At 36.1% G+C, this 72,089-nt stretch overlaps 3 protein-coding genes across 3 annotated transcripts; 2 read left to right on the top strand and 1 right to left on the bottom strand.

The window, feature by feature from the left end:
• The first annotated feature begins 11,241 nt into the window (after positions 1-11,241).
• On the top strand, positions 11,242-13,513 carry LOC149393623 (auxin-responsive protein IAA12-like). Its single transcript, XM_089617138.1, has 5 exons — positions 11,242-11,629; positions 12,260-12,579; positions 12,670-12,784; positions 12,862-12,923; positions 13,025-13,513. Exons 1-5 carry the CDS (start codon positions 11,412-11,414, stop codon positions 13,072-13,074), a joined length of 765 nt encoding a protein of 254 aa, XP_089473264.1. The 5' UTR covers positions 11,242-11,411; the 3' UTR covers positions 13,075-13,513.
• A 10,573-nt stretch (positions 13,514-24,086) lies between these two features.
• On the bottom strand, positions 24,087-28,645 carry IIL1 (isopropyl malate isomerase large subunit 1). Its single transcript, XM_089617162.1, has 15 exons — positions 28,454-28,645; positions 28,225-28,365; positions 27,944-28,114; positions 27,350-27,502; positions 27,207-27,275; positions 26,990-27,106; positions 26,536-26,610; positions 26,341-26,418; positions 26,132-26,227; positions 25,896-25,945; positions 25,624-25,678; positions 25,375-25,506; positions 25,038-25,085; positions 24,799-24,957; positions 24,087-24,429 (listed from the first exon to the last, which is right to left on the bottom strand). Exons 1-15 carry the CDS (start codon positions 28,499-28,501, stop codon positions 24,289-24,291), a joined length of 1,533 nt encoding a protein of 510 aa, XP_089473288.1. The 5' UTR covers positions 28,502-28,645; the 3' UTR covers positions 24,087-24,288.
• Positions 28,646-48,367: 19,722 nt separating this feature from the next.
• On the top strand, positions 48,368-60,124 carry LOC149393625 (Calcium-binding EF-hand family protein). The gene is made up of 3 exons (XM_089618095.1): positions 48,368-48,850; positions 59,493-59,543; positions 60,053-60,124. The coding sequence occupies exons 1-3, from the start codon at positions 48,368-48,370 to the stop codon at positions 60,122-60,124; spliced, it is 606 nt and encodes a 201-aa protein (XP_089474221.1).
• The last annotated feature ends 11,965 nt before the right edge of the window (positions 60,125-72,089 follow it).

Here is a 72,089-nt window from a genome sequence, read left to right on the forward strand (position 1 = left end):
TATTGTTAGTTAGTTAGATCTTCAACCATTGACTCCGTATACATGCACTGAACTCTTTTTAACAAGGATAGTTAATACTTAAAGTCGTAAAATATTCAATACAACTTAACGTGTGTAAATTTTCAAGTGATAAAAGATGATAATCCACCCTAAATCCTAAATTAAGAGCAACTTCATAGCTTATTCAAAAACCTCTCAAAAGTTAATTGAAGAATTCAAACTCTTGAATATCACTCACATCAAGAAAGAACTTCTAATTACATGCCTAAAAAACGACGACTCCATCTTTCGATAACAATAGACTCGCGAAAGAAATGTTGTATTACTAAATTACATTCCGAACACAAACCATAAAAATAAATGCACTCTACATAACTTAACCAAATTAAAATTTAAACGTGCTTGATTTGACATATTTACGCCTAATGAATATCGAATAATATTTTGTAAACGAAGAAAATAATAGACTCAATTTTCTTTTTTTTAGCAATCAATTTTAACATGCTCTCTCTCTCTCTCTCTCTCTCTCTCTCTCTCTCTCTCTCTCTCTCTCTCTCTCTCTCTCTCTCTCTCTGATCGAATCTTGGATAAAGGAGATTCAGAGAGAATTCATAGAAAGAATGAAATGAGATAAGGTAAAGAATATTCTCATTACCGAAAACTGTTTGGCAAATTACATCTTATATTAGATTGTTCAACTAACTAACTTCTAACACCGTGTGCCATGTGGCTACACACAATTGGATGTCATCTAACAGAACAACTAACTTAGAATTCCCTTGCAAGCATAGGAAGGCAATGCCTTCCTGTACAAGCAATTGCCTTGATGTACACGATAGCTGCTATACTCTAATACTCCCCTTCAATTTCAGCGCGGATAGATCTTCGACTCTAAGTTTGTCCCGCCAGGACAAGAACAGAGCACTGGAGATTGGCTTGGTGAACACATCTGTGGCTTGAGCGGAAGCTGGGATATGACGCACTTCAATCTCCTTGCGCATGACCTTTTCACTAACAAAGAAGAGATCGAGTTCAACATGTTTCGTTCGCGCATGTAAAACAGGATTTACAGAGAGCAGCACAGTGTTGAGATTGTCGCACTAAACTATAGGAGCTCGTGGTTGATGAACACGCAATTCAAAGAGCAACGACTTGATCCAGGACAGTTCTACAACTACACCAGCGAGGCTTCTGTATTCTGCTTCAGCACTTGATCGAGACACTGTGTGTTGCTTTTTTTATTGCCACGTAATTAGATTATTCCCAAGGTAAACACACCAGCCTATAGTTGACATTCTATCATCCAGATCATTTCCCCAATCAGCATCACAAAATGTCGTTAGATTGAGTGTGGAGCTGCGTCGGAGATGAATGCCAAGCTTTGGTGTTCCCTTGAGGTACCTGAGAGTGCGTTTCACTACCTTCCAGTGAATCTCAGTTGGAGCTTGCATAAACTGGCACACTCTATTCACAGAATAAGCCAACTCAGGTCGTGTAATCGTGACATATTGAAGTGCTCCCACTACGCTTCTGTAGTGATGTGGATCATCAAATAGTTTTCCTCCAAGTTTGGACAGTGTTTGGCTGCTCATCATGGGTGTGTTCATGCCTTTAGCAGACAGTATGTTTGTTCTTCGTAGCAAGTCATTGATGTACTTCGTTTGCGTGAATAACAAGCCTTCTGTGGTTGTGGTAGTTTGAATGCTCATAAAGAAGTCCAACTCCCCCAGATCTTTGAGAGCAAACGTATCGTTGAGCTTGGAGATAAGTGTTTTGACCTGAGGCTCTTGACTTCCGATGATCAAAATGTCATCAACATAAACCAGGATGTACATTGTATCTGAGGCTGTTTGCCTGATGAACAAGGACTTGTCAGATTTGGCACTCTCAAATCCAAGTATTTTTTATATATGAATAAAAATTTTGACTTTATATTTCTTTATTTTAATATCTCTCTCTCTCTCTCTCTCAATTTGTAACAGAAGTAAATAATAGAGTCCCTCTTCTTTTTTTAGCAATCAATTTTAACACACACTCTCTCTCTCTCTAGAATCAACAAAAAAATAATCATAATTAACTGATAGCTAACACAATTAAGAGTGTGTATACACACTCTCATACAATGAGTACCCATTGTGATGTATCCAAACTTTGAATTTTTTAAGAAAGCTTTGTCCTAACCATAGAAGAAATAAGATAGATCAATCGCAATTCAAAGTGAATATTCAATTAACTTAGTTTAATCTTTAATCGAAAATTTAGGTTAAAGGTTAACTATTTAATCGAATTTTTTTAATTAGGTTAACCGAAATTAACCGAATTATTTTAATAAATTTTATTTAATATTTAAATTTATTTAAGAAATTAATACCTTTAATTTCATTACAATTAAATTAATTAGTAAATTGATATAATTAATTTTTTAAAATTATTATAAATTCGTATATAAATTTTAATAAATTTCAGTTTAACTAAATTAAATTTTGTTAATAGATATTATTAATTATTATTAAAGTTAAATTAATTAATTTAATGTGAAAATTAATATATTGTATTTTTTATTTAATAAGTCTTATAATCTAGGTTAACCGGTTAAAATTAATCGAACGGTTAATTTTAACCAAAATCGCGGTAAAATTAACCGATCATTTAATTTTAAACGATTAATTTAAGTTAAAAATATAAATCAAAAGTATTTGTTTAACCGAATTGCATCTTTAATCGTAATGTGTAGAACAAATTACATTGAAGACAATCAAATGACTGATTGATCTTGGTACAAGTACAACTTGATGTATCCCATCACTTCAATCTTTCTTTGATTCTAAGCGCTTTTGAGAGAGAGAGAGAGATAGAGAGAGAGAGAGAGAGAGAGAGAGAGAGAAATCCCAAATTTTAAGCTTATTTAAAAAACTAAAATTTTGGTGTTCGAATGACGTTAATATTTTTTTTTATAAAATAGTAATGAATGATTTACTTATGTGGTAGTTTTGAAGTTTTATTTTTATGTGTGTTTTTGAGTGTTTTTGAATTTTATTATACTCTTTAGAATACAAATTATGGATATATATATATATATATATATATATATATATATATGTGTGTGTATATAAGTTATATATTATAACTAAGTTATCTTTATATATATATATCATATGTATATATATATTTATTATATGATTATATATATTTTATATAGTTACGATTAATTTTATTAGGTTATTATATATGGTTATGTAATATTATATAATATAATATGATATAATATTATACTAATAAGTAAGTAAGCGTTAGGATATATTATGGTTATATATATATATATATATATATATATATATCATAAATATACGTATATATATAAATATGAGTATAATAATTAATATATTTGGGCTTTTAGGGTATGAGTTTTTAGGGTTTAATCAAACTATATATATAACATTAAATCCTTTTTTAAAACGCTTTTCTCAGTCCTCTCTCTTCCGTTTCTTTTTTCTTGAAAATTCGTGGTCCAAGATAGACAACTCAATCTTTGAAAAAAAAAAGTATGTATTTCTTCTAGTTCGGATTCAATAAAAATCGTTTCTTAAAACGTTCACTGTAGTTTCAAAAATCGTTATTTTGCATCGATTCTTTTTGGAAAAATTAGGTTTAAATGTCTTCTATCTAAATCCTTAATAGAAAAATATTTTTATGAAATACAGAATATTTTCCGATTATTTTCAAATCAGTACGCAGACCTGATTCGCTGGTCTGGTCTATTTCCGATTTTCAGATTTTAAAACGTTTATTGTTGATTCAAAAATTATTCTTTTGCGTTTATTCTTTTTGGAAACGCTAGTTTTACATGTCTTCTTTTTAAAAAAGTAATCGAAAAATATTTCCGTGCTATACATAAATATTTTCTAATTATTTTACGATCGGTCCGCCGACCAGTTTTTCACAAGTTTTTAAAGTAAGATGTTATACTTGTTTTATTATTATTAAATAGTTCCGATTTTCTTTTGGCCGTGGTGCCTTCATAAAAAGTTCTCAAAATCACATTTTTATAGTTACTGGAATTTTTACATGAGTTTTACCAGAGTTTTAGTTTTTTTTCCCGAAACCCTAATAGCCAAGGGTATTTTCGTAATTTCACGTCGAATCTCGTTCAGAAAATTTCCAGAACCTAAAGTATGTCTTGAATCCTTTCCTTACCTGATCCCCGGTAGCATTTTATCCATTTTAGGTTCCGAGTCGTTTTGAGCGTCCAATTCCTTCGACGATCTACGATCGTAACCTCCGATATCTAAGTGAGAATAATCTCACTGCAACACTGATTAGTTCACAAAAATAAAATACGATAAGTATATGATCTGAATGAGTTTATAATTTTTTTTAAAATTGTTATTGTGTGATTGTTTGACATATGTGTGTTATGGTATGATATGGTATGATAAATTATGAATGATAGGTTATGATATGCTGAGTTTATGATATGATATGGTATGGTATGATAAATTATGAATGATATGTTATGTTATGCTGAGTTTATGATATGATATGGTATGGTATGTTATGTGATGATATGTTATAAATTAGAATACTTATATCATGTTCTTTTTCTAGTCATGTTATCATGTATATTTTATGTCATACGTCATTCACGTATGTAACGAAAATAAAAAGTGAAAAGATAAAGATAAGCAAGGGAGTCGTACCGCCTCGAGTTACGGAGGTCTTAAGGAGAATTTCTCGAGCCGACTTACGGGCTCAAATGGGGAAATTTCTCGGGCCGAGGCCCTAATAAGTTTAAAAGATAGAGCGAAGTGAGGGATTTTATAACCCTCATGCTTCGTATCTAAAGTGTACACTGAAATTGGTACGACTACCCTAAGGGCACCCCGAACTAAAAGTTGATAGAATCAAGAAAAGAAAGATCAAGTCATCAATTAGTTTTAAAATACTAATAACCGGTTCATGCATTGCATTACTCTTTTTATTTTTGTGAGCTTTATATTATTCTCGCTGAGCGTAAGCTCATTTCTTTAAAAAAAAATATACGTCTGTATTGTAGGTAAACAACTTGCAAGGAACTGAGCAGGGCGAACTAGCGGCGTCGATAGCGAGAGGGTTGGGTTATGGTTTACATTCACGAAATAAGTCTTTCGCCACAAGTTATTAAGAAATAAAGTTTAAAGTTTTGTTTTCGTTATTAAGAAATACGTATTCCGCTACAAGTCTTTTAGAAATAAATTTTTGAAAGTTTTTATTTTCAATTATTTCAAAGTTATGAAGTTTTAAAGAGTTTTCTAATTTAGTTGAGACTTAGAATATGGATTATGTTTTATAATTTTCCTACTATGTTTGGTTTAAAATTGGTATTTCATATTTTCAGTTTTGGTTAAGTACTTCTCAGGATGTTTTTGAAATGCAATCTATATGTTTCTTTAATGCTTTTGTTTTTTTTTAAATCTTTAAAATTTTGGTTCGCCTTGTTTCGCCGTGTTTTAAAAAAAAATTCTCCAAGTTTTCTTAAGAATTTTATAAAATTTAAAAAGTAAGATAAGTAAGACGGTCCGAAAAGTCGGGTTGTCACAGAGAGAGACTAACAAATATTCGGAGACTGATTTTTAAGTAGGAAATGGGAATGACTTATTGCTTTTAGCAAAAAACTCAATTAATTCCCATGTATTAAAAACAGGAAACAAAGTTTAATGGTTAGAGATGTTTTGGTTTAATAGCAACATCAATCATATTAACCATTTTATTAAAAATCGTACGATTATTTTGTGATTTCAATATTTTAAGTGACTTGGTTCGTCTTATTTTTCTAAAAATAGCTAAAGAAAAAACATCACATAAAATAAAAGGCACACGTTATTCAACAAGATAATTCTCACATAATAAAGTACCAACAAATTTAAGTGTTGGGTGATTTTATCAAGGAAAAATTATTAAATTTAATGGATAATGATGGGATTTAAATTATATTATTTTCCTAATAAATATAAATTATATTACCAATTTATGAAGGTGCACGTATCTCTTTAGTCTTATGAAGTCCCTCTGGCATTAGTTCAATACAAGTTAACTATTATTATTCTTAAAAAGTTAGGATAAAAATGACTTTCCCCGTAATGGAGAATTAATTACAAATCTTGACTAATCTCATCCGTCCTTTATTGTCTAAACAATCAATTGATTAGACTAACAAAGTTTCCTTAGCTGTGGTCCCTTATGTTTCCCTTTTTTCTCGAATTAATTTCAACTCTTCATTTTATTTTGTTATTCTTTTCAAAGAGGCCCCACCACCCACTCACTGCCAATGCAACTCTTTAGGTCTCAACTTTCTAAAACAAGGTTTTGTGCTCTTTGTCTTCTATGTAGTAGACAATACAATACACAAAGATGGACAAAAATAAAAGACAAAGAGTAAAATGGATTTTAAGATTAATTTTTTTTGCTAGCAATTCAATTAATTATTTTGCTTCTAACTGACTCCACCTTTAAGATAAAGCTTACCCAAAAGCCAACTCCAGCTGGAATTAATACTCAATTCCTTTTACCCTAATCGTTTCTTTATTGGTAAAATGGGCTTTTAATATTTAATAATAATATTATGAATATATACCCTTGATGTGAATCTTTGTTTTGCACAAACAGACAACCCACTATGAGAAAGACTTTGAAAGGTTCTCCTGTAGTCCTGTTCTTACAGTCTTGTGTGTTGTGCTTTTTTGTATTTGGGAAACAAATATATTATATATATATATATATATTATTACATAAAATCAAAACCTTTTTATAATCCAAAAGTGGTATTTTTCAAGACCTAAATCAATTTGCAAGGACCTCTAGTACAACAGGGAATATATGGTTTTGACATTCAACATCTTGAAGATTTCTTTATCTTTTTTTGGCTAAAAATTAGCTGGTGGTATTTATATGACCCCTCAAAAATACATTATGGTATTGACTATTTATTAGCATGATTTGGCACGGTACAAAGTTACAAACATACTATTATGACTTAAGAGAGGATGAGAGACAGAATTTTTCATTATATCATTAAGCATCATGCCAAGATCAAAAAGAGAAAAAAAAAACCGCATCATTCTACCAAAGAAAATAATGCTAACTTTGCATCATTTCCAATCTCTTTAATCAAAATTGAATTTTTTTTCCAATTTGTATATTATTTCCCAATGGTTTATGGTATACTATTTTTTTTTTACAAGAACTCCCTAAAAAACTAAGAAAATACAAAAGAAAAGAACAATAAAGCTCTAACTATACTCGTATTATATCATCTAAATCTAAATGATAAGCACTACAAAGTTATATATGCACCTTTATTAACCACGTATAATAATCTACATCTACAATGGCAGTGCCGGCAGGGCTTATTAAAGTTGGTTTAGCTTTTTTTTTTAAGTTGTAAAAGCGCTTTTGAAAAATTTAACGTAATTTGGAAAAGCTTGAATTCGTAGCTTTTTTCACTTTTAAAATAATTACTTATATATCATCGCTCATAAATTGATATAACAAAAAAAAACTATAATACACTTATTTATATTTGTGCGAGTCTCCATATATGTTCATAGAAAATACAAATCACAGCTCTTAAACTATCTCCTATAATCTCTCTAACAAAATATATCTTTTCAACAACAAAAAAATATAGGTATTTATCGTACAATTATCTCACTAAAAAAAAACAGCAATAAAATATTACCAGCGTATAAAATATAATTTAATGAGTCGCACGTCCCATATGCTCGATCACAAAATATACAGAGTCACAATACCTAAATTATATCATATAATTTCTCTAACAAATTTATCCAACAAAATATTCGTATTTAAATAATTAAGTAAATAAATATCACACTCATTCACTGGAGAACGTATTCCACAAAAAAAAAAAAAAAAAAAAAAGCACCTACAATTAAAAAACCTGAGAAGAATTCTCTGCGTATATTATAGAAAGAGAACAAAGTCTTGAGATAAAAAAAAATGTATTATTTTTTTTTTTAAAAAAATCTACTTATATCAAGAGGTGTTAAATAAAATCTTTATCTTACATAGTTGGGTTTTGAATCATTGTAGGGAAAAAAAACCTTGAGGAGTTGCATAGTTCATCATCGAAAATTCCAGCCGAATTTTCCTTTGGAGTTCAAACCGAGAAGAAGAGGGATAAAAGTTAGTACTCTTTCTGTTTTCATTTCTAAATAAACTCTACTAACATATTGGTATTTAGATTAAGCTTTTGGTCTAAGATCATAATATCATAGCTGCAAGCGGATGAAAATGACAAGTGAAGATCAAGATGAAGAGTGTCAGACCAATTCGAGTAGCATGGATAACTTAAGAGATGAGATGTCTGTAAGTTTAGTAGGAACGATAAAATCGTAGTTTTAATATTTGTCAATAATAAAAAAAAATTAATTTTTTTTTTGACTATCCACTTTTGTTTAATTTACAGATTACGATTAGTGTATATACATATAAATCACTACATTAATAATTACTATTTAATATTTAAAAGAGATGTCTATTTTGATTTTTTTTTATATAATCAAATTCAGTTTACCAAACGTTAAATTTATTTTTACTACTAGCAAAAGCTAATTTAAAAATAATTTATCAAGCATTTGTCTATTTAAAAAAAACAGATGTTTTTTAAAATCAAAATATAAAAACATTTTTATAAAGTAAAATTATGACAAACAGAGCCAATAACATACGGGCAGTGTAGCAAAATAGCCAAAATGAAACTATAAAATTTGTTTTTAGCCTATGTTTCACAACTTTTATGGAAATGGTCAGCAAGTTTATGTGACAATAATTAAGGTCTGATTTGCCTTTATTTATTAATAAATTCGTCGTTTTCTCTCTCCTATTTTTTTCCTACCCTTTTTTTACATAAAACTTCAAAAAACCATATCTATCTCATATGAACTCGAAATTGAGTGATCCAAAATCCTACGGATTCGTGACGCCGAGATCTTCAGAAATAGATCCATTGTGTTTGATGAAAAATCATGTTTAATACTATAGATGTAAAAAAAAATCACGTTACTACCTTAAATATGGAAATAAGTGAATTTTTTTGAAATTATCGACATAAATATAATTTTTCATCAAACACAATGGGTCTATTTTTGAAGATATCGTCGCCACAAATTTGTAGGATCTGAAATTACTCAATTTCGAGTTCGTATGAGAAAGATACGAATTTTTGAAGTTTTGATGCAAAAAAATTTATTTGAAAAAAAATAGGAGAGAGAAAGTAACGAATTTGTTAATAAATAAGGGTAAATCAGTGCTTGATTATTGCCACATAAGCCATTTGGCTATATGTCTAAAAATTATCAAACATAGGCTAGATCCAAAATCACATGTTTAAAGTGGCCTAATTAATTACAAATCTCATAACATATTTACAAAAAAGATAACCATTGAGCGCATCGTAAGCTAATAATTAAAAATTGAAAGTATAACATAATAATTATAACGATCCTAATTATAAAATAAAATTATAACACATAACCTTTGAACAATATATATATATATATATATATATATATATATATATATATATACACACACGCACACACGCAAATATACATATACATATATAGTTAATAATCATTATCCTATACATCTTAAGCATTAGGTCTATGATAGGGCGGTGTGATATGTATATGATATGATAATATAAATGGTCCATTAGGTATATACAGTGACGGATCTAGGATTTCAATCAAGGGGGGGCAAATTTGAGAAATATTTTTTAGGAGGGGCATTATTGAAAAAAAAACTTACAAATTTGGGTCAAAAACATAATTATTAGTAAAATTTAGGGGTAAAATTATAAAAAAATATAAAAATTTAGGGTAAAAAAATAATTTTCAAAAATTGAGGGGGGGCATTGGCCCACCCTGGCCCCCACCTAGATCCGTCACTGGGTATATAGTCTACGTATCGTAAATCTTAAGTAAATAATTACTGTATTTTATTTACGTTTATTTACAATCGTATATTTACAAAAATATCCATAAATACAAAAAAAAAAAAAAAAATTGAACTTATTTATGAGTTTTTTTTTTTTTTTTTTTTTTTTGTAAAAGTACACTTATAAATCAAATACATTGGTTATTTAACTAAGATTTACGAAGCGTTAGACTATTTTGCTAAACCCAAACGTTTAAGTTTGTTATTTTGCTAATTTTTGTAATATAAATACATAACCATTAAAAAGAGAAGGGTAATATAAATAAATACATAAAACCTGATTCAGTTTCGGACTGGAAGCCTGTCTTTCATTTTTATTTTTTAATGGGGTGAATATGTTACATGTACATTGTATTTGTATCAGCTTAATACATATTTTTGGCTGATTAATAAAAATTGCATGCACTTTTGTCCAATAATGAATAATCTATTCATAGTCATATTTTTTTTCCCCTGAAAATGAACTCAGTAGGCTCAACCTATTAGTAGTTTTTTTTTTTTTTTTTTTTTTTTTTTTTTTTTTTTTTGAAGACTTGCTATTGAAAGACGTAATTGCATTTGCAATGTATACGTTGCTTTCACTACTCAAATACCACAATTACAGATAAATGTTAATAAAAAATATGGGAAAATATCAAGAGTATCCTTGTGTTTAATCTAAATGCGAAATTTATCCCATTCATTTCTAGAAATATCAGAGTTTAATATAAATGACATATACATCACTTACAAAAATATTATATTATAAATATCACCATTTTTCGTTTATTTTTACAAAAAAATAATTTGAAATTCCCTAAATACCTTTAATGAAATAATTTTTTATCTTCTATTCTATATACAAAAAAATTAAATTAAAAATTTCTTTATAAAAAGTTTTCATTTTTTTTTATAAAGAGAGATTTTGATTTTTTTTAATAAAATAGTAAATAAATATTTATTTTATTAAGGGTATTTTGAAGAGTTCAAATTATTTTTTTGTAAAAAATAAACGAAAATGGTGATATTTGTAATATAACATTTTTTAGGGGAGGTATATGTCATTTATATTAAACTGAAGAAATATATCTGATATTTCTAAAAATAGAGGGGATAAATATCGCATTTCGATTAAACAGGACATAATCTATATACTTTCTCATAAAAAAAACTCATAAAATAAAAGAGAATCATAATGAAAAGCAAAAGAAGAAAGAAGAGAAGGGATTTATTATTTTGATTGGGTGGGTATTATAGTGGCGAGAGTGGTAGAAGCACTCTTAAAAGCTAAAACACGTGGGTTCCACACTCATCATCACTCTCTCTCTCTCTCTCTCTCTTCCCTTTTCTTTCGTATCCCACTCCAACAACAACACAGAATCCACAATACACAATCCACAAACAAACCACCTCTCTCTCTCTCTCTCCCTCAGCTTATGAAAGTGAAAGAAGAAGAAGCAGAAGAAGAACAACGCAGAAGTAAGAAGAGCATGTCATCGGAAGCGACGTCGTATGAGGAGGAGACGGGGCTGGAGTTGGGGCTGGGGCTGAGCATCGGCGGAGGAATTAGAACCATTTCGGAAGCCGCGAAGGTGGGTCGGATTCTCACGGCGAAGGACTTTCCGCCCGTTTCGGGGTCGAAGAGAAACGCCAGGTCTGTTCCATTTTTTTTTAGATTTTAGTCTTTTCAGTGACCTTGGATTTGGCTCTCTGTAGTATTTAGATTAGTGATTTAAGTTTAAATTGCTTTGGAATAAAATTAGTCGAGCGGTAATTTTTGACTGATTAAGCTAGTTTTTATTTTTATTATTATTTTTTTTTTTTTTTGAGATTCACACATGGTTTTATTTGTATTTTGATTCAACTTTGATATTAATTTTAATAAGGTATTGCATTATTTTCTTTCGATAAATTATGTTTCAAGTGTCAACTGCTCTGTTCTACTAATAAGAAGAAAGAAAAAAAAACCCCTGTTCTTTAATAAAAATTAAATTTTATATCTTTCAAGGCTCTCTGTAGTATTTACTATTTAGATTAGTGATTTAAGTTTAAATTGTTTTGGAATAAAATAAGTCGAGCGGTAATTTTTGACTGATTAAGCTAGTTTTTTTCAACACACATGGTTTTAAATTTTAATCAGGTATTACATTATTTTCTGTCGATAAATACTGTTTCAACAGCTCTGTTTTTTTTTTCTTATACTCTTTTTATTTTTTATTTATTAAAGCTCTCTATTATGAATGTGATATGAACTAAATTAAAATTGGTTTTGGAATGTAATTAGTCAAGTAGTGGGATGGCCACCAATAAGGGCTTCAAGGATGTACAGCTTGGTCAACCAAGCCAAGACTCAAAGATCTGAAGACCAAGAAGACAACGACAAAGCTGTCTGTGAGAAAGACAACAACAATCACACCAAAGATACTTCAAACAAAACCAACGAACAAGGCAATAACAAGAACAATCTTGGGTTTGTGAAAGTCAACATCGATGGAATCGCCATTGGAAGGAAAGTGGATTTGAAATCCCACTCTTGCTACGATTCCCTGGCAAACGCGCTCCAGGACATGTTTTTCAGTCCGGGCATGACCGTTGACTTGAATGGTTAGCGCTGACCAGTCTTCTTTTCCACGTCACGTCATCGTGTGTGTTCCAAATGAGAATATTTAGATTTTTTTTTAATGATGAGTTTAGGTTCAAGCGGAGAGATTAAGGAACCTTCTAAGCTTTTGGATGGCTCGTCCGATTTCGTTCTCACTTACGAAGACAAAGACGGCGATTGGATGCTTGTAGGAGATGTTCCTTGGAGGTTTATTTCATACTTATTTATAACTTTGGAAATTCAGTTTAAATTGTGTTCTTTTTCAATTTTAGTTGTTTTTACAGGATGTTTATCGGTTCGGTGAAAAGGCTCCGGATCATGAGGACCTCCGAGGCCACGGGACTCGGTACGTTTTTTAATCTTGTTGATCGTCGAAATGAAGTTTGATTTATGAGAAGAAAATATAGAAGTGTTTTTTTTTTGTTTAATTGATTCATTTTTTTACAGCTCCGAGATTTCATCAAAGGAATGAGAGACAAAGGATCAAGCCTATATAGAAAGCTTTCAACAAAACAACACCAAAAAGTTTTTTCCTTTTTTTTTTTGGGGTGCCAAAGCCTTCTGCCATAAAGATAAAGAAAAGAAACGAGCACAGTTTGAAAAACAGATAATGAAAGAAAAGAGTAAAGTAAAGTAAAGGTAGTGAAGTTGATGAGACGAGTGCTTTGCTGAGATTGGTCTCAAGCTCTCAACCAGTTTATGTTTGTTCCTTTTGTTTTTTTATTTTTATTTCTTTCAAATATATGGTTACTTTTGTTCTCTATTTATTTTTTAAGTTAGGGTTATGATATCAAATTACTATTTATTTACAACTTCATATACAGTAACTCCGCAGAAAAAGCCTCTTCATACTTCCTGCTGGTTTCTCATACTGTAAATATTGGAGTACTTTTTTTATGATATATTATATATTATGAGTGTTTATTTTTTTTGGTTTGTTGATTGTGTTTCTTGATGTAGAAGAAATCACTTTTGTGTGTGTGCTTCTGATTATGTTTCAATCTATCTCTTGTCGTTACGTTCCGTCTCTTATTCTCTTACAACTGCAAACATTGACCAATTGAATTTTAAACACCATCTGTGAGATTCATATTTCCCCAGATATATTTTTTCTTGTTAAATTAATTCGTTAGAAATTAAAGACACTCATTTCGACGAACTTAATTAATTTGTTGTAACTAGTCAAGTTTGTCATTCTTATGGGGGAATAACTCAAGTTTTATTTTATTAAGTAAATAGCTCATATTTTCGGTTCAGATCATAATGTCTTTGGTAAATTTGCGAATATGTTAATTTAATTAACATACTGGAGTGAGTTAGGTTAATTAATTAACTGATTTATAAAGAATTTGAAATTCACAAAAAATTTACAAAAATCATAACTTAAGTCAAGTTTGCCATTCAAAGCATTCAATTAATTAACTTAATTCTTAATTCAATCATTTAGTAAGTTAAATTTACTCACACAAAAATTCAAAAACTAATATAATTTTTTTCAACCAATAAGTTAATTTAATTAACCTAACTCAATTCCGCGAGTTAATTCAATTAACTTATCGCGAAACTATTTCTTCTTCTTCTCCACCTCCGATCTCTCACCACTCTCCCTCCTCACCAGTTCGGCCGATCCTCGACGTACCTCGGCAGATCGCCTTCCCTTCTTCGTCTTGTTCCTCGGCGCCGTGGTCGAGCTGGTTCGTTCCGGTGAGGTCGAGCATCGCCGTCGCGGAGCTCGACGGAATCGACGGTGTCTATGGCGGATCTCGACGGCGTCTATGGCGGATCTCGCCAGCGACGTTAGGGATCAGGAACGAGGATGGACGACGATCGACGACAATGCGGCGGCGTGAAATGGATCGGCGGCGTGAAGTGGATCGGTGGCGTGAAATGGACGAGGACGAGGACGATTTTAGGTTTAGCTTTGGGAAAATTGAGTTTTGCTCTTATATACGAGGATAATTTAGGTAGTGAAATATTAATTGGACTATTCACTTAATTTATTCAAACTTTGGCTATTCACCAAACATTGAAATTGCAAACTAGCAAACGTTTCAAAAATTTTGTTTAAATAGCGAATTTTGATGATGCGACAATTTTTACTTCCAAGTTTGCCTTTTTAATTTAAATAATGTTTGAATAAAAAAATAATTAATTGAAATATTTACTTCTGATTTTCTGATTGTACATTAAAAACCAATATATTATCTCATCTCTCTCTTCAATTGTATTTATTGTACACTATAAATCCATTTACTCTCTCTCTCTCTCTCTCTCTCTCTCTCTCTCTCTCCACATTTTAAACCACAACCATCGACGATGGAGCAAAAAATATTAATTATCCCAAATTTCTCCAACAATATCGATAACGACACATCCAAGTTTCGCGGCCTTACAAGATCCTTATTGGTACCGTCGTCGCAATGGTGATGTGCTTTCCTCTGGCGATCTTGATCTGCGTCGTGCTCTCTCTCTCTCTCTCTCTCTCAAAATCTTCATGGTGAGCGTCAGAGCGATCATGGTCGGGCTCACTATCCACCCAGTTCTCAAGCATGTGAAGGAGAAGGGTTGACTGCGGTGTCAAATCGATGGTTGACCAATCGAACGACATCATGTTCGTCGGAGTCTTGAACGTGTGCAGCCACGGGAGTAGGAGAAATTCTTGTTAATTCGTGGTAGGACGGTGAATATTAATTTGTTTTAATTCGTGTTAATTCGTTCAACGTTAATTCGTTCAATGTTAATTTGTGTTAGTTCGTTCAGTGTTAATTCATTTAGCCTTAATTCGTGTTTATGAGTATTTTATAGTTGTGTTTATTTTTTAATTTATTTATGTTTAGTTTTGTTTTTGTATTAATTTTAGTTTATTTGTGAGAGAATTGGTGACTCTGTATCTCCGATCGGAGAATTGGTGAATTGAGACTGATCGCGGGGGACATCGGCGAAGATTGCGCAAATTGACTCGGCGTTGAAGATCTCGTAATATTTTTAAAAATTTTTTAATCTATTAATGGAATATTTATTTATTATATTGTTTTCCATTTATTTATTTTATTTTTGTTAGTTAATTTATATTCAGTAACCCTTTATTCCAAATGAAGGGTATTTTTGTCTGATCAAGTGGGTTAATGTGGTTTATTGGCTATTTCGCAAAATAAATCAAAATTGGTTATTTTGATCATTTTATGTTTATGATTAACTAGTCTACTCAAGCTCTCTAGAATTTTAGGGACATTAGCCCAGTAATCCAATAACCCTGCATAATTTTAAAAAATAGCCGAAGTTTCATTTTATTAAGAAAATATCTCATCAGGCCGAAGTAAATTAATTAACAGGTTAAATTAATTTAATTTACTTAGAAAAATACCCAACCAGCCCGAAGTAAATTACATTAATCTAAGCAGTTAAATAATTTACTTCGGACTGACAGATTATTTTCTTAATAAAATCAAACTTTAGCTAGAAACTTAAACGAATCTAAAGAATTAGTTCGTTGCAACAAATTCTCCATAATTTTATTTAAGTTGAATTAAATAAATATTTACTAAATCACCTCAATATCTAAAATTTTGAAATTGAATTGTCTCAAACAAAATCTATGAACCAATTTAGAAAAAAAAAACTTTTTTTTTTAGACTAGGAAAACACAAACACATTGATTACTATGTATTGATGCCGTTTGAGCATTATAATTAATGGTATATGCGACCAGTGGGGGAGCCAGAACTTTTAATGGGACAAATTTGATTCAAAATAGTTATTCTAAATTTTATGAGGTGTGTGTAAGAAAAAAATATAAAATTAAAATGTATAATTTTAGTAAAAAAATTAGCGATAAAAAAGTTAATTCTTAATGCCCCTAATTATAAGGAAGTTCTGTCTTTGCATGCTACTAAGACAGAATGGCATGTTTACCACTAATCTTCTGAAGTTCTAATCAACATCCAAACGATGGACTAAAAATAAAATATTTTTGTTTGTTTGTTTTAGTAATTCTTTGAGCCCAGACCCAAGAATGAAAAAGATGCTGGTTTCGCTTGATTTGATGCGCGGCTAATCAAAGTTGGACAGACTTATGTACATCATTACCTCAATGCAATCATAACAGTCAAGACCTGTAAAAAGGTTACAGTCCTATATCTTACCTTCTTTTTTATTGATCGTGGGACAACTGTGTCCCTTTTAGTTTTTAGTTTTTTTTTTTTTTTTTTTTGGGTACAATTAATCAGGATTCAGAACTATCATGGAAGGTAATTGTGTTTGTTTTGTTCCCTTTTCTTTGATTTGATGGGCATGCTTTTCTGGCTGGTTCCCATTTTTTTGTAATGCATAACATAATATTAAAATAATAACAATAATAATAAAAAAGTTTACCGCTGAAAATGACTTGCTTTAAAAAAAAGGGAATTGATTTTTGTCCCGAATCGTAAACCGTGACGATCCAATCACGTCCTGACACGTGGCAACGAACTGTCACGTGTCAGAACGTGAGTGGATCGTCACGGTTTACGATTCGGGACAAATAACATTGCTCTTAAAAAAAAATGCACGCTTTCTCAATTCAGTCGTGACAGTAAATGACATAAACTCGCTTCGGTAAATATTCTCGAACATGAAAAACCCTCAATAAAAAGCAAGCACTGCACTGCATTTTATTTATTTATGAATTCTTTATTTATTTATTCCAAAAGAAGGAGATTTTTTATTTGAGTAATTTCTTGACAATATTTTAAAAGAAAACTATAGTGAATATCCTACTTATTATCATTCAAAATAATAAGAACATGTTTAGGCACATCATTCACATGTTTAGTTTCTCTCGCTCGTGGGATAATTTCAACTTTTTCAGAATTTAAATATCAAAGAAAGCTCTATAATGTTGATGGTTTTCCACGATTTCACATTTCTTTTAAAATTTTAACCAAAATTTATTTTTTTATTAAAAATAACCTACAATCAATTTGATTTACTTCGGTTTGATGTGCTATTTTTTTATTTTATATTATCGGAATGAAGGGCTTCCGAATGCCCTCCTCTACCTCACGGAACTGCCAACTTCCGTGTGCCTTGAAATCGATAGAAGGACTTCCGTGTGCCTCGAAATCGATAGAAGGACTTCCGTGGCAGTTTGAAAATGGCATGCATACTCGGAAATGGCAGGTAGCTGTTGGGCTGAAAATGAAAGTTGCTTTGTTTTTTTTTTTTTTTTTTTTTTTTTTATATTAATATCAATTGTTAGACCAACGGTTTGAATCTGTACGGGTGAAAAATATTTGACCGTTGGATCTCTGAATTTACACAATTTATTAAATTTTAACATTTTCATTTATTTCTCCTATAAATACATCTCATTTCTTACCATTTTAATCACAAATCAAACATTCATCTCTCACAAACTCTCAAATTCTCCACAATTATATACTTAAGTTTGTATTCTAGTTTTTTTTATATATAGTTTAGTTTATAAATTTTTTTATTATATATTTAAGTTTGTATTCTAATTTTTTTTATATAGTTTAGTTTAAACAATTTTTATTATATACTTAAGTTTGTATTCTAATATTTTTATATAGATTAGTTTATAAATTTTTTATTATATACTTATGTTTGTATTCTAATTTTTTTATATAGATTAGTTTATAATTTTTTTATTATATACTTGAGTTTATATTCTAAGTTTTTTTATATAGTTAAGTTTATAAAATTTTCATTATACAATTAAGTCATACAAAGTCCGAAATCACGTTCTCCACCACCTTACTACGAGCCACCTCCTCCACCACCTTAAGACGAGTCACCTCCTCCACACGAAGCTCCCGAAGAACAAGAAAACCTACAACCTCAACAATCGAAGAAGAAAAGAAAATCACATTCCGAAATGTGGAAACACTTCCAGGAAATTGTCGACGACGAAGGAAAGAAGAGTCTATGTAGCAAATGCGGGAAGCTCATCAAAGTCGACTCTTCCTCGTTGCGCCACCACTACAAGATGCGCATCATGAAGAGATCTTCTTCATCTCAGGTAAGTACCCACGATCCTGTTGAGTTTAGAAAAGAACTTGTTAAGTACATAGTTTCTATCGACCAATCATTTTTTCACATAGAAAGCAAAGGCTTTGGTAGATTTATGCATTATCTAGCTCATGGTATTAACATTATTAAAATAAAAACTCTTCGAAATAAAATTTTGAAAATTGTTTTAGAAGAAAAAGACACACTTAGAGCCTGCTTCATGTCTGCTCGGTTTAACGTAGCGCTCACTTCTGATATATTGTCAAAAAATGCCAAAATGGACTATATGTCTGTTGTAGTTCATGACATATACGAGGCTTGATATCTAAACAAGAGGATCATAGCCTTTAAAAGAATAGAGGGTAGTCAGATATCATACTAGGAATCCTTCTAGATGTTATAGAAGAGTGGAACTTTCGTGAGAGAATCATCTCAATAACTCTTGATAATGCCACCGATAACGACGTCATGGTGAGAGCTTTATCCTTTAAGATAGCCAATCAAGACTCTCTTTTGCTCCAAAGGTGTGTTACTCATATCATAAACCTTATAGTGAAAGCCGAGTTTAGGCATTTTGACGATTGATTCTTAAGATTAGAGAAGCCATAGCTTGGATAAACAGTTCAAACCAGAGGGTAGACGACCTCAAGAGGCGTTTTTTTATTTAACGGTCATGACGAGAGAACCTCCCCCACCGATAACAGGATTAGGTGGAACTCAAAATTTTTAATGTTGAATTCTTTCTTGGCCGATAGATATGTAGAGGTTACACGTGAATACGTGAACATAATAAGATGCCATGACATAATCGAAACAGACATCGTAGTGGCTAAGTGCGTTGCTCATTTTCTTCATATTTTTTACGATGAAACATGTGCATTGTCCGCTGCTTACACACCACATCTTATTTAACGATAAATAGTGTTACAAAAATTGCTGAACATCTTCACGACTGCAACCATTTCGAAATTTTTCAACCATGCATCGAATCTATGAGAGAAATTTTTTCTAAATATTGAGGAACATCCAAAATTTCTTACTTATATGGTTTTGCATGCATTCACTACTACAAATACAGTTTTCCGGTGCGGATGACTTTTTGGTGCGACTATTCGCACCTAAAAGTCGCACCAAAAAGACTTTCAGGTGCGAATAGTCGGACTCAAAAATCAATTAAGCGCTGGAAAATTTTCGCGAATTTTTTTGAATTTGGGTGCGACTTGTAGCACCCAAAAGTGTGTTAATACTTTTGGGTGCGACTTAGTCGCACCCAATACTTTCTCCAAAGTAATAGGTGCGACTAAGTCGCACCTAAATGACCTAAATTTTTCCTAAATTTTTCCGCGGCCAAACTCCCCCTTTTTTTTTTTACAAATGTCATTGGGTGCGACTTTCTCGCACCCGAAATCACTGACACAGGTCATTGGGTGCGACAAAGTCGCACCCAAAGGTGTCATTGGGTGCGACTAGTCGCACCCATAAATTTGGCGGGTAGGCCAACGGGTGCGACCAGTCGCACCCAAAGACTTGGCGCGAAGGCCATTGGGTGCGACCAGTCGCACCCAAAGACTTGGCGCGAAGGCCATTGGTCGCACCCAAAAACTTGGCGGGTAGACCAACGGGTGCGACTAGTTGCACCTAATGGCCTTCCCGCGGACTTTTTCGCACATCTTTTCTGACTTATGGGTGCGAATATGGGTGCGAAAATCCGCACCTAAAAGTCGCACCTAAAAGTCATGACCATCGGGTGCGACTAGTCGCACCCATGACCTTTAGGTGCAAACTTTCGGGTGCGACTTTGTCGCACCTAAAGGTATCAATGGGTGCGACTTTCGACCTTTAGGTGCGAAAAAAGTCGCACCCAATGCTGTTTTTTGTACTAGTGATTCTAGATCCCCGAATGATAAAATTTGGGGGTTATTTCACATTTTTTTTACATTATTTAAAACGTCATACTGGACAAGATTACGTGGCACATGCTCATGTTAGGATCGTGGAAGAATTTTACTCCTTTTTGAGGTATTACCAGGACAGATTCGAACTTGTCCCGAGCCGAGTCCACCCCGACACTCATCAACAAGCAAAGGAATGTTCCGAGATATAGCTCATTTTGCCCGAGTCGAAACTTCAGCTCCAAGATCGTCACCACACCTCTCAATAATTTGCCTCCATGAACCAAGATGACCTCAACTTACTGGCATGGTGGCATCAGCACGAGAACATGTTTCCGATCTTGTCCAAGATGGCCCGAGACGTACATTCGATCCCGGTGTCAACGGTGTCGTCCGAGTCCGTATTTAGTAGCTCGGGTCGCATCATTGATGATCGAAGGCAGAGTTTGAAACCAAAAATGGTCGAGGGACTCACCATTTAAAAAGATTGGTGTCTACCCGAAAAAAAAACGTTGTCAAGAAACATTTTGTGAACATTGATCTTGTTGATAATTTTGATATAAACTTACAAAACATGTCTATTAATGAAATGTAGTCTTATTGTAATTTTTTACTCATTAATCTTGGTGTAATGTTTTTACTTTTAAAAAAAAAAAAAAGTTATTAATAAAGATGAAATTCAATTGGTACCTTCTTTTAAAATTTAAACAGTTTAGTCTCTTTTCATTTACCATTTAAATTTGATTTTTTTTTTACTTATTTAATGGAATTTAACGGAAATCCAAATTTCCATTAAGCCTAACGAAAATTCTACTTCTGTTAAACAATGGAAGCCACCAAACTAATAAGAAATGAAAGTCACTTTATTGGAGATGGAATTTCCATTTCCTTCCAATTAGCATGATGATTTTTATTTGCAACAAATTCTTCTAAAAAATGTCTTTTTTTTTTCCGTTGCGTTATTTTCCCACAATTATTGATGAACATGTCTTACTTATTTTGTGTTAAAAAAAAAAAAAGATGCCATGTTAGGCATTTGCAAATTTAAACATTTTTATGCGGAAAATCACAAAAAAAATCTCTCAATTTTCCTTCTTCAGATTTCTTAAAAGCTTAATTTCATATGTTTATGATGTTTTTCTTTTAACAAAAAGTTCATGCTTGTTTATCTTTGCCTGATAAAAAAATATTCATTTTTTTTTTAATATTTTTTGCAAATCTACGGCGAGCCACCCAACTTTCCGGCAAATCACCAATCTTCCGGCGAGTCCTCAGTTTTATGCTGATCATTCAAACATAGTTGAACCTTTTTCATTCTAAGTATGCGCATAAATTCAACCAATTTGATCATTCAAACATAGTTGAACCTTTTTCATTCTAAGTATGCGCATAAATTCAACCAATTTGTTCAATGATTGTTGATTGAAATTTAAATCAATTGAAATATAAAACCGTTTATCTAAAGTTAAAGCTACATATTAACTAGGTTTCTAGATTTTTTTTATAAGCTAAATCCGATTAATCGTCCAGTTAAATGAAATTTTGCTAGTTAGCATCACATGATCTCACAAACTAGGCCACAAGACGAAACTAACTTAATTATGAAATCGCCAAAGTTTAATTCTTTTTAATAAGTATACATTAACACGTTTTTAGTCCATTCTAGTTAAGTTCATTATACTATTTTAGTCTTCTTGTACTAATTGCTATTTTGTAAAAAAAAAAAAAAAAAAAAAAAGCAGATCAATTGCCTATAGTTTTCTGAAATTTCGGAGGGCCTTATCAATTTTAAACGTTATCAATCAAATATTTACATTGACGAAATATTTAATTCTCTGTGAGAAAATAGCATGTTTTAGTGCTTTTCTAAATTTTTTAAATTTGGCCAAACTTTTCGCTTCACTGCTTTCTTCCTCTTTTTGCCCAAGACCCTGAAAAAAAAATCTAAAAAACCAAAACCCAAACTGGAAACAATGTTTTATCTGTTCAATTTTCTTGTTTGTTTGTTTGTAGTAGTTTTTTATTTATTTATTTATTTTAAATAGTCTTGTTTTCTAGTCATTGATTTTCTAGAATATTTGTTGATTGTTGATTTTGGTTTGTTGATTTAAAATTTATTAAGTTAAGAGTTTTGATTTTTTGTTTGTTTGTATATACTCATACACTTTGTTTCTATTGAAAGTCTTTCTATTAAAACATGCTATATATAATGCCTGACTAAATGGTTTTATTTTTGCACGTCGAATATGGTACATTGCATTTCTTTCTCTATCGATTTCCCTATAGAGAAAGTGTATCGATTTCCCTCAAGGACTCTCATTAAAGTGTTAAGGGATGGGAGTAAAAAGTGGAAAGCTAATTACAATAATGAGAAATTGAGAGAAAGCCAAGGTATTTGGAATTGGTATGATGATAAAAAGGCATCATAACCAAGTTGGTCGATTGGAGCTAGTTTGCGAAGTACGGTGGGACTATTGCTGGTCATCAAAAGACCTGAAAATGGAATTGGTGTGTGCGCGCTTTTTATTTATTTATTAGAATTTCATGATTGATAATTTTTATGTGGGACTTTAAGTGTGACATGTCACGTTTGATGTAGTTTGGTTAGTGTCATGCTTAGCTTCTCTGCTGGGTTTCAAGCCACCTTGGGACCCTCATTTGCAAGGCTTGCAAGCTAATACTAGACGAGTATAACTCCCGGTGAAACTGAACTAACATGTGGCAACATGATGGTATGTAAATTGATACCAACCATAGGTTATAAAAAGCTTGTTAAGGTGAAAGGAGAGGGTTTGTTCTGACGAGGCATATCAAAACAAAACGAAGAACGAAGAGTCTCAAATGGTCCACTTATCAAATGTGTGAAGTTTTCGAGAAATAAATAAATTTAAAAATGTGTGAAGGTTTGCATGACCTCTATAGCATTTGAAGTTCGTTCGGAGGTTTAAGAGAGATTTCAATATAAGGCTTCTCAAGTGTACTCGGACAATTCTATGGTTACTGCGGTCAAATTGACATATGTTTGGTATTCTTTATGGGGGTTACTTCCGTCTCCCTTATTTATGGAGTTCCTCAAAGTGCGCAAGCTGGTGACTAATGAAATAATACCGAAATTACGACCATTTAAAACATTTTTTTTATACTTCTATTTGTCAATAAACATATGAAGTTATTTGTTAACAAAATTGCAAATGAATAATCATATTTTTGGAATTAGAAGCAATAAATGAATTTTGGTCATTAAAGTTTTAAATGGTCATAATTTGAGTATAATCTTGTTAATTAGAAGCAACATGTTCGTTATATTTTATATCTTAATTGCGAGATTTTGAAGTCCAACAAATAAGGTGTGATGCGACACATGCTACAGACTCTACATAGGACTTTGAGCGCAAGGGATTCCATTGGTTAGGTGATGCCTCAACAAGAGAGCTTAGGGTCTTCGCCATGACGAGTTAATTATACGGCGGCATTGTCTAATTTCAAAGAAATCATCCATAAAGCGATCAGACCAACGCGACTCTAATGTCCCGGAACTAGTACTTGAGGGAAGGAAGAAGAGAACTATTGATAATTTGAACACAAATATAATTAGTAAGTTTCATGAATGCACTCAAACTTTTAACAGCTTTTTATTCGAACTAGGATAAAAAAAAAAGTTGGAAGTTTATTCATTACAACAATTCAAATGTAACGACAATTACAACCCATATCCCATGCATTGCTCTACTACCTTGATATTGTCAAAACATTAACAGTTAATAAGAAAGTGCATACGAGATTTCAAAAAGTCAACCATACTAGTCTGACTTAGTGCAAGAACTCTCTAGGGTCGGTAACGTAGCCGGTCAAAGCCGAAGCCGCGGCGGTGTACGGGGACGCCAGATATATCTCCCCCTCTTTGTGTCCCATTCTCCCCGGAAAGTTCCTGTTTGTTGTCGACACACATACCTGTAACCACAAACACATATTGCTAATATTATTGATAAATGCCATTCACAATTCAAGAAGTGAACCAAAGTCTCTGACTACACTACTCTACTACCAAGAAAAATAAGATAATAAACTTTTGACACACTCTTTTCCCAACCTTGTGAACCACACTAGTGAATCATTTATACAAATAATAATAATAATAATAAAAATAAAAATAAAAATAATAATAATAATAATAATAATAATAATAATAATAAAAATAATAATAATAATAATAATAATAATAATAAATAAAAAATAAAAATAAAAAAAATTCAAAAGACAACTAATTTACCCTTTTGGGTCTGTCTTCACAAAATTCGAAATCACAAAACTACTACTTACCTTGGGCTCGTTCATGCGTGCATAAGTGTCTTTAGGACCTCCCAAACAAGCCCCGCAGCTAGGGCTCGCGGGAGTGTCACAGCCAGCTTCCTCAAATATCTGAGAGCAAGTTTTCCCGCCCGACCCCGGGACCGGAAGACTATATACGTCCATCCAAACCTGCAAATATGTTCCTTTTTCCATTAATTTCTAAGGGCCGTGAATTCCAAATTTAGGTTTCGTATTCGAGCATGGCTAACCTTTTGGGTAGCGGGGACTAGGAAGGTGGGGACTTTGACCTTTTTACCCTGTGGTGTGGATTATAGAATAAAGTAAATGCATCGTTTGGAGACGGAGACCAATAAAATTGCATTAAATTTGTTGATAGAAATTTATAGCAAGCTTGATCTTATTGCAAGTCTAATGAAAGTGATCAGTTTAGAATATTCGTGAGATGCGTTTCAATTGGGAAAGACATTTGTTCCATTCAAGTTAAGATCAACACGACTCCACCAAATCTTATAAAAACGGTCATACTTTCCAAAAGCCAACAAGAAGGGAAAAAAATGAATGACTGATACTTTTGTATTGCCTTACCGAAGCCAAGAAAATTTTGGCTGCAGCCATGAAATCCTCTGTTTTACCACCAGTACAAGATCCAATATAGACCCGATCGATTTTCACATCTTTGCACTCTCTAGCTAGAGCACGATTATCGGGAGAATGGGGCTGCAAAAATACATTTATTTATTTTTAATCAAAATCCATCAGAAACTCGGAACAGAGATAGAACAAAGGCAGAAACCACATCCAAATATTCCCAGCGCAAGACTATAAATATTTCACCTTTGCCACCAAAGGCTCCAATTTCGAGATGTCAAATCTGTACTCTGAAAGATAGCTACATCCACAAAATAAAAAGAAAAGTAAATGGAACGTAATTCAGATCTTTGAAACCAAAATTAAACTTCCTAAACAGTCTTGTGTAAGATTACTATTTTCTCAAACCTTCAATTTTTTTTGTTATGTTTATTTATTTATCTTATAAAGAGACAAGCCATCATATTTACGAGTATAAAGGAACAAAATACTCAAATTAGGATAGCACTGATTATTACCTTGCTTGGGCATCGCTGTACACGGGCTCATAGGGCAAATCTGTCTTACCCTGGTAAAAGAACATAATAAGTCTATATATCACCAAACATGATGACAGTGCAAGTACGACAAGGAAAATGCACATGATAAATGTTTGAGCCCTGGCTTTTTAGATGTCATAGGGAATGTTGTTTGTGACTTTCTAGGAAGGAAAAATGAGTCAATAAAATAGCACTAAAATATTGTATTGACTTGCCTCCAAGTACTTGAATGTAGTGCTATCAGCAGGAACAACGCCGTTCTTTCCTCCGGCTTCGACAACCATGTTGCACAAAGTCATCCTTTCTTCCATCTGTGTAAAGTCAATCAACGATGCATTCCCAAGCAAGTTTGATTGTGGTTAGTGAAAATAATGCCTCCCAGTAAATGAAAGTATAAACAAATAGTAATTTGAAGTTTTCTTACACTTAAACTTTCGACCGTCGAGCCAACAAATTCCATGGCTTTATATGTTGCACCAGCAACAGATATTTCACCGATAATCTGTGCACAAAATGGGTCATCAAACAACACATGGATGGTACAGCGATCAACATTAGCACATATTTTATTCAGGATTATAGCAATAAATGCAAGAAGGTGGAATAGAACTCAACTTACTTGCAATATCAGATCTTTAGCAAGAATGTAATCTGGCATTTCGCCGTCCATTACGAATCTAAGAGTAGGAGGGACCTGAAAATATGAAGGTGCAAAATGGGACACACAGATTATTGTATCAGAGAAGTCAGAGATATAGGCGCTCAGATAAAACTAAAACGTAAATAATGGTACACGGGGAAAATGAACAGAAAGGTCAGTGTCACCAGCCCTTTATTTATTTAATTCTTAATTAGGGTTTAGTCCCTAGGTTCCCCACCCGAACCCACAACATTTGGCGAACTGTATACACAAGCCGAATTACAACAGCGAAATTTGAAGGAAAATTTTGTAATAAAACTTCCCGTGTATGTAATGATCAATGCAACAAAAAAAGAAAAAAAAAGAACCCCTTTTTTGTGAAAGCTACAGTAAATAAATGTTAAAAAAAGAAGAAGGTGATCAACTTCAAAACCTTCAACAGAAGCTTTCCAGTGCCCAATACAAAACCCGCATCGGTGTTTCCGATCCCAGTGGCAAATTGGCCAAAAGCCCCAGCGGTACATGTATGAGAGTCTGTACCCAACAGAACCTGAAAGACCATAATTTCACAGGTTTAGTTTTTTCTATTCAGGCAATGCTCTAAAATCAGTCTTTAAGGGATAATATCAAAAGAGCGTAATACTTTATACCTCTCCAGGTCGGCAATGACCTTCTTGAGCAAGAGCAACATGACATACACCTTTATAGTCTGGATTTGCCTGTTGAATTGCGCATTCAAAATCAATTTTAATCAGAAAACGAACGCGATGAGCAGGACTGATGATTCAATTACCTTAAAGTTGCCCAAATCGGTGATGTCATAAAAGTATTTGATCTTCTGTTCTGCGCAGAAATCCCTCAAGATATCTACATTACGATTGGCACGTTGATCACTTGTAAATATGTAATGGTCAGGTATGATTACAACCTTCTCTCGGTCCCAAACCTTTATGGAAAAAACAACTAACCAGCGGTTAAACAACCGAAGCAGAAACGTCACATATACGAAACACATATTCACTAGCCATTTCACTGTAACGCAAAACAAAAATCGGCATATCCAAATTCTAAACTCTAGCAATATTAACATGTAAAGAGTTGCTCCTCAAACTAATAAAACAATTTGAAATCAAGTTCCAACTTAGAAGTTAGAACAATTTAGAACTTCTCAGAAATACTAATGGAATGGCAATAATAAAATAAGAAAAGTGAGACTCAAACACATATTCGATAGTCGTGTCACAATAACTCAAAAGGCATATTTAAACTCTAAAGTCTAGCAATAAGAACATGAGAAGAGTTGCTTAAACTGACTATGCGATATTAATTGGATTTTTTTTTCCTCGAATATCAGCCATAATAAATTAAGAAAAGTGAGCAAGTAAACCTTAGCATCCTGGCCAAACTCATTCTTGAAAATTCCAATGGAACCAGGTCCACAAACATCGTGCGTCATCAAGATATCAACATTAACCCAAACATTATCTGCTGGGCTCAAATGGGGTTTCTCTGAAGCTCTAGCCAGAATCTTCTCTGTCATAGTCATCCCAGTCTTAACCTAAAGTTTTTAATGATAATAATAAACTTCAATAAGAGCCCAAAATCAATTAGCATAAAATACGAATACCCATCAACAAAAAAACAAAAAAGTGAGGTAAAATCTCGAACCGAGCCAGTGGTGGCGGGTTTTCGCTCCGTTTGCGGAGGCGTCATGACGGAGCAGATCTTGTTGGAGAAATTCGCTCTCTTGCATCTCTGGATTGAAAATAATGATGACGAAGAAGATAAAGCAGAGAAGCCCAACTTTTTCTGTAGAGATTGAGAAATTAGCTCAACAACGACGAAAGATAAGCATGAAACGGAGCTTTTAAGACATGAGAAAAATAAGAGGTGTTACCTTGGTGATGAGAGGAGCTGAAGTTGGGGCTATCGAAGAGGAAGCCATAGCTGGAGAGAGAGAGAGAGAGGCGGCTAAAGAAAAGTGTGTATGAGAAGTGACTCTGCCGATGATGCGAATGTGATGAGCGAGAAGAAATGACACGACTTGTGGAGGCCTCACGTTCGAACTCTGGGTCTCGATTTTATTAATTAACTGAATAAATAGTCCCTTATGTATTGCTCTTCTTTCAAAATCGGTCCCTTGATAGATTTTTTTTTTTGGAAAAATTCGGTCCCTTAGTTGATTCTAGAACACAACGGTTGAAATTCCGTTAGCCATTTGTATGTTGATGGTCTCTGAAATAAGAAATTGCTAACAATAGATGAAAATTAAGACCGACAAATTGTAGTAAAAAATTCCAACAGAAATTATGGTGGAGGATTGAAATTGTGATGGAATAAACGTTCCATAATATAATAAAACAAGCAATTATACTTGCGCGTTGCTGCAGATAGTATATTTTTTAAAATAGAATTTTGCAAACAAAAATTAGAAAATCGTAAATTGGATCGGACCATCGATTTTTTAAAACGTCGGTCAGGTTTAACACGAATTTTACCTCAAACGGTTCGGTCCAGTTTTTTAGACCGGTCTAAGACGGTCCGGTCCAATTTCAAAAATTGAAATCGCGGTTTAGACCAAATCAGCCCGTTTTAGGTTTATTAAGTTTTTTTTTAGTGATTTAAGGCACTTAATTCTTCTAATTTATATATTATTTTTTGTTTGTTGTCCAATAAATACATAAGATTAAATTACATTAATATAACTAAAGTTTTTTTTTTTTTCTCGTTCTTTTCTTTTATGATGTTTCTCTATCCTTTATTTTTCTGTGTTTCTGATATCAGCCTAAAAGGTTTTGTGAAGTGTTGGTAACGAAGGAAATTTTGGCTAAGGCGATGATTGTTGAATATGTGATTCGGTTTCTATTTTTTTCCTTGGTTAATTGATCAATCTGTTCGATTTTTTCATTTAAAAATTAGGGGTTTTGCTGTATTAGAATATGTTATCAATCTGCAAGGAAACAAATGATATTTTGCCTTGTTCTGTATTTGTTCCGTTTGCAAGTAGGCATAAATGCTTTTTACATACATGTTTGGTCTTATTAAGCTTTTAGCAACATTTCTAAGATTAACTTTAAAACTTGATATATATTTTGTATGTTTTGTACTGTTTGGTCTGTTGAAAAAAAAGGTAGGTCCAGTTTATTGTTTTCTTCTGATTGTCCTAATTTACTCTCCCTGGTAACGGGAAACTAAAAAATGCTATGTTTTTTTTTTATATGTTTTGTACTGTTTGGTTTGATGAAAAAGAAAAACGGGAAAAAAGATAGATAAATTAAAATGTCTGTTTGGTCTACTAAACAAAAAAAAGGTAGGTCAAGTTTATTGTTTGACAGTAATGAAATTCTTTTCTTCTGGTTGTCCTAATTTACTCTCCCAAGTAACGGGAAACTAAAAATTGCGATGTTTTTTTGTATATGTTTTGTACTGTTTGGTTTGATATGAAAAAGAAAAACGAAAAAAAGATAGGTAAATTAAAATGTCTCTATATATGTTCATATTAATATGAAATTATTCTAATAACCAATACACTTACCCAGATGAAGACTTGATGACTGCTTTGAGTTTGTGTGCCTATTAAAAGGTGACAAAGAAGCTGAAGGGAAAAAAAATTATAAGGCAATTTGAGATTTTTCTATGTATGTTCACATAGGTTTATAAGAAATTTATACAGATCGCCGAAACTCTTACCCAGTTGAATATTTTGAATTTGTGTACTTGTTGTCTTGTTTATGGGAAAGTGGCAAGGGAGCTGTTTACGTTAAGGTGGCAAATTTCCTGAAGCAAGAAGCTATGTAGGTTTGCTTGTTGTTTACTGGAACGTGGCAAATGACAATGGCCAAGATCTCTATTTATAATTGTATTGTCTTAGAAAAAATCATCAGAGAATTTCAACACTCATCTTCCAGAAATATATGCAGAAAAATCTTTGTTTCCGTTTCCAGAGGAATTCCAGAAATATCTGCAGAAATTTTTTTGTTTCCCTTTATGTTTCCAGAGGAATCTAGGTAATTAATCAATGGAAAATTTATAAATTTTCGTATTTCCAGAGGTCAATGTATAATTTCAATCCGAATCAGGGTAGCAATCTATGTAATAACAAAACTTTTAAAGGGTAATTTTGTCAATTCACCGAAAGAATCAACAGTGAATTGACACCGGATGAACAGTAAATTTTTGGGTTTCTATATATATATATATATATATATATATATATATTAATAATAATTTGTTAAATTGATTGATAACTTTTAAAATAAATAAAAAATTGATTGATATTGTGTTTATTAAAGTTTGTTGGTATGTATGATAAAAAAGAAAAAAAGTTGGTTGGTATGTATGTATACAAAATAAGACTAATATTTAAAACACTCTCTTCTTCTCTCATGTTGTCTCTTCCAAAAGAAACAAAAACCTTAGTTTTTTCTTGCCACCACCGCTCTATTCTTGAGTTTCGGATGCCGTACTTGGCCTGTCAGGAAGCGTGGCTCTAACCAAGGGGAGCAACATAAGCTATCCTCTCGCTTTTCCTTGTCTCGAGGCTTCTCTTATGTTTTTTCATTTCTATGGTCTTCTGTCCATTTCCCGACAGTTATTCTCCATGTGCCATAGTGGGTTTATTTTTTCTTATTTTTAGGTTGTGGGTTTTTTACTCCAAATCCACCGTTGTTGTGTTCCGACTTCTCTTTGAGTTCCGGCCTTGGGAGGTGTCGGAGGGGGTGTCTCCTCCAAAGGCGACTTCCATTTATTGGCAGCTATGGTCGTTACCATCGGCAGTAGTCGCTCTCGAGAGGTTGTGGCCGGCTTAATATCGGGATGGTGGCCGTTGCCAAGGGTGGTAGTCGGATCTTTGTGAGGGTGGTTGGCTTCAACGTGGTTCCCGCTATCAATGTTAATTGCCAGATATTTCAGATGAGGGGCCTTCTTCGTCGGTTGGTCAGATCTCGGATGTGGTTGGTCTTTAACATCATTGGTTGTGGCAGTCCTTAAAGGCCAAAGAACATTTGTCGTCCTCGCCGACCTTGCACAAGTGCTAGTGAATGAAGTATTGGTGTGTGATGAGGGGTTTATGGAGATCGAGGGGGTGCTTTTCAGAGGCAAAATATTTTTGGAGGGTTTTGTTTATTTTTGTTTGTGCCATCTTGGTGTTATGTTCTTCATCCTTTTTTGTAGTTGTGGACTGTTTTCTTTGTTTTAGCTTGGAGAAGAAATAGTTGTCATCCACTATCATAGTGTGGGAGTACTGTTGAATTTTTGTCTATGCAGTTTGAAAAACAGTTTTCTCATGGTCATCGGACCGCGGTTATTTGGACTCGTCTATCAACCATTGTAGGTAGAGCCAAATAAGTGCTCGAATTATAGCACGTTTGGTGATTTGGAAGTTATCTAGCATCGGTGATTCCCGAAAGAGTAAAACTGCTCTTGTTGAAAGTACCTCAAGGAGCTCTTCCTACCCGAGCTAAGCTGGCCAGATTTGATGGCGTCATTGATGGCGGTTGTCCCCCTCTATAGTGGAGTAGATGAATCATAAGGGCATACCATCAGAGTGTGTTCTATTTTAAAAGATCTCTGATGTGCATCTTTCTAGAGAATTCCCTGATCTTCACCTCTTTACCTCACTAGCATGTCAACTCGCAAGCTCCTACATCACCAAAGCTTCACCTCGTCACGCCGTCAATTCTCCTTCCTCCTGACAGGCATGTCTTGGGAACCCACACTTCTTGGAACTCACCTCACTTGGGAAAAGTGTTGAATTTATTTTTCATTCTATTTTCCAAGTCTTGTTCTCTGTGTAATATTTATTATTCTCTATTTCCTAGAAGTAGTTATTACACTTATTTATTACACTGATCATGTATCTAGTCTAGTCTAATGTATCCACCATATGTATAAATAGGTGATACGATTTTCATATCAATAAGCAGACATAATAACATTCAAAGTCTCGGAACACTCTCTCTCACTTCCGACTCTTTTCTCTTTATTTCTTCATGGTATCAGAGCACTGAAATTCAATCATCATGAACTCCTTCGAAAACTCATCCGCCCTCAACACCACTTCGATCACCTCTCAGACCTCGCCCACTCAACCTCACTCTGAATCCTTCTCTCAACATATAACGAGCCACAAACTCAATGGCCATAACTTCCTATAGTGGTCTCAATCCGTGCTCATGTTCATATCGGGACGAGGTAAAGATGACTATCTCACAGGCGTGGCTACATCTCCGAAGATCGAAGATCCGGTGTTTAAAAGTTAGAAGGCATAAAACAACATGGTGATGTGCTGGCTCATAAACTCTATGCATCCCAGAATCAGGGAAACCTTCCTCCTTTACCCAACGGCAGCGGAAATCTGGCAAGCAGCTAGAGAAATCTTCTCCAACTCCGAAGATGTGTCCGAGCTGTTTGAGACTGAGAACACTCTCCACGACCTACGTCAAGGAGAGATGTTTGTCACTCAGTTCTTCAGCGCGCTCACGCATCTATGACAGAAGATCGACCTCTACGAACATCACTAGTGGACCTGCCCCGAAGACTCGAAACTCTACCGCAGGATAGTGGAAACCAAACGTGTGTTTAAACTATTATCCGGACTCAACAAAGACCTCGACGAGGTCAGAGATTTAATACTCAGTACAAAACCACTACCATCTCTCTGTGAAGCCTTCTCCGCGGTTAGACACGAGGAAAGTAGGAGGAAACTTTGTTGGAATTGATCTAGGGTTTAAGAAAAAGTTTAACGCTTCGCAAAGCGGCGGAATTTTAAAAATTTTCTTTTCAAGTAAAAACAGTTTTTTACTAACCTAGACAAAGAGCAAGTACATGTAATTAAAAACTATTATGAGTATAGAAGTTTACTAACCTTTCTTGAAGCTTGAACCTTGAAGAAGCTTTTGGAAAGTTTGCAACGCTCGTCTCCCCTCGCAGCACGTCTCTCTTTCTTTCCTCGGCACCTCGAGCAACCACGAAAGTTTCTATCACTAAATCACTCGAAATAAAGGAATTAGTGAGTGGGCACTTTTAAACACTACGACTTAAGAACGAGTCTTGAAGTCGCAGAGCTAAACACTAGGTCAAATGAGGACCTAGGTGCCAAAACAATAAAACGAAATTGACTAGAGAGAGAGAGAAGAGGGGCGGCCACAAGTTCTAGAGAGAGAGGCTCTCAATCTCTAACTTATATGGAATCAATCAAATGAGAGGAATGAGGTGGGGTATTTATAGGAGGAGGATTACCTTCAAAAGGTAGTTTCCTCATACCCCTTGCACGTCCAAATGAGCTTCTAGAAGCCTTTGGATTTGTTTCCTCGTTTGCTTTCTCTCTTAGTTGGCCGAAAATGCACTTTCCTTCTAAAGGAAATTTGTTTCCTCTTTTTCTTTTGGCAAGTATCTTCATACATCAATGCACAAAATAAACTCTCTTTTTCTCTATGGGGCTGCACGAAATTAGTCTCCCATTCTCTTGGGTTGGATGGCCAAAGGGCTTCCAGAAAGCCTTTCTAGATTTTTCTTTACTTGTTCATGACAACATAAGAAAAGCCCATTGAGAATTTTCAAGTAAAATTCTATGAAATGAAATTAATCCACAAGGCCCAATGAACACATCATGGCCAAGTGATCTAGGCCATCATATGACCATGTCAAAAAAATTTATTGACATTCATCTCATGCTATGTCCAAAAAGACAAATTTACCTTTTTGACAATTTTCGTAAAACTTGTCTCGTTCTTGTTTTGACTTAGCTTCTAGTTTAACTATTCCTACTCGATATGATTTGTGACAGTGACCTCATGGATCCAAATGAACAAAGCTTGAGCTAAACACTTGGACTCAAAAGTTCACAAACCTTTTCCAAGTTTAGCTTAATGCCAACTGACTCCACTATAGAGTTGACACTGAAAATCTCTCGGTTCAAATGAATTTATTTTCTACTCAAGAATTCAACCAAATTATAATGAGTGGATCCACAGAATATTATCTATGTTTACCCTTCATGAATATCATCAGCTAGTCGGGATTTACGAAATTATCATTTTACCCTTCTAGCTGTTATTTCCTCAACTCTTTTGTCGCTTGTGAATAAGTTAGAAACAATGTATTGACGAGGAGCTAACAAGTCACATTGTTTCGTCCAAAAGAGTCAAGACTCAGTTTGGACACTGGCCAGTTCATTTATTCACACTCCAAGGAACAAAGCATGAGGTGATATACATTGCATTTCAGCAATCTTGTACATGAATTCCATATCTATGAGAACTTCACAAAGTTATTCATGACATTCTCACAACTTAGTACTTCACCAATAGGCCCTGTTCGGAATCACATAGTGAGTCCGAACTCTGACTTTCTCAAATGAGAATACGTAAGCTGTGAAATGGCATGTCTCATTTCAGGATTAAGGTAAGCATGATGCAATTCATACATAGTGACTTCGAGACATAAGAGGTTAAATGGTTTGTTCTTATCTTGTCTCTAGAAGTGCACTGGTCAATTCAGTACCTTCGGAAGATACCTAGAAGAACTATAGAATCTCCAACTCTCAATGCCTCATAACCAGACATCATAGATTCTTCTAACAATCATACTGAGGTCAATAGTCATTTGACCCTTAGATTGCGAATATATCGTTTTAAGCAAACTACGAAGAGTTTGTTCATGCAAATCTACATTTGTCTCTTCGTAAGTTGTTTAGTTTGTTTATGGACTAAAGACTAAGGTTTTATCATAAAGCTTCAAACAAGGAAGATTGAATGAACGTTTCAACTTTTTATTAATGAATAAGCAATTACAAGCAAGAGTCTTCATGAGACTTTATTACATCAAATGCATAATATAAAGATTACAACTCTTCTTGTGGGCACCATTGACAACAAACTCATGCTTGGAGTTATCCAATCGAACTTAATTCTGGGCTCATCCTCAAACTTGTCTGCCCTTACAACGTATGGAGATGAAGCACTTGCAGCTCGAGTCTCAATAGAGAGACCTCACAAAACTCTCCCCTACTGCGATCATTGCAAACGACCTGGACACCTTCGAGAAACCTGCTGGAAGCTGCATGGGAAACCACCAAACTCGAAGTCAACTCGAGACACTAAGGATCTGAACTCAGCCGAAAACTTAGTATGCACCTCATCCGCTGCCTCGACCTCGACCTCGGACTCCTCTCCCTTCATCAACGACCAGCTCGCTATTCTCCGGAAGCTTATCCAACAAGTCCAACTTGGTGGAGAAAGCTCGGGCATTGGTCCTCTAGGTAACTCCCCTAGAGCCCTCCATGTAAGCTCAGAGAATCCCTCAGCATGGATTGTTGACTCCGGTGCCTCTGATCACATGACTGGTAATCGAAGTCTATTCACAAATTACTCCGTTTGTAATAGAAGCATATCAGTCACCATCGCCAACGGAGCCAAAACTCAAGTCACTGGTATTGGCACCGTGGTCTTGACGAAGTCCATGATGCTAGAATTGGTGTTCTTTGTTCCTCAACTACAGTGCAATCTCCTCTCTGTGCATAAGATCAACAAAGACTCTAAGTGCCGAACTATTTTTTATGAAAGTTCATGTGTGTTTCATAAATAGGTCACGGGGAGACAGATTGATAATGCCGAGCTGAATGCCGAACTCTATGTCATCAAGCCAGATCAGCCCGCCATGTGTTAAGTAGTCCAATATTCACCCCAGTATAAAGAGATCATGCTCAATCACCTTAGACTAGGACATCCAAATTTCATGTATCTCAAAAGACTATTTCCTCCTTTGTTTATCAATAAAAATATCAATTCTATTCAGTGTGACATGTATGAGTTCGCTAAACATACTCGAAGTTCATATCACCCCACCTCGTACAAACTATCTCGCCCATTTGCCACAATTCACAGTGATATATGGAGTCCCTCAAAAGTTCCCAATATCACCGGAGTTCGATGGTTTCTTCTCTTTGTTGACGACCACACTAGACTCAGTTGGATATACATGATGAAACAAAATTCGAAACATCCAACCTATTCAAAACCTTTCACAAAATGGTCCAAACACAGTTTGACACCTCTATTCAAATTGTCCACACTGATAATGCTCGAAATTATTTTAACTCCGAGCTCGACGATTTCTTCAAAAGACATGGCATAATTCACTCCAGCTCGTGCGTTCACACCCCGCAATAAAATGGGGTAGCCGAGCGGAAAAATCGACACATTCTCGAGGTCGCTCGAGCTATCATGTTCTCCTCAAACGTTCCATCTCATTTTTGGGGAGAAGCAGTCCCCACAGCCACCTACCTCATAAACAGAATGCCATCTTGTGTCCTTGGCTACAAAATCCCAGCCCGAGTCCTTCTCGAGACGTATCCTTATTCTCGTCTCATCTCCTGCGAAAGTATTCAGCTGTTCAGTCTTCACTCATTCTTATAACCAAGGTAAACTAGAACGTATCTTCCTTGTCTATTCAGAAACTCATAAAGGCTACAAATACTGTGAACCCCGGTCACAAAAATTCATAGTCTCCATGGATGTATCTTTTCATGAATTAATTCCTTACTTCGCTAATTCAGCTCGTCAGGGGGAGAATAATGAAAATGACTTCCCAAATTGGCTCATCATAAACCCAGAATTCACCTCGCCTCATTGTCCACCTAGTTCGCCACTTCCTACAAACACAGTTCTCCTAAGTCCGATCTTGCTTCCCTCACCTGTCCAACACACGATCACCTCGCCCACTCCGCCTCTGACTTCCAGCTCGCAAACCTCTGAACCTTCTCTATGCGAACTGAACATCACCCAGAGTCCGGTACAAGCTCACGAACTGGATGTCTCTCTGAACCTGAACCGCGACACTATCGAACAAGGTAACACCTCATCTCCGGACTTACTTATTGCATTGAGAAAACCTGCTCGGTTGTGTGGCAATACAGGATGGATGATTATGTATACTATGGGAACCTATCTACGGGCTACCAAGCTTATGTGGTGAAGTTAGACGAAGGAAAAGTGTCACAATCCATCGAGGAAGCCCTTCAGATTCCAGCGTGTCGAGATGCTAGTCATGTTGAGATCCAAGCCATATAATAGAATGATACGTGGGACATCATCGAGCTGCCACCAGGCAAGCGAACTGTTGGATGTAGATGGCTCTTTACCATCAAACACAATCCAGATGACACAGCGGAGAGATTCAAAGCTCGTCTTGTCGCAAAAGGATACACTCAGGCATATGACATCGACTATCAAGAGACGTTCGCTCCAGTCGCGAAGTTCAACACCATCAAGATCCTTCTTTCACTAGCAGCCAACTTAGACTGGCCCCTCATTCAGCTCGATGTAAAGAATGCCTTTTTGAATGGCGAACTGGAAGAGGAAGTCTACATGCAACTCCCACCAGGATTCGACAATGGTCAAGGTGCCAACAAAATATGCAAACTTAAAAAATCTCTATATGGACTAAAACAGTCCCCTCGAGCGTGGTTCGGAAAATTAACCAATGTGCTCAAGCGTTGCGACTACAAGCAGAGTCAAGCAGATCCGACACTCTTATCAAAGATCTCCGCACAAGGCAGCACACCATCCTCAGTGTGTATGTGGACGACATAGTCATCACTGGAGACAATCTAGAAGAGATCAAGAGATTAAAGCAGACTTTGTCATTAGAGTTTGAAGTCAAGGACCTCGGCAGCCTACGATACTTCCTCGGCATGGAGGTAGCTCGATCTGAAAAGGGCATCTCTGTACCCAGCGCATGTACACTTTGGATCTCCTCAAAGAAACTGGCATGCTTGGCTACAAACCAGTTGACACTCCGATGGATGCCAATGTGAAACTTCTGGCTCGCACCACTGAGCCCGCCACTGACAACGAAAGATTTCAGCAGCTCGTAGGAAAACTCACCTACCTCACTCACACGAGACCAGATATTATATTCGCAGTAAGTATGGTAAGTCGATTCATGAGTAATCCTTCAAAAACTCACATGGACGCAGTTATGAGAATTCTCCAATATCTCAGAGCTGCCCCAGGGACTGGTCTCTCCTTCAAGAAAAGGCGAAGTCGTGGTATCGAAGTGTTCACAGACGCGGACTGGGCCGGATATGTTCCAGACCGACAATCAACATCAGGCATGTGCACATATGTCTGGGGAAATCTTGTCTCATGGCGAAGTAAGAAATAGTTCGTTGTCTCACGAAGTAGTGCTGAAGTCGAGCTCAGGTCTTTAGTCAGCAGAGTATGTGAAGGCATCTGGCTGAAGAGAGTTCTCGATGACCTCAAGATCATCATCGAAGGTCCAATCAAGCTCTTTTGTGATAATCAAGCCGCTCTCAACATAGCTAAAAATCCAGTCCACCACGACAGAACAAAACATATCGAGATCGATCGATACTTCATCAGTGAAAAGATTGAAGCAAAAATTATCGACATGGAATACATTTTGACTGGTCATCAACTCACTGACATTCTCACCAAAGCCCTTCCTCGAGCGACATTCTCCGAGCTATATAGCAAGTTTGATCTCCTCAACATATGCAGTCAAGCTTGATGGGGAGTGTTAAAATCTAGCTCGTCAGACCGCTTGTTGAAATCAAGCTCGTCAATCCATTCACCCCTGATCTTCACCTCCCTAGCATGTCACCTCGCGAGCTCCTACCTCGCCAAAGCTTCACCTCGTCACGCCGTCAATTCTCCTTCCTCCTGACAGGCGTGTCTCGGGAACCCACACTTCTTGCAACTCACCTCACTTGGGAAAAATGTTGCATTTATTTTTCATTCTATTTTCCATGTCTTGTTCTCTGTGTAATATTTATTATTCTCTATTTCCTAGAAGTAATTATTACACTTATTTATTACACTGATCATGTATCTAGTCTAGTCTAATGTATCCACCATATGTATAAATAGGTGATACGATTTTCATATCAATAAGCAGAAATAATAACATTCAAAGTCTCGGAACACTCTCTCACTTCCGACTCTTTTCTCTTTATTTCTTCAAATGCTATTGTTTGTAAACGTCTAATTATTTCTGTTGTATTTCTTTCAATTGTATTCCACAATGGGAATGTTATTGTTTGTAAACCAGCTCTCTAAGACTCATATCATGTGATGCTTGGAGCCTAGACCTCATTCCTTTTGAATTTTTTTTTTGTTAGGCCGTCAACGCCTTGTTAATAAAATTTATTTGGGATAAGTGTATCAAAAATAACCAAAAATATAGTGAATAATAACAACATAAACTTATCTTTACGAAAATTTTATAGGGTACTCTAGTTAGTCGCAGCTACATCGTTCCATAGCTCTTGATTTTTGTAGTGAATTTCCACATCATTAAAATTGAGTAGTAAGTTTAAAATCTCATAACTTTGGCTAGTTTGTAATTTTAACGTTTTAAGTAGTCTAACATGTTTCCTTTTTTAACTATAAATATTTTTGTACATGTGTCAAAAGAGTTTGGTTATTCGCGGACCACCCGGCCTACTGCAAAAAGGGGCTGGACCCTCAAAAAGGCTTTCGTAGCCCGAATGTGACCCATAAAATGAAAAATGATTGAAAAGTATTTTTAACATAGGGAACTAAGAATCAATTATTTTTTTTCAAAATAGATTTATATAATTAAAAATTTACAATTTCTTAAAATATGCGGGATTTCAAGCCTAATGTATCAATCATTATTCAAAATTGGCCTGACAGATCCTTTTCACTAAAGGACCATACCAAACTCAGACCTGATCTTGTGAGGGGCCGGACCGAACCTTTTAATCAAGCTAATTCACTTTAATTTGTTTTTCCAATACCTCATTTTCATTTTTATTTTGAGAATGTCTCATTTTATTATGAAAATAGCTCTTTTCTTATAGCTTTGTATTGATGTTTATTGTTTTATTAGACTTTGTTTTGTATTATTTGCAATTTTATTTAATTTTTTTATTAGTAGTTTACATGTAGAAAGATTTGAAAAATAAAAACAAATGAGGTAGTTATGGAAAAAAAGTGGAGGCATTCAGGGAATTACAAAATTCGAACTAGGTAACCTCATTTTTTTGCACAAATCCGAGCCGGCCAACCTCTTGCCGGCCTGAATTCCCGTGTCCCTTGGTGCTACACAGCCAAGGCTTGTCCCATGGGCATCCAAACCCTATTTTTTAGCCCTGATAATCTTGATGGGTTCCACAACTCACACAAACACACTCCAACATCTCAAAAACTCTATAAAAACTCTCTCTTTCACCACACGAGCAAAGAACCCAATTTTTCACACCAAAACTATACACAAATTCTCTTTCAACTACTTCTATCTTCTCTTCCATCACATTCACACTAAAATCCCATCATTTATCTTCTCTTCCATCATTTCAAGAACATTCTCATCACCTAATCCACCATAAACTCCCACGTTTTCCCTCATACCACCATCTACCTTTACAAATCTCCATATTTTCTCATTCATCTTCATTTCCCACATCTAGAAACCCTTTTTTTTTTTTTTTGCTATACAACAATCAAGAACACCAAAAGCATCATTAAAAGAGTCACATTTCCCTTCTTTTCTCTCTAGAGTTGAGGAAAATCATTCTTTATACATTTTCTCTCAAAACACATCCATATCATACACAATGACATCAGAAATGTCAATTTATTAACACTCTATGAGTGTATAGGGGCTTGTTGAAATAATATTCACAAGCTCCTTATTCCACATAGAGGAACATATTGCTATTGTCCCATTTTTCTCCTATTTCACTACTTTGACCTAGGAAAATGAGCAAGGAGGAGTCATGACATCCAACCCGAAGGAGAAAGCGACTCGGATAGCCACCACCACCTAGGACCACTCTCCGAAGGACCTTAGGAGATCTTAGCTATTAGGGCTTGTCCCCATCCGCTTTGATCCCTTTGTGACCAAATGAAATCGTCTCTAGCCTCAAGATCACCTATCCAAAGAGCCTTGGAAATAGATGTCTTGTGGTTCCTAGCACTTGACACCTCTAGTTCCTTGGAGCCAAGAAAAGAGATCTCATACTCACGGCGTGTAGAACCGGACCTCTCTGTGGAACGCACATTACAAATGTTATGCGATAAAACCGCATTAACAAAGACCAACCTCACTCTTTTCAAGACGAGGATTGTTCACAACATAAATGCCTCACCAAAACGCCATTTTCGGAAGTGTCGCTCAAGCTCCAGCCCAACCATGTAAGATGATGGACGCCCAAATGATCGGGGCACTAGATCCACGAGGCGGGATTGGCGAGAAGAAAGTGGAAGCAAAGAGCGACCTCACGCCGGTCATCCTCGATGAGACAAGCCCGAGCAAGTGGTGATGGTGGGAGCCAATCTACGCGCAGAACTCAAGACTCGTCTAGTGGCTTTCCTCCAAGCACAAAAAGATGTGTTTGCTTAGACACACGCCGATATGTTGTGAATCTGTCACGTCCCTGGAAAGTGGGGTGTGATTATTTTTTTTTAATTTGGAATCTAACCGATTTGGAAATATTGTTAACGTGTATTTGGAAATTTTCAGCGTTGACTTTAGCTAATTCGTTTCTATTTTCATGACAATTCATTATGGATAAAATCTGTTAATATATTCTTCATTTATTGATATTATTTGTTTTCATAATTTTAGAACGTCCAAAAATATTTTCAGAATTTTTTCATTTTATTTACATGAATACACTGTAAATCATCTTTGTATTTACAATGCATTACGATGAAACAATTGGTATTAACTGTAAATCAACGTCGTATTTACAATAGTGGATAAGAATTCACCATAACCAAAATCTCAGCAAATTCACAATCACTTAAACAAATCTCATACACTCAAAACCACAAGCAATTCCTATGAAGAAGAAGAAGAAGAGAGAAAAAAAATGAAGGATCATCATAATACAAGAAATCATGTAATCCCTCCACCAATCCAATCTGATAGGTACAGCCCGTTTTTCGTCACCATCGACGAGCGTTGGCCGATGTTGTAGAGGGTGGGCGAGTGTCGGAGCCGATGTTGCAAAGGGTGGAGCGTCGGCCGATGTTGCAGAGCGTGGATTTTGTTTATATCGGTTGTGTAGAGATAAAGAGAGCGTATAGATATCTACATTAATGTAGTTTTAAATGCTCCCTCAATTTGTGCGAGTAGTTATGGCCGAATATTTTGTTTTCTATTTGAATTAATGGGCTGAAAATAATGAGCGAGAATTTGGCTAGAGTTATTTGAGGTCATTCACGTCTTTTAACATCTGTAAATAGATTGCTGTGGCTATTAACATGAAATTAACAGAAGGTTGGATAAAACTAAAACTCTTATAGCAGTGTGGCTATATACCTATATAACCCTATTTATTATAATAAACACTAATGAACTCTACAGAACTATCTCATAGTGCATACTCAATTATTTATTTTACAAGTTCAAAAATAACGAAACAAAAGTCAAAATAAACAAACTTTTACAAAGCAAAAACTTATATAAAAGTATATATATACATACACGTACAATAAAATAAATGTTGTTTGAAAATTCTTATATATATATATATATATAATATCTATGTTATGTATACTTATATATATTATATAATATCTATGTTATGTATACTTATATATATATATATATAATAATTCATAGTACTAATACATTTCAAAACTAAATAAATAAAGTACTTAAAATATATATAGTTTTATATAAAAAGAGAAAATAATAAATTGAACGCTAATACTTAGTTTTACAAAATAGTAATTTATGATATTCAAATTTAGAGCATTACAAATTTTCCCTCAAAAAAATTTTGTCCCGAAATTTAAGATCTAATTGGGTACATGAAACAAGTATGAGTATTTCTCCATCGTATCGTGTCGCTCTCAAGCTCCCCGGTCGCTTCTCTTCGATGGTATATCCACAAGACCTTAGCTAGTGGTATCTCGCGATTACGAAGACTCTTCATCTTTATGTTGACAAACCTGAATTGGGACTTCGCCGTAAGTGACATCCTCTTGGATTGGTACGTCCTCGAGTTGAAAGATGCTGGTAGGATCTGGTTCGATCTTTTGAAGCATTGACACATGAAGACATCATGCATGAAAAATAATTCGGGTGGTAGAGTAAATCGATAAGCTATAAGACCGACTTGTTCAATAATTTAAAAAGGCCCTTCGTATCGAGGAGATAATTTTTTTTTCTTTCCGAATCGAGAAATACCCTTATGTAGAGAAACTTTCGAATTAGTTTTTTTAGAAACTATAGTGGGATGACAGATGTTGTTTGTAAACATCCTCTCTATGACTAATGTCATGTAATGCATGTTAATGAAATTTGGTTTAATGAAAAGAAAAGAAAGAAAAAAACAATATAGCAAGTGTGTCCAAATAACTTTTAAGACTGATAATAAAGAATGACAAAGTAAAATTAACATTTTAAGAAAACGTTTGGATTTTCACGAAATATTGTGGGTACTCTAATCGCGGCTTTATTCATAGATAAAGCCCGTAGCTGTGGTAATAATTTACCACAACATTAAAGTTTATTATTCCGTTGAAAATCTTAAAACTTTAGCTAACTTGTAATTTTAACATTCCAAATGGAATAAGTTATGTAACTTTTCATTTTAATACATATAAGTATATGTTTCAAAGAGTCAGGCCATTTGATAACCACAAGCCGGTCCGGCAGTAAACTTTAAAGCAAAGATTTAAATATCGTTTCGAGCCTCCTGATTTACGGAAAATCGATACGTCCACGAAAAACCGAACGGAAAAAATGTGGAAAAAGACAAATGAAATATTGTTTTCAAATGACGTTTTCGATGGAAAACCGACGTGTCAATGGAAAACCGAATGGAAATAATGTTGCTTAATATATTAAAAATATAATACATAATTATATATACAAATAATTAGCTGTTTAGCCATCTAAAACACTAGCAATTTGGTTTTAGCCAACCTTTTGTTAATTTCCCGTAAATAGCCATCTTGCTTACGTGACAGCTTATTAATTGATTTAGTTTTACCTTTTTGTCCTTACGCTATTTTAATTAGGCATTTTTTTTTTTTAAATTCGAATTAAATATTGAAACCGAATAGGGAAGTTTTCAAATTTGAAATTTGAATTTCGTTGCAATTCATTAGGTAATTAATTTCGAATTAATTCTTCATTCATTGATATTATTCTGCTTCCATTCAGTTTATTTACACGAATAACTGTAAATAGGCTTTGTATTTACAGTGAATATACTGTAAATAAGCTTCGTATTTACACGAATATACTGTAAATAAGCTTCCTATTTACACGAACATACTGTAAATAGGCTATCTATTTACACGAACATACTGTAAATAGGTTATCTATTTACACGAACATACTGTATTTAAAAAAAAAACCATAAAACCTCGTAGAACCTGTGAACACCAGATAGAAACATAAAAAAAAAAAAAAAAACCTCGTAGAACCTGAGCTCGAGGCCATCGAGCCCCGCCTCGTCGTCCCACATCGATCCACGTCGCCCCGCCTCGTCGAAGATCTCTCCGTCCACGTCATCGTCGTCGTAGAAACCGCCGATCTCGTCCCCCATGAACCCCCACGCCAGATACTCCAACGAGGCCCGATCTGGTGCATTCGCTGGTTGGGGATGAAGCGACCTGAAGAGAAACCATGGCCTCCATGTTGCGCAGAGGCTCTGAAAGCAAGCATCAGCGGTCTGAGCACCGAACCCAAGCCTTGTTCTTCTGAAAGCAAATGGCGAGCCTTCTTTCGCAGATCTCCGCTGCAAAACGTCGAGGTCGTTGTCAAGAACAACATGTACGACAAAGGCTTCTTGAAGAATGCTTGGGAGATCTGCGCTGCAAAACCAGAGCTCATTTTTTTTTTGGGATTTCGTTTTTGAATGTGTTTGAATGAGAGAGAATATTTGCGTGTATATTCGGTATTAATTACAGAGGTTAATGAAGGCCCTTGAAATACGCGGCAGTTATTATCCAAAGATTTGCTTTAATTGATTTTATTTTCGATAGGGAAACGGGCGGGAACAGTTGTGAGGATATATTGGTATTTTTAACTATGTAAATAAATTCGCTTGGCTATTAACACAAAATTAACCAAATGTTGGCTAAATCCAAAACTGTATATTTTTAGGAGGCTATTTAGCTATATAACCCTTATATATATGTATCTTTTGAATTTTTAAACTTGAAAATTATATTCTATTTAATATCTTTAGATTTAGTACGGATTCATATGTATTAGCGTTTATTTTTCTGTTGGGAGTAATATGTATAATAATGTTTTGGGTTTAATATCTATAATAGTTTTTATGGGTTTAGTTGTAAAAATGATGGTTTCATTGGTCATTCAATTATTTGGTTTATGTATGGTAGGTTAATATAAAAAAAAATCAATTACTTTTATTTAGTCATTTATATTTGCTCTTATTTATTAGGTTTGAGTACATGTTTTTGTATTGTTGTAAGTTACAATTTGTAATTGGTATTTAGAGCTAAAAATTCGGTAAACAACAAAAAAAAAAAAAATTAAAATAAAGGCAAAGCTTGAACGTATCTAAGTCTCTCCAAGACACACTCTCGCAATTAGACAATGGGCACACCAATAACAAAAGAGGAAAAATAATATCTTCTGACATATTGAAAGGATATATGAGAAAAAAAAGAAAAAAAAAAGAAGAATGTTTTAAATGCTAACAGCAAAGAGAGAAAATACATCTCTCTCTCTCTCCAGGAAAAAAAGAGAAGAATGTTTTAAATGCTAACAGCAAAGAGAGAAAAGACATCTCTCTCTCTCTCTCTCTCTCTCTCTCTCTCTCTCTCTTCTTCTTCTTCTTCTTCTTCTTCTTCTTCTTCTTCTTCTTCTTCTTCTTCTTCTTCTTCTTCCACCACCACCATTTTTTTTCTAAAATCTAAGCTTCAAATTTCAAACTTAAAAAACAACATTTAGAAACAAAAAAAACGGCATCTTCAATGACCGTTCACATTTTGGTGCTAAACGACGCGCCGTTTCGACGAACATCGAACGACATTCCACGAAGAAATGAAAGACAACGTCTTCGTCGGCCGCTCACGTCCCACTACTACAAATTAACATATTGGGTGCAGAAGGGTATTAGGTGCGACATGTCGCACCTAAACCAATATTAGGTGCGACATGTCGCACCGGATATTCATCCAGATGATTAAAAATTTCGCTAATGTTTAGTGGTATTAGATGCTACATCATCGCACCTAATATAAAAATGTCGAACCGAATACTATTAGGTGCGACAAATCATCCAGATGACTAAAAATTTCGCTAATGTTTAGTGGTATTAGATGCTACATCGTCGCACCTAATATAAAAATGTCAAACCGAATACTATTAGGTGCGACATTTGTCGCACCTAATACCTTTAGGTGCGACAAATGTCGCACCCAATGTTTTTAAAAATTAAAGTTGTCAGCGAATTCCCTCCGAATATTTTTGGATCTGGGAAATCATATTGGGTGCGACATTGGGTGCGACAGTGTCGCACCGAAATCATATTGGGATCACGGCAGTGGCGTCATCACCGAATTTCGTCGACATTCGTCGACATTTAGAACCTTGCTTTAAAGTAAAAAATTACTTGAGTATTTTTACATGTAGGGAATTGATTTGTTATACGTAAAAACATATTTCCATACGTAAACTTTAAGGTTTTTTTTTACTTAAGAATACAATTATTTTAATGTAAAGTACATTTTTGAATTATAAATTTATAATATCTTAGAATAGGCCCGATTCCAAGTCCATGTATGATGTATCAATCACTATTCAAGGACCGGCCCGACCGATCTTTTTATTGGATTCGACCAAACTTAGCTCCGATCATGGGAGGGGTTGGATCAAACCTTGACCCGATCCACTCTTGCACGGGCAGATAAATCTGGCCCCTTTATCACACATTTATCAGCGCAAAAGACATCGACAAGACAACTTTTGGCACCGAAGGTAGAGAGACTTTCCCTTCTAGTAATGTCCAAGGTGTTGATTTTTTTTTTTTCTTTTTCGGGTGGAGGAGGAGGGGGTTTCAGAAGCTTCATATAGAAAACCTATTTCTGTGATCTGACCAGTACGACGTGAAACCAACTAAGACCAAGTCAACTCAAAAGTATTAATATATATATACATGTATCTCCATTATGACTTAAAAAAAAAAAAAAAAAAAAAAAAAACACTCCCTTCTGAGTTATGACCTTTTGTGTTGTAAAATTATATTTAAATAGACAGTGGAATATTTTTGTCCCACTATTATACATATGACCTTTTTAAGGTCGTTGCAATATAATATAGTATACAATGTATACCTATTAAAGCCATTCTTTTTAATTCTATTTTATTTATATTTAATTTTAGTAGTTTTTATCCTCGTCTTCTCAAGACGCTTTCGTAATGTATTAAGCAAGCGTTAGTGATCCATATTTTTATAACTTCTGCTATAACAACGTACGGGTAGTCGCATTCATCTAAAAATGGATAGATGCATCCAAACAAAAGCAGTAAATATTTGAGAAAATCAAAGAGAAGCACAAAACTGATTTATATTATTATTGTGACTATGTCAGGGCTTCTTCTGGTGTATAAAATATTAATTTCCCACGAGCTACTACCAAGTTGGATTAAACATTTTATCCATGCTAGCTAGACATCACATCCATGATCATCAATTAATTAGACAGATTGTCACCACCAGCAGCCATATAAATAAAATAAAATAAAATAAATACTTCTGTTCTGTCACCTATATAAACAATTACTCATCTTCAACAAAATCAATCAAACTTTCCATAATTAAATCTTAATGGTGAACATGGATGAGCTCCGATCGGCGGCGAGGGCGTACTACAACAACAGCACAAGTGAGCTCCAGAACTGCGCTTGGCACTTCTTCAGCTCCATGGACGCCAACGGGGACGGAGTCGTGAGCTCGGCCGAGTTCGCGTCCTTCCTTCAGCGAAACGGCTACGCGTGGGCCGGCGGGCCCGGCATGTTCTCCCTGCTCGACGCCAACGGGGACGGGAGGCTCGACTTCTGGGAAGTCATGGGCTTCTATTACCTTGTCAAGACGCGTGGCGTGTGGTGTGACTCGTGTGCCTCTATACTTCCCGGCCTCTACTTCACGTGCGTCACGTGCTTCGACACGGCCGGGCCCATCAATACCTTCGACCTCTGTGCTGCGTGTTATGGTGGCCGCAGATTCAGCCACCGCCACAGCGTGTTTGTGGACTCGTATGTTCTGTTGAGGAGCAAGATTGGGATTTCTGGCGGGATGAATGTCAACATGGTATGTACGTACTATTTTTTTTGTTTTTTTTAATGTGTTATGGATTTTTCGCGGGATATATATATACACACACACACACAAAGGCCGGCCCAATAAAATTCGAGGCCTTAAACGAGAATTAACAAAGGAATAGTTATTTGTATAAAAAAGTGTAAATTCCAACATTTGTTTCTAACAAGTATTAAAAATGATAAATTGTTCATAATAAATTACAAAAGAAATTTGCAATCGGCATCTTCATCGCATTGCATGCGTCAAGTTGTGTCCGACTCTAATCCATGTACCCAATTAGAACATATTTATATGCCAAAAAAAGGCAACAAAAAGAAAAGTAAGAAAATAAAAAACCTTACACAAATTTTATTACACGTCTCGAATTATAAATATTTATATGCTCATCTTTCATATTATCGCTAGTTTCTCCTTCTATTTCTACCCGTCATCAACATCGTCATATTCATGTGCTTCTTCATCAATTTATTTTTCTATGGTTGCTAAATGTTTTATGAAATTTTTTATCAAGAGCCCATATTTTAGTGTTGACCAAATTCCTCTTCTCTCCTTTTCTTTTTTAATTTTTTATAACCCGAAACAAATAATCTTATCTTTTATATTTTTAAGGAAATCAAGAAGAAAAAAGAACAAAAATTCTGAATAATAACTTAATGACAATCAACCGACAATCAACCAGAACAATATAAATAAAAAGTCTAATAAAATTAGAAAGATAAAATCTGATAATTTCAACAAAAAATTGCGTAGAGCTTTCAAAGGAATATGTCGTTCTCCTTATTTTTTTCCCCCAAATTTGTAGCTTTCCAGGACCTCTGTTAGGTTCTAACTCCAAACTTGCGTTTGACTTTTTGTGTCATCCAAGCTTCGACGACAGTTAACCTAACTTTCGTACAAACAGTATGAGTGACATTTAAAGTGCTCTAAAACAATTTTTCCGCCGTGGCGGGAGCTTCTTGGACGACACGTTTTAAATTTCATCCAAACTGAAAAAAAAAGATATTTAGGTCGGGTCGCGGCGGATTCAGTTTGGACAACTATAAAATTATTGTCGTCTAAAGATAATCACAACGCCATATAGCCGTGGCCCAAAGAAACAGACCGCAACATAAAATTTATTGGACGACAGATAAAAACTATCGTCCAAACTTATGTTCATCGTAACATAGCCGCGGTGTTATGTAATGGGCCACGACATGCCACGTATTGGATAAATTAAAACTGTAGTACAAATTATTTTTATTTAAAAATAAATAAAAACGCCGCAGTTATATTTGCAGTTTTCCTTGGCCACGGCGTGAAATTATGATGTCGCGGCGGAGATTGCAACTGCTTTTAGTTTTATAAAACTATCTAGCACGACACGCTTTTAACTGTCGTCCAAAGTGCATTTTGAACCAAAAGAAAATCGGATTAATTATAAATGCCTGCATTTGTCTAGTAATGTTCGTCACTGCATATTCAAATCAATCAACACACATATGTACGACCAATCAAAATATTCACCATAACCAATCAAATTAGTATGCATTTAAGCTCCAAAAGTCCTACTAAAGTTCCAAAAATACATATATATGTCTCATCTCAACATATTCCACAAACTAACCTAGTCAAAACTTAATAAAACTTCCCACATATTCACACTAGTCTAACTTCATCTATTTCACTTTGCGAATAAAGGTTTTTTTAGGAAGACCATCTGTACCAAAATTGATGATGTCACGCATAAAACATTGAGTATAAAATCGACACTCCACACTCCCTGATTGTTTAGGAGTGTCCTTGGAAAGTGTAAATGTAGTTGCTTTGGTCTTTCCTCGTGCGACTATGTTAATATTCTTGAATTCACTAAAAACCCTACAAAAAGCAACATTTAGATTTTACAAAGACTAAAAATTAACTATAGTATTCGTTAACAAAATTATGAACATATTAGAAGACATACCTTGTCCTCAACCTTTTTAGATCTTTAGGAGTTTTGCAACTGTCCAAAGGGTCGAAGATCTTTACGGAATCCTCCCAAGGATTGATAACTACAAGAATCCAATTTGCGTAATTATAAGGCATGAGCCATATTTTTCCTCTCTTGCACTTCATAATCATTTTGGTGGTATTTGTGACTCAATCTTTGACAAGAGCTTCACCGTCATCTAGATAAGAATACATGTGCGGCGGTATAAAACCTACTCGATCGGTCTTGTGATCCTCGTCCACTTTAGTAAGGAAACTAACAAAAAAAAAGTGTAAAACCTAGATACTTAATTCAAGAATATGAAATTTAAATTTCAAGAAGACGAAGTTTCAAAATTAAATACCTCGTGTAAGTCATTATGCATGACAGATTTATTTTCTCAAAATTCATGACCCACAAAATGTCATCAAAACATATCAGAATGCCAATCTCCGAAAAGTGTGTTGAACATTTTTACATGGATCACTTTACCGCCAACTAACATTTGATAATTTGCATAGTTTGCAAGAAATTTAAAATTGGGAAGATCAAATCGTAAGAAATCATATTGGTTTGTGTTCTCGGTCGTGTTCGAAAAAATTAAATGTCTTGTGACTTATAAGAAATTTCATGTCGAAGCCCAAATAAAGCTCATAAGATGTCCAATTCAAGCCCACAAAGGTTAAAGAGTTCATCCAGGACAAGCCCATGAAGAAAGAAGAGGAAGAATGGAGAAAGAGGTAAAACTGTCCATGGTCCGCTTCGCCTGACACTCGGCATGCCACGCCACGGCCAGGCGTGCCGTGTGCCGGTGTAAAATCGCATATGTATTATCATGCGTGAACAACGAGCCTTCCGCGTGCATCTTGCCTTTGCCCAATCCAACTTTTGGGGCTCTTTTCAGCCCTCCAACCACTCAAATACTCCTCTCCTCAGAGGAAAAAAGGTACACAATTCTATCTCAACACAATCATTCGATTCCAGAGTCGTGAAACACTACCGGGGACCCTCTGCACCTACTTTCACTCTGATCGAACTCGATTCTCTCAAATATTCTCAAAGAATAATGGCACCTTCATGTCACGCATAGCAGTCATACTAATGTTGCGCATCGGAGCGCACGACAGAGGCACCGCCTTTGCACCATTCTAGCTTATTTTATCTTTCTTCTTATTCTCATATCTCCACGACGAACGAAGAACTTTCTTGAACAAGGAGAGGCAACTCGTGACTTTCGAGTTTCTACAAACCAGGTCTCAGACACGGCCACTTGGTCCGACTTTTGGTCGATCCGTCCGAAGTCTTCAATGTTGTCCAATTTTGAGGAGACTTCTCGACTTAAATAGCCCGAAATCCCTTCCAATCTTCTTCTTTTCTTCTTCTGAAAAAAAAATCTATTTTTTTCTAAAACTTCAGAAAACATGAATGATTAAAATCTCAACACATCTGAGGGAGGCGTGAATTCCCGAGCAAAAAGTTAGGAACCAAAATTTGCCTCTGAAAAAGACAACATGTCCTGATCTTAGAGCAAGGCCTATGTGACTTCCGCATTATTGAGCTTGAGAAAAGCGTTCGTGGACTGATGAACCACCACACGAGACAAGGAAATAACAGATCCACCATCGAGAACCTTCTCAGCCCAACAAGGCAGGCTGACAGTTTCGCTCACTCAGGGGCTCCGAAAATGAACATAACTACGATAACGCAAATAAGGATGATGGTGATCATACCAACTCTCGCACAGACGAGAGTGATGACACTACTAATCGTGACATGCACAGTCTCGACCACGACATCCCCAATGACAAGGAAGGCACCAACGGGCACCTTGTTTGGAATAAATCTCAAAACCCCACAATTTCATCTCAAACATCTCGCTCTCGCTTAAGGACACAGATGAACTGAGTTCGAACTGTAGCTCGTCAACTCAATTCCTCGCAACAGCGAAATGGCAACCAGGAACTATCCCATTGCCGCATAGACGACTTAAGGCAACACCTTAAAGCCGTCGAAGAGGCTCGAGAAACTGGATTCCCCATGAAAACAGGGTTGCATAGACAATGGACGGACTCGATCGATTCAACGTCGCTCCGCCCCGTACTACCCCTATTGACCAAGCCACCAACAACAGAGGGCGAGTGCCCTACTCATTCAAGCCGGTCTAGCTACAACACATGCAGATGTGGCCAGCATGCTCCATGACTTCAAAAACGAGGACTGAAACCTTGTGGCTGTTCAAAACATGCCCAAGAGGTTTGTGGAATGATGGAACTTACAGCTTTCCCATTTACGGCCGATATCCTCACAGAGGAATTCTCAACCAATTTTCACATTCTGTATCTCCCGCCCTATGAAAGAAAAACTGACCCCCTTCACCACATCCAATTAATCGCATGTAAATGGCCGTGAAGAGACACTCGCCAAATCCTTGTGCTTGACATTCATCTAGGCGGACCCACCTTCAAATGGTTTAGAAACGTGAGGCCTGGTTCAATTAACTCATTCGAGGAGCTACAACGATCCTTCCTCACTCGCTTCAGCGGCTTCCGCGAGAGAATTCTTGGAAAAGCTCACTTGCGATCCCTCAAGCTGACAAAAGGAGACCCCATTACGGCTATCCTCGAATGGCTTCAAGCGGGGGACTTCCTTAGCTCCCTCATCAAGAGAGAGCCGGGAATAATGGCCAAGCTCTTGAATTGTGCAGAAAAATACACCTATAAGACTTCATTCACAGCAAAAAATTTCACGACGATCGTCGTATAGAGGAGGAAGACTCTAAAAAATACGACTCGTAGAGAAAAAGAGCAAAGCTTGATGACATCTCTCGCACATGTGCGGGATACAAGCCTCAGCTACCTGCTGAATTAAGTAAAAGAAATAAAAAAAGTAAGTTTCACAACTATGCGAATTTCACGCTGCTGAACGGACGATCAGAAACGATCCTCGCTCTAAGACGCACAAAATTTCAAAGCCCCACGCCCTTAAGAGCTGGCACGCCTTGCGATATGACTAAGTATTGTGCGTTCCATAAGGACCATGGCCACTTGATATCCGAATGCAAACAACGAAGGAGGTAAATCGAAGACCTCATCCAAGCAGGCAAACGAAAAGAGTTTGTCATCGAGATGATCGAAAACACCAACGTCCCCGCAAGACAATAGGCCCCCGCGGCTCTCCAAGAAAATAACGGCAACCATACTCCGCCCCTCAATATGTTCTCGCTTTCAATAAATTCATTACTCAAGACATGACAGTTGTGATCCCTTCATGGATGTTAGGTAGAGATCTGCAAGGATAAATAAATATTAATTCCATGATTTATAGATAAAGGTTGACATAATCTCATGCGTAGCTTGTACGCCTTGCGCTACTCTATCCCGCACTGAAGCTTCTTGTCCGAAAGTGACTTAAGCGATTGCGCTTCTTGGTCCAAGTGCCTAAGCGATCCCGTACGGTAGCTTGTAGGACTTGTACTACTCTATCCCGCGATGACGCTTCTTGGCCCAGTGCCTAAGCAATCCCGTTCATTAGCTTCTAAGTCTTGCGCAACTCTATCTTGTGATGACACTTCTTATGCCAGAGCGACTAAGGGATTGCGCTTCTTGGCCTAAGTGCCTAAGAAATTATGCGCGGTAGCTTGTACGCCTTGCTACTCTATCCCACGATGACGCTTCTTGGCCCATGTGCCTAAGCGATCCCGTTGCAGTAGCTTGTACACCTTGCGCTACTCTATCTCACGATGACGCTTCTGTTGAAAAAATAGGTTGGTATCAAATCGCTTTGATACCAATTGTTGAGGAAGTAAAATTTGATATCAAACACGAACAATCGCTTTGATACCAATTGTTGGGAAGGAACAAGTTGGTATAAAAAACGAACAATCGCTTTGATACCAATTGTTGGGAAGGAAAACGTTGGAATAAAAAACGAACAATCGATGTGATACAAATTGTTGGAAAATAAAGGTGTTGTTATCTTACACGAACGACCATTTCAATAGTTCTTATTTAGTAACCAATCTCTCAACCCTACAATATTTTTAGAAATGCGGAATAAAAGAAGACGTGAGCAATCGTTAATCTTTCATGTAAAGAATAATTATCAGGATATTCAAAATCATTCAACAACAACATATCTAATATTTATAAAAGCACAATAATTACAAATCATAAGAGGATTTAGATATACATATCTTTCGTCTCAACTACAGATCCTCCACGCTCCTAGCTTTTGGATCTCCTTCCTTCTCGGATTCCTCGGCGGCTCCTTGCTCTTTGAATCTTCAGATCTCAAAGCTCTCGGATTCTTTTGTTGCTCGTCGGTTGATCGATACCAGAGTCTTCAAAGATGTAATCTCCTGAAGGATTGAAACCAAGGTATGGGTCAGCTCGCTTCTCACTAATTACTCCAATAAAGTGTTTGAATAATTCTTTCTTTCTTTGGTAAGTGGTATGAACGAATTTTCATACTCCGGGAGACACGAAAATGTCCACACCTATGGGAAAGGTGCTGCCGAATTCCAGGAGTGGAATAAGGCTATCATGGGCGATTTTTTCACTACCCCAAGCCCCCTATTTATATCTTTCTAACTTACCCAAAATTGAATATGAACTTTCCTGATTTCCTTTGATCTTATTCTAATTAATATGAGATATTTATTCTATGATAGAAAAAATCAAATATCTTCTAAATACTTTAGTAAATAAAATATCTGGATCATAACTGATATTTATTTACCTTTCAAATTAGAATATAATAATCAGGTAATTGATTAATATAGAATATCTTCATGATACTCTCAATAAATAACATGATTAATTCATTTTTTATTTCTCACAATAAGAGATACTTTTCTATAAATAGAATAGTAGAGAATATCTCCATGATACTCTTAATAAATAACATATGTAATATATTATATGTTTCTCCCAATAAAATATACTATATTATAAATAGAACAGTAGAGAATATCTCCATGATACTCTCATAAATAAATACTATACTAAATATTCACCAAATTGAATCATATTTAATGTATAATATTTATTTCTTATTTGAAAAATGGTTCAATCCTATCGTCCTTTGATCAAACAAATCCAAGGCCCGAGTACAATGTTGTACACGCCTACCACAAGCTCTATTGGGACTTGTGGGCTTATTTAAATTTCTCTTTTACAAGCTCATTTAAATCTAAGGGATATTCCTAAGTTGCTTAACAAGTAAAAATTTATTCGTAAAATACTTTATTACGAATTCGAAAGATATTGCAACCAAGTTGCAGTAGTGAGTGTGTAATAAATTATCTAATTATTATAAGTATCTATATCCATCTTTATCAGAGTCACCTTAGGGACTATGAACCTAGTAAATGAAGCTCCCACGAATATCCGAGTAATTAGACGAAACCTCTATTTTCTCTTATTCATTAATTCGTCAAACTCGGCGTCACACCACAAGATGAACCGAGACTGCACTCTTTTGGTGACTAGAATTATATTTTACTCGATGTTATAAACATCTATTGATAGTCAGTTCATGAGTTCAATCCTCCAGGTTCAACTAGTGTAAAGAAAGGTCAATTATTATGTTATATCTTTCTTGGTACATATGAGCCCTAAGCATCGTTGCTTCCCCAACGAAAGATTCTTTCGTACCTACTTACTAGAAAGTGTGTGCAATCAATCGGTTCTGGAATCAATCCTTAGGTGAGTGAACATTGGCCTTCTTTCAAGAAGGCTGGATTCCGTATCTGTGAATCACTTTCGACTCGTATCATATCCCGAATTACCAAGATATAAGTATTTAAGCATCTACAAGTAGCCATAAACAAACGAGTAAAAAAAACCCGGTAATACAACTTAAAAGTCCATTATCGCTTCATGATTTAGCTCAAGTCTCATTGCGACCATCATAGCGACCCTAATTAGTGTGTAGTACTGGTTCTTAAATGATACATCAATAGCCAAAGTCTGTCATAGTCTTACACATACAAAATGTGCAGAATGCTCCCCCCAAGTGATCAACCTTTCACTTGTGTTCCACATATGTGATTATAGATCCAACTATTTAGGCATGGATCAATCATCGACCATGTTTTAGCTCACCGTCTAAACTTAGATGCCCACCATGTAATTCAATTTAATAAAAAGGCTATGGAAGATAGTTGTTAGTGATTGTATCTAGAAAACAACCTATTACTCAATGATGTTAATAAAGTAAATTATTCAGTAACTATCTTCATTAGGAAATATTTCTAACAGCTTCTTGTCCCAAAGTGACTAAGCGATTGCGCTTCTTGGCCCAAGTGCCTAAGCGATCTCGTGCGTAGCTTGTACAAGTTGTGCTACACTATACTGTCTCTAGAAGTGCACTGGTCAATTCAGTATCTTCAGAAGATACATAGGAAGAACTATAATGTCTCCAACTCTCTATGTCTCTTAACCACACATCATAGGTTCTCCTAACAATCATACTGATATTAGTAGCCATTTGATCCTTAGATTGTGAATATACTGTTTTTAAGCAAACCATGAAGACTTTGTTCATGCAAATCTATATTTGACTCTTCATTTGTTGTTAGGTTTGTTTAAGGACTAAAGACTAAGGTTTATCATAAAGCTTCAAACAAACAAGGAAGAATGAATGAAAGTTTCAACTCTTTATTAATTATTCAGCGGTTACAAGCAAGAGTCTTCGTGAGACTTTATTACAACAAATGTATATAAGCATCAACTATTACTCTTCTTGTGGGCACCAATGCCAACAAGTACATTGCAGATTGAGTAGATGAGACCGATAAAATGAATGTCAAGGTATGTATAGTGGGTAATCAGTATGAAATGAGCGCAAATGAAGTACATCCACGTTTTGGGGTAGTGTTGAAGTTATTCTCTATGGAGCTTATACTTGTTCCCTGCAAGGCACATCCATTTCAATCTAGGAACTGCTACTGAATTGGTGAGGGCCTCGTAATCTATGTTACTACTTAGAAACTGAAAAAGTTGGTCATCATCTTCCAGGATGTTAGGAATTTTGAAGTACGCGTTGATGGCCTTGGGGCTAATCGGTATAAGCACACACCGCATACATTTACCTTGTTATCCTTTCTTTCAGGAAGATTAGCGTAGAACCCGAGAGTCATGTTGACGTCCCATCATACTCTGGTTTTTCACAAAACTTCTTACATTTCCAACTTTCAATGGTTGTTTGAACTCTTGGCCCATGCGACCAAACGCTTCGAAAATTTCAATGCCCCGCTTCGCTATAACCTTTTGCATGGTAAATGTGTGATACTGATTTTAGACCTTGTTGCTTACGAATGAATTCTTGTCTATGATTGACTTAAGCCTTCTTTCAGCAACTCGCTTCTTCTTCGGACCCATACCTAATCAACAAACGAACATTGAAATCGGCATCAAATAGTAGAAAATGATTCATCTTCTTCATACCCAAATTTATCAAATCTATTACAAATCCAAATCAACAAACAAGCATTAATTGTCTCCAATAGTCTTTTAATTCCACACAAATTTATTAGATCAATAACAGCTACAAATCAACAAGCGAGAATTCAAAATTATACCCTATATACAATCAGCACATGATCGACCGTTCAATCGTTCTCAACATCAACGTTAAACCTTTTTTTTCATTCAAAACACGAACACGCACAATCATATACTAATTACACGAACAACTAACATAAACATTTGTATATACACACACAAATTCAAAGCAAATTCAATTCCCAAATTCAACCCCTAGTAAAACTACAGATTTAAAGATAAACACAACAAATTTAAACCCTAATAAAATACCCAATAAATATATAATCTAGTACTAATTATTTATCTAATAAGGTATAAAAATGAATTTGTAATGTGAAAAACTTTTGCTGTGGTCGCGGTGGTGGAGATGAGTCCGTGGTAGCGATAGATGGTTAAGAAGCAAGCAGTCGATGATGAAAAAGAGAAACATGAAGATGACGAAGAAGAAGGAAGAAGATAAACACAACGAAGACAAAGAAGAAGGAGAGCAACGATGAATAAGAAAAAGAGACTGCGGCAAAGAAGAGAAAGAAAAACTGAAGAGTTAAAAGAAAAAAAGGACAAGTCTCGAGCCCTAGTAATTATGTTTTACAGTAGTCGCCGCCAGGCGGCCTAACCCTAATCCACCCATTATCAAAATTTTATTAATATTTGTACGAGAGTTATATTATGTCGTACAAGGACAATCATGTACGACAGTGTACAAGAGCTGTCGTACAAGATCTCCTTCGCCGCGATGGGATTGATTTTATGCCTCGGCTAATTTAAAAATGGTTGGATGACAGTTAAAAAGTTGTTGTCCAATCTCCAAGGTAATTATTTAGACGATATTTATTAGAAACTGTCATATAAGTGTACCTTAGTCGGGGCCTATTTATGTACCGCCGCGGAGAGGAGGCTTGGACGACAGATTTTCAGGACTGTCGTCCAAGTCACAGTATGTAGTAGTGATCCTGGCTTAGTTTCACCCGTGAGAAAAATCAAAGATCTTCGTTTGTTTAGTTTGTGCTAATAACATTTCCATTTTAGATTGTCGATATAAGAAACAATTTCATTTATAACGTCTCGATATTTGGTATCCTTTTGTTCATGCCTTAGAATCTTTTATTGATGTTGGTGAATAATATTGCAGGCAGTTACTCGACCTCAGCCAAATAATAATCAACTAGAAGGACTGATGAATGTGAGACTTTTTTTTTTGTTTTTACTTTCTAGTTTTATTTTTAGTAGGTTTCGCTGCTGTTAGACACATGTCTTATTTAGAATCTTCATGTTAAAGGTTTAACTAAATTATTAATAAAAATATCTCAAACTAACTAAAAAACTATTATGTATATTCGTTCGGTATCGTATTATTAAGCGAGAGAGTTAAACATAAATTAGACTATTAAAGATGTTGTAATGCTAAGTAGTCAAATAAAACTACAAGATTTCAATTGCCAAAGTTTTTATAAAATTAATGAAATCATATAAATTTAGCTAACAATTTAAAAACTATACGTATTTTATTAATTAATTAACATTAAATGATTGGCTCGTACATTTTTTTGTTAACATTTGAATAAGTTAGGTGTATGAAAATACATGTTAGTTTAATATCTATCAACTTATTTCATATTTCATTCATTTTTCTTTTTTCGTTTAAACAAGTATATCGATGGAATCCTAACGATGTATGTTATAAACTTTCAGAATCGATGGTTTAGGGCACTCGAGTTTGCTATTGATGCTGGGAATTTATTAACTGCGTGCAGTATTATGTAATATATATATATATATATATATATATATATATATATATATATATATATATGAGACAATTAAGCAAATAGCTCAACAGTCAACTCTCATTTCAAAAGAGCCAAAATCTTATTTTATTAAAAAAATCATCCAACCAGCCGAAGTAAATTAAAAACTAATTTAAGTTAATTTAATTTATTTTGACCTGTCAAAGTATATTAAATTAATTAAAATAATTAATTTAATTTACTTCGACCTGATGGATTATTTTGTTAATAAAATGAAATTTTTGCTAGAATATTAAAAAAGGTACAAGATTGACTACTTGCAACAAATTCTTCTCTCTCTTGTTTTTTTTTTTCTCTCTCTCTCTATATATATATATATATATATATATATAGATATATACCTATGTATGTGAGTCATGTTGATTGAACGATGAGATATGAACAATTTTTTAAATTTATAAAATAACGACAATATTGCCAAATACCCGTCTAATATTTATGTACTACTTTATTTTACACATATGCAAGGGCGGACCTAGAAATTATAGGAGGGACCAATTGTAAAAAAAAAAAAGGGTACAAGTTCTAAAATAATTTTTTAAAGGACCAAACATTAAATTTAAAATATATATTTTTTAAATTTATATTGTAACTAGAAAAAAATCATATTTATTTTATTTTATTACAAAATCAAAATAAGCCAGAACTACTCAATTTATAAAAAAGGATTAAGAGAACAAATACTAATTTTACTTTGTAAATAAACATTCAAAGGACTATAATGCTAAAATAAAAATAAAAATTAGGGAGTGCCCAACATACCTGGCAGAGATGTTCTTCCACTCCTGGACATTCGTATGTTCCATCTTCACTGAGACTTGCCTCATGGATATATATATTCGTTTTCGTGGTGAGCCCAAGGTTCAAAATATCGCGATATATCGTTTTTTGAAGAGTCTCGGTAAAATATCAACTATAATCGTTATCGTTTTATAAATATCGTTAAAACATCGATGATATATCGACAAAATATCGATATCTTTTAGTAGTTGAAAAATCCAAAATATCGACAAATATCGATAAAATATTGTCCGAATTTGAATTTTTTTTAGAATAAAAGACATATTTGCCCCCTGAAATATGGCGGTAACGAGAAGGCACCCCTCGTACTTTAAAATCTTGATAGTGTCCCCTTAATCTTTGGTTTTTTTTCAATGTAGTCCTTCTGTTTATTTTTTTGAGATGCCGTCAGTTAACTTAACACGTTTTTGTCACGTGATAAGTAAAAATAAGGGTATTTTCGTAAACATACAATTTTATATGAATAATAAAATAAAAATTGAAAAAAATTCCTATTGTCATATGTTGTTCTCACTTGGTCAAAGCTCGTCTGATTCCAATTAAAAAAAAGCTCCTCGTTGAACAAACAAAAATGTCCAGAGATCCGGTGAATCTCAGGAACGAATTCCTCAGGCCGACCCACCTCGCAAATCTCATTCATCGCGATCTCCAAGTTTCTCTTTCGCTGCACTATCGCCGAGATGAGATTATGAGCGCTTACATGAGGAACGATCTTCACGAAGACGCCATTAAAGTGTTTTTCGAGCTTTAATCCGAAACAGAGTTTCCAACCCATTATTTCACTCTCACTTTTGTATCGAGGCGTGTTTGAGGCCAAAAAAAAAAGAAAAAAAAAAGAGAAGTGGCGGTCATCAGGGGATTTCTTCGTCATATGTGTTGACGATGGCATATCTCAAATGAACAAAATCAGGAAATTTACAACCACATACACATATATTAAAATAAAATAAAAATTCTAAAAGGAGTACACCCATTTTTTTCACGCCCAATTTTGTGAAGCAATTGAGTTCAAAAAAATATTTAGAAACAAGAGGGCGGAGACACCGAGCCGGAGAGGCGATTTTCTTTGAGCCGGAGCGTCTTGAGCCTATTGTTGAGGTCTTGCTAGAGAGGTTGAGCTCGACGACCAAGGGGATCCAGCTGTAGATCTAGAGGGGAATGGGTCTGGCGATGAGTTTTCGGCGAGATCGAACTTCTGGAGGCTTCGTGGTTGTGCCGAAGAGCTAGGAGCGAACGCTCGTTCCGCGGGTCGGGGTTAAACTGGCTGGGAAACTTCGCAGGAACGGATGTTCGGAGGCTGAAGATGAAAGGCTCATAGACCGTGTTTAAAAGCAATTCGGAAGGTGGTGGTGGTTCACTTTAACGGTCGGGCATACAGAGAAAAACTGATGAAGAAGAAGAAGAGAGAGAAGTTTCATAAGAGAGAAAAAGATTTTTGTTTTTTAAATTAATTTTCATTTATTAATTTTTTTAATTTAATTTTTATTTTTTTAATAGATGTTAAGGGCATTTACGGACATTCCCTTACATTGACTAACAGATTAAGCTCAACATCAAAAGAAGGACAAAAAATGTTATAAAAACTGATATCAAGGGGCAAAGTGGTCGATTTTATAATATAAGGAGTATATTATCGTCACCTCCATAATTCAGGGGGTAAATATGTCTTTTATTCTTTTTTTAATAAAAGAAAATAAACAATTCATTATTTGCTTTTTGGTTTTATGTTTTTATTTATTATTTCTTATTCTTTATATCTTTTACTTATTGATTTTATTTAGTATTATCAATATTTCCTTATTTATATTTTATAATACATATAAATATATACATATATGACAATACCTATTTATATGTATATATTTATATGTAAAATAAAAAAATCAAGCTTTTGAATGTGTGTGTGTATATATATATATATATATATATATATATATATATATATATATATATATATTCGTATATGTTTTTTATTTTTTTAAATTATATTTTGTTATAGAATTTTTATCGATATATTGATCGATAGTCGATATATCATTGGTGTCATCGGTAGTCGATATTAAAATTGTTATTGGGTATACATCTATATATCTGTCGGTAATCGATATATTAGTAAAATCCCACCAACGCAATGAAAGCAACAATGATGAACAAATTTTTTAAACTTTATTGATGAATAGGAGCATACCCCTTCAAGTTGCTACCAAACTCATTTACCTACTAAGGGCATCTGTAATCTACTAAGCTACTAAGGGATCATCAATCTAAGACTTATTTATACACCTTTTTTTTTTTTATCACTCTAGTTATGTCTAATCAAACAATGTTTTTATATCTGAGCTTAAATTCTATTTGTAACACCAAAAAACATACTCATTCTCTATCTATAATTATATGTGATCTTTTATATGCAAACATATATATATATTTCTTATGCATTTTATATGCATTTAGAATTTATAGACTCTCAAATAAATGTGATCTCTCATAAAAAAAAATCAGATAAATACACATTATTTAAAACATATAAACATTAAGTATATAATAAAGTAAAGTACTAATTAAAAATTATTACATGTAATATAAAAAAAAACATATTGCTATAAAAAAAACATATTTTAATGTCCGTACAATGTCATAAATGTTCTCAACAACAACAATCGTAACAAGGCAACAAGCGACTTGCTATCCATCTAATATAGTTTGTTATTTTTTTCAATGATATTAGATAATTGAGTTCGGACTTACCTTAATATTATATATTATTTATTCATACCATATACTTTCTGCAGGCTAATTTATTATTGTTATATTATGCTTGACAATAAATCTTATAGGATTTTATTTAAGGGCAATTAGGCCAGATCCTGATGAGTTATTTTCATAATAAAATAATACTTGAACTAGATCCTTAAAATGAGCAAGAAGATTGTGTAGTTGCAACAAATACTTGTTTTATTTACATGTAATTTATTTTATAATTTTTTTGTAATGGAGATTTTTTTATTTAATTTATGTTATTATTGTCTATCATTTAAAAATTAATTTTTATACCAAAAATTTTGATTCAAATTATATAAAATGTTTTTAAGAATATGATAGATATTTTTGTTATAAACTAATAGAATTGTAGATAAAATATATAAAATATTATATTTTTGGGTTGTTTTGGTATTAATAAAAACATTTTAATATTATAATAATCTAATTGAAGTAGGTGAATAGTGGAGCTCTATATATTTGGAGTTTTATTATTTACTAGCTCTATGATAAAGTAGGAAGTATAGATATGAGAGCTCTACATCTATGTATTTTGAACCTTGGTCTGGAGCGACTTAGTTCATTGTATTTTAAAAAAATAGTGTTTAACTAATTATAATTGATCAAGATTTGGCTCAAGTATTAAAATACCAATATCGAGGTTCTGATCTTATTGATGTATCGACTGTCGGCGGTCATATCGATTGATATCTTATAATAATGTCAATACCACTTACTAATTGTACCAATGATATTTCGATGATATATCGCTTATCAATGGGTATACTGACTGATACCCAATGACAAAATATAATTAAAATTTTAATATATATCGACTAAACTAATATATGATTTATCTTCAATAAAAACTAAAGTATTTCAATAGATATTTTTTACTAGTTATTATAAATAAATGTTATGATAGATTATTTTAATAAAAAAAATAAAATTTACAGTTATATTATTTTACTTATATATAAATATCTATATATTTTAATTATCATTACAAAATAAATATTCAAATAATACATTAACCTTAAAGTGATGCATAAAAAAATCATAGTCATCAATTGTAGATGACAAAGGTGTTGGTGATTATTGCACCTTAAATAACCAATTAAATGTGGATAATAATAATTACACTAAAAAGAGCTAATTATTAACAAGGTTACTTAATTAATTAAACATAAGAAACTTCATCAAACAACTATATCAGATAAAAGACGAGTTTAAGAAAACTTACAGTTTTTGGCTCACGAACCGAAAGCTTTCACAATCCATCTTCGTCTTGAACGTACAAGCCTCCACACGATCAGATCTGGAACTCCTCCTTCAAGGACTCGATGTGATGACACCAAAGTCGTCCGAAACGTAATCTTTGAGGAAGATAAGACAAAATAGTAGGCTTCTATATATTTCACTAGATCTGAAATGGGTGTTTCCGATCTTTCTCTCTTAAACGCAACAAGTCGTGGCTATATCCTCTATTATGCAACGTAAAATGCGACTTGTTGCGACTATTATATATTTAATAGTCTGTAAACAATATACTTCCCATCATCTTCTCTCTTCCATATTCACACTCTCTAAAACATCTATCACAGCTCTGCCGTAGGCATACTGCTATCGGTTTATCTAACTCGCTCTCTATCCTACTCTCTTAGCGTAACCCTTACCCTTCTCTCTCTCTCTATATATCTATCTATTGTTTTTTTTTCAATAAAAGCCAAGTTTCATTACTGAGCCTCACGGCTGATAGCAGTTTCAAATACAATTGACGGGACTGAGCCCAAAGAACTTAACCTCCTCAACCTAGTACCAGCCACACTCTTACATATAAAATGAGCTACTGAATTTACTCCTCTAGGAACCCAGTTAATAACACAAAACTCAGAGGATATTACTGTTGGTGATTATTGCACCTTAAATAACCAATTAAATGCGAAAAAGAATAATTACGCTAACAAGAGCTAATTAAACATGGTTATCAACAAGATCTAGATTACTTAATTAATTAAACATAAGAAACTTCATCAAGCAACCATATCAGATAAAAGACGAGTTTAAGAAAACTTACAGTTTTTGGCTCACGAACCGAAAGTTTTCACAATCCGTCTTCGTCTTGAACGTATAAGCCTCCACACGATCAGATTTGGAACTCCTCCTTCAAGGACTCGATGTGATGACACCAAAGTCTTCCGAAAACGTAATCTTCGAGGAAGATAAGACAAAAGATTGGGCTTTGTTATATCTCACTAGATCTGGAAACGAGGTGTTTCCGATCTTTCTCTCTTATTTGTAAGAATGGAATTGAAGCAATTTCGAGGGAAGAAAGAAGCAAAGAAGGCATGGCCACAAGGGAGAGAGTAGGCTGGCCGATTTTATCAGTTTATCAGGTTTAAACTTTGCTTCTCATTAGCCCTATATTTATAGCAGTTTAAAAGGTATCTTTATAGAATATTCCAGAATATTCTAAAAAGATAATATTTCCTTTTATTGTGCTCACACTAATGGATTAAATCTCAGCCATTGGATCTCAACAAGTGAATCCTATTTTTTTCTCTCATCCGTCAAATCAATATCTATGATTTTATTTTATACAACAGTATAAAATATTTGTTGTTAGGAAAATTTAGGAAAATATATTCTCCTAAATATTCTCCTTATATTTAGCCTAAATATTAGGAGAGAATATATGACAATCATATATCCTGTTTACTCTCCTATAATTTAGGTACAGAAAAACATAAAAAAACTGTTTGCACCAGACATCTAAAAATCGCCTACCACTGGTAGGGAGGCCCACAATTTTTCTTTTTCAAGGCCCAATAGATTTAAATCCATTTAACACATATTTGCTTGTCCAACAATAAATATAAAGTTTATTTACTTGATCTAGCAATAAATAACAGATTTACTATACATATTTATTTAATTCTCAAAACACCCGTTTTGGAATTTAATGTTGTCAATCACTATTACAGCAAGTGAGATTATAATAATAGTAATACTATTATATTAACGTTCTTATCCGCCTTTATCGAAGTCGAATCGGGGACGATGGACCTAGTAGTAGGAGCTTAACAATCTCGATAAAAGACAAAATACTCTTTTTTTCTTTTCTAATCGAATTGTCTAGTCCCTTACAACACTCCACCGCGTAATCCAGGATTGAACCCAACTTTGATACTAGAATTATATTTACTCATCGTAACGATTGTCCACTGATTTAGTCAGTACGTGATCATGATCCTCCAGGTTCTGCCCGTATCGAGATAGGTCAATTTGTTCCGTTATATCTTTCTCGTTACATATAAGCCCTAAGCATCGTTGCTTCCCCATTGAAAGATTCAACCGAATGTAAGCCAACTTCGGAAGTGTGCACAATCAATCGGTTCTGGAATCAATCCTTAGGTGAGAGAACATTAATCTTCTTTTACGAAGGCTGAATTCCGTATCTGTAAAACACTGTTTTCTACAATCATGTCCCGACTTCCCAAGACACCTATTTGATCAGCGTCTAACTAGCCTTTAACGTAGTGAGTCAAAGAAGCCGGTAACATGATCTAGAAGTCCATGATTACTTCAGGATATTAGATCAAGCGTCACTGTGACCATCATAAACGGACTCGGCTAGTGCATCATAACGGTCCTTAAATGACGCATCTATCCAAACCAAAGCCTGTCCAGGTCGTCACCTTCTGCAAGTGTATAGTGCTCCCACTGAATGATCAACCCTCACTCATGTTCCACATATATGACTTTAGATAAGGCTTTCCTGATGCATATCAGTCATCGACCAAGTTTTAGTTCACCGCCCGATCTCGGATGCCCAGCATGCGATTCAATTTGATACGGAGAGTATGTATGACAGTTGTTATTGATTCTAAATGTTATCAGACCTCAACTCACTAATCATATGATGCTAATAAAGTAACTTCTTATCTTATTTAGTAATCATCATTTTCTAGTGGACAATATTTGTTGTCGCTGATTTTCGGACAACTATTTAGGAGCCCAAAGTGGTTAGACCCAAGGCCGGACCAAGTGGTCTCACTCCGGCTCGAGCGTGTCGGACCTGGTATCCCAAGTCGTCCCTTAGCTGTGGGTGAAGCTCACCTTGTCTCGATACATGAAAAGCAAGAAAGAGATTGTGAACTACAAAGGGGAAACAGGGGGGGTGCCCCTGTTTACCTCTCCGACGCTCAACATTAGTGGGATTGAGGTGGAGTATAGAGGTTTTAGGGGTGGTGAGAGGCCAAAGATGAGTGAAACGAGTGAAGTACGAGTTCGACAGCGTTTCGGGACTCAAAATTGGATTACCTTTGGGAGAGGGCAGACCTCTTTATTTATAGGCGGCCAAGGGGTGTTTGGGGGGCCCCTTGGCCAAGTGGGCACTTTTGGGTCGGCCAATGGCCGAGGGAAGGCTCTAGAGCCGGCCAATGGCCGAGGGAAGGCTCTAGAGCCGGCCATTGGCCGAGGAAAGGCTCTAGAGCCGGCCATTGGCCGAGGGAAGGCTCTAGAGCCGGCCATTGACCGAGGCAAGCCTTGAGCCGGCCAATGGCCGAGGCAAGCCTTGGGCCGGCCAATGGCCGAGGCAAGCCTTGGGCCGGCCAATGGCCGAGGCAAGCCTTGGGCCGGCCATTGGCCGAGGCAAGCCTTGGGTCGGCCAATGGCCGAGGCAAGCCTTGGGCCGGCCATTGGCCGAGGCAAGCCTTAGGGCCGGCCAATGGCCGAGGCAAGCCTTGGGCCGGCCAATGGCCGAGGCAAGCCTTGGGCCGGCCAATGGCCGAGGCAAGCCTTGCGCCGGCCAATGGCCGAGGCAAGCCTTGGGCCGGCCATTGGCCGAGGCAAGCCTTAGGGCCGGCCAATGGCCGAGGCAAGCCTTGGGCCGGCCATTGGCCGAGGCAAGCCTTAGGGCCGGCCAATGGCCGAGGCAAGCCTTGGGCCGGCCAATGGCCGAGGCAAGCCTTGGGCCGGCCATTGGCTGAGGCAAGCCTTGGGCCGGCTGCATGGGCATTTGACTTGGCCCTTGGTTTGGGCCGGCCCCTGGCTGGGTCAGGGCTTCGCCGTTCAAGACCTCGTACTGGCCACGCGGGTCGAAGAAATGCCTTTGTCTTCGTCGGCCCTAGACGGGCCGACAACATTAGCCCCCCGAGTTTCCGGTCCAGCGTAGGTCGAGTGGAAACTCAAAATCTACGCTTTTATGCGGATGCGGGACGAACGCTCTCGGGTTCGCGTCACGGGGAACGGCCTTTGCGCGTCGCGAGTGACGGCCTTCGTGCGTCACAAGGGACGGCTTTATTGCGTCGCGAGGGACGGCTTATGTGCGTCACGGGGGACGGCTTTTGTTCCGAGTTGATCGTGTGTAACTTATTTTCTCGACCTACCAACGAAGGCGTGATCGATCCGCACGGACTGGGCCTCGGGGGGCCTTGGTGCCACGTTTGTGTGACCGGGTTTCCCGCGGACGCTGGCTAGACCAGATACGCCCGGGCGGACGCAAGCCTTCGAAACCCATTTGTAACTCGCTGCCTTTCGGCTCACGAGCTGGACGGCGAGCGCGGTGCCACATTTGTGTGGCCAGGTTTCCCGTGAACGCTGGCTAGACCAGATACGCCCAGCGGACGCAAGCCTTGAACCCATTTGTAACTCGTTGCCTATCGGCTCACGAGCTGGGCGGCGAGCGCGATGCCACATTTGTGTGGCCAGGTTTCCCGTGGACGCTGGCTAGACCAGATATGCCCTGGGGACGCAGACCTTGAACCCATTTGTAACTCGTTGCCTATCGGCTCACGAGCTGGGCGGCGAGCGCGATGCCACATTTGTGTGGCTAGATTTCCCGTGGACGCTGGCTAGACCAGATACGCCCAGCGGACGCAAGCCTTGAACCCATTTGTAACTCGTTGCCTATCGGCTCACGAGCTGGGCGGCGAGCGCGATGCCACATTTGTGTGGCGAGGTTTCCCGTGGACGCTGGCTAGACCAGATTCGCCCAGCGGACGTAGACCTTGAACCCATTTGTAACTCGTTGCTTATCGGCTCACGAGCTTTGCGGCGAGCGCGATGCCACATTTGTGTGGCGAGGTTTTCCGTGGACGCTGGCTAGACCAGATTCGCCCAGCGGACGCAGACCTTGAACCCATTTGTAACTCGTTGCCTGTCGGCTCACGAGCTGGGCGGCGAGCGCGATGCCACATTTGTGTGGCGAGGTTTCCCGTGGACGCTGGCTAGACCAGATACGCCCAGTGGACGCAGACCTTGAACCCATTTGCAACTCGTTGCCTATCGGCCCACGAGCTGGGCGGCGAGCGCGGACTCAAGATTCAACTCGAGGACTCATGTAGAGCCTGCACGAGGAGTAGTTAGTTGACTTGTGGACTTGGGACTCAACTCGAGGGCTCTCGTAGAGCCTGCACGAGGAGTGGTTAGTTGGCTTGTGGACTCGGGACTCATCTCGAGGGCTCTCGTAGAGCCTGCACGAGGAGTTTCGTGAAGAGTCGTCGCGAGGAGTATTGGTCGACTCGCGGACTCGGAACTCGACTCGAGGAATGAATTCATCTCGAGGAGACATGTGAAGAGTCGGCACGAGGAGTATTTGTCGACTCGTGGACTCGAACTCGACTCGAGGACTCACGTAGAGCCTGCACGAGGAGTTTCGTGAAGTGTTGGCGCGAGGAGTATTGGTCGACTCGCGGACTCGGAGCTCTACTCGAGGAATGCATTCATCTCGAGGAGACATGTGAAGAGTCTGCACGAGGAGTATCAGTCGACTCGTGGACTCGAACTCGACTCGAGGACTCACGTAGAGCCTGCACGAGGAGTTTCGTGGAGAGTCAGCGCGAGGAGTATCGGTCGTCTCACGGACTCGGAGCTCGACTCGAGGAACGAATTCATCTCGAGGAGACATGTGAAGAGTCGGCACGAGGAGTATCAGTCGACTCGTGGACTCGAACTCGACTCGAGGACTCACGTAGAGCCTGCACGAGGAGTTTCGTGAAGAGTCGGCGCGAGGAGTATCGGTCGACTCGCGGACTCGGAGCTCGACTCGAGGAATGAATTCATCTCGAGGAGACATGTGAAGAGTTGGCACGAGGAGTATCAGTCGACTCGTGGACTCGAACTAGACTCGAGGACTCACGTAGAGCCTGGATGAGGAGTTTCGTTGAGAGTCGGCGCGAGGAGTATTGGTCGACTCGCGGACTCGGAGCTCGACTCGAGGAATGCATTCATCTCGAGGAGACACGTGAAGAGTCGGCACGAGGAGTATCAGTCGACTCGTGGACTCAAACTCGACTCGAGGACTCACGTAGAGCCTGGATGAGGAGTTTCGTGAAGAGTCGGCGCGAGGAGTATTGGTCGACTCGCGGACTCGGAGCTCGACTCGAGGAATGAATTCATCTCAAGGAGACATGTGAAGAGTCGGCACGAGGAGTATCAGTCGACTCGTGGACTCGAACTCGACTCGAGGACTCACGTAGAGCCTGCACGAGGAGTTTCGTGGAGAGTCAGCGCGAGGAGTATCGGTCGTCTCACGGACTCGGAGCTCGACTCGAGGAACGAATTCATCTCGAGGAGACATGTGAAGAGTCGGCACGAGGAGTATCAGTCGACTCGTGGACTCGAACTCGACTCGAGGACTCACGTAGAGCCTGCACGAGGAGTTTCGTGAAGAGTCGGCGCGAGGAGTATCGGTCGACTCGCGGACTCGGAGCTCGACTCGAGGAATGAATTCATCTCGAGGAGACATGTGAAGAGTCGGCACGAGGAGTATTAGTCGACTCGTGGACTCGAACTCGACTCGAGGACTCACGCAGAGACTGCACGAGGAGTTTCGTGGAGAATCAGCGCGAGGAGTATCGGTCGACTCGCGGACTCGGAGCTCGACTCGAGGAATGAATTCATGTCGAGGAGACATGTGAAGAGTCGGCACGAGGAGTATCAGTCGACTTGTGGACTCAAACTCGACTCGAGGACTCACGTAGAGCCTGCACGAGGAGTTTCGTGAAGAGTCGGCGCGAGGAGTATCGGTCGTCTCACGGACTCGGAGCTCGACTCGAGGAATGAATTCATCTCAAGGAGACATGTGAAGAGTCGGCACGAGGAGTATCAGTCGACTCGTGGACTCGAACTCGACTCGAGGACTCACGTAGAGCCTGCACGAGGAGTTTCGTGGAGAGTCAGCGCGAGGAGTATCGGTCGACTCGCGGACTCGGAGCTCGACTCGAGGAACGAATTCATCTCGAGGAGACATGTGAAGAGTCGGCACGAGGAGTATTAGTCGACTCGTGGACTCGAACTCGACTCGAGGACTCACGTAGAGACTGCACGAGGAGTTTCGTGGAGAGTCAGCGCGAGGA

This window comes from Urtica dioica, chromosome 6 (assembly GCF_054948205.1).
Source record: "Urtica dioica subsp. dioica isolate 48M chromosome 6, U.dioica_male_clone48M_v1_H2, whole genome shotgun sequence".
In the NCBI taxonomy this organism is placed as follows: Eukaryota; Viridiplantae; Streptophyta; class Magnoliopsida; order Rosales; family Urticaceae; genus Urtica; species Urtica dioica.

Coding starts and splice junctions, on each gene's coding strand:
- LOC149393623 (XM_089617138.1), top strand. CDS start 11,412: ATGAAAGTGAAAGAAGAAGAAGCAGAAGAAGAACAACGCAGAAGTAAG. Junction 11,630..12,259: donor GGGTCGAAGAGAAACGCCAG/GTCTGTTCCATT, acceptor GAATGTAATTAG/TCAAGTAGTGGGATGGCCAC. Junction 12,580..12,669: donor CATGACCGTTGACTTGAATG/GTTAGCGCTGAC, acceptor TGATGAGTTTAG/GTTCAAGCGGAGAGATTAAG.
- IIL1 (XM_089617162.1), bottom strand. CDS start 28,501: ATGGCTTCCTCTTCGATAGCCCCAACTTCAGCTCCTCTCATCACCAAG. Junction 27,503..27,943: donor AGTTTGGCCAGGATGCTAAG/GTTTACTTGCTC, acceptor TTTTCCATAAAG/GTTTGGGACCGAGAGAAGGT. Junction 25,507..25,623: donor TGGAGCCTTTGGTGGCAAAG/GTGAAATATTTA, acceptor GTATTTTTGCAG/CCCCATTCTCCCGATAATCG.
- LOC149393625 (XM_089618095.1), top strand. CDS start 48,368: ATGGTGAACATGGATGAGCTCCGATCGGCGGCGAGGGCGTACTACAAC. Junction 48,851..59,492: donor GCGGGATGAATGTCAACATG/GTATGTACGTAC, acceptor ATAATATTGCAG/GCAGTTACTCGACCTCAGCC. Junction 59,544..60,052: donor AACTAGAAGGACTGATGAAT/GTGAGACTTTTT, acceptor ATAAACTTTCAG/AATCGATGGTTTAGGGCACT.